This window comes from Squalius cephalus (genome assembly GCF_949319135.1).
Source record: "Squalius cephalus genome assembly, chromosome: 5".
NCBI lineage: Eukaryota > Metazoa > Chordata > Actinopteri > Cypriniformes > Leuciscidae > Squalius > Squalius cephalus.
In genome coordinates, this window is record NC_137126.1 from 8682424 (window position 1) to 8754512 (window position 72089).

General features: G+C 36.7%; 3 protein-coding genes across 15 annotated transcripts in view; all 3 read right to left on the reverse strand.

The window, feature by feature from the left end:
- Positions 1-2853: 2853 nt before the first annotated feature.
- Positions 2854-24015, reverse strand: dtx2 (deltex 2, E3 ubiquitin ligase). 2 transcript variants are annotated; one of them, XM_079871792.1, is made up of 9 exons: positions 22780-23593; positions 20601-21189; positions 14568-14626; positions 11135-11272; positions 8981-9048; positions 8510-8671; positions 7535-7696; positions 7178-7267; positions 2855-4465 (listed from the first exon to the last, which is right to left on the reverse strand). In XM_079871792.1, exons 1-9 carry the CDS (start codon positions 23102-23104, stop codon positions 4205-4207), a joined length of 1854 nt encoding a protein of 617 aa, XP_079727918.1. In that variant the 5' UTR covers positions 23105-23593; the 3' UTR covers positions 2855-4204. The 2 variants fall into 2 exon arrangements, with proteins under 2 accessions (XP_079727919.1, XP_079727918.1); XM_079871793.1 differs by lacking the exon at positions 11135-11272 and having other exon boundaries at positions 2854-4465; positions 22780-24015.
- Positions 24016-24957: 942 nt separating this feature from the next.
- gtf2ird1 (GTF2I repeat domain containing 1) lies at positions 24958-55035 on the reverse strand. 8 transcript variants are annotated; one of them, XM_079872565.1, is made up of 27 exons: positions 54623-55035; positions 44925-45054; positions 44700-44841; positions 43805-43984; positions 43495-43678; positions 40933-41228; positions 40674-40769; positions 39147-39230; positions 37729-37912; positions 37169-37194; positions 36588-36711; positions 35620-35663; positions 35423-35503; positions 34090-34176; positions 32451-32501; positions 32302-32364; positions 31962-32145; positions 31779-31840; positions 30453-30515; positions 29978-30245; positions 29816-29844; positions 29665-29712; positions 28669-28746; positions 28377-28569; positions 28245-28282; positions 28044-28159; positions 24958-26073 (listed from the first exon to the last, which is right to left on the reverse strand). In XM_079872565.1, exons 2-27 carry the CDS (start codon positions 45048-45050, stop codon positions 26005-26007), a joined length of 2916 nt encoding a protein of 971 aa, XP_079728691.1. In that variant the 5' UTR covers positions 45051-45054; positions 54623-55035; the 3' UTR covers positions 24958-26004. The 8 variants fall into 8 exon arrangements, with proteins under 8 accessions (XP_079728691.1, XP_079728689.1, XP_079728692.1 ...); XM_079872563.1 differs by having other exon boundaries at positions 30453-30518; positions 54623-55026; XM_079872566.1 differs by having other exon boundaries at positions 44925-45051; positions 54623-54876.
- A 3178-nt stretch (positions 55036-58213) lies between these two features.
- The window catches only part of clip2 (CAP-GLY domain containing linker protein 2), a 52214-nt gene continuing 38338 nt past the window's right edge, over positions 58214-72089 (reverse strand). Inside the window, exons 8-17 of one of the 5 annotated variants that reach the window (XM_079872555.1) lie at positions 71963-72023; positions 68506-68556; positions 66174-67133; positions 65744-65801; positions 64965-65048; positions 64661-64817; positions 62445-62604; positions 61175-61363; positions 60968-61030; positions 58214-59846 (exon numbers count right to left, since the gene is read on the reverse strand). In XM_079872555.1, coding sequence (XP_079728681.1) covers positions 59835-59846; positions 60968-61030; positions 61175-61363; positions 62445-62604; positions 64661-64817; positions 64965-65048; positions 65744-65801; positions 66174-67133; positions 68506-68556; positions 71963-72023 — 1795 coding nt within the window. In that variant the 3' untranslated portion in view covers positions 58214-59834. Of the gene's footprint in view, positions 59847-60967; positions 61031-61174; positions 61364-62444; positions 62605-64660; positions 64818-64964; positions 65049-65743; positions 65802-66173; positions 67134-68505; positions 68557-71331; positions 71437-71962; positions 72024-72089 lie in introns of all 5 variants that reach the window. The other 4 variants (XM_079872557.1, XM_079872554.1, XM_079872556.1 and 1 more) reach the window with 4 other exon arrangements.

Consider the following 72089-nt stretch of genomic DNA (forward strand, 5'->3'; position numbering starts at 1 on the left):
TTGGATCACTTTTGCAACCGTGTTCTTACTGATAAGTAAGGCTTTACTGATCTTCTTGTAGCCCTCACCTCTCTTGTGTAAAGCAATAATCCGCTTTCTCAGATCCAGAGACATTTCCTTGCCATGAGGTGCCATTGCTGACAGCAGGAAATGGGAAAGGGTGGTTTGCTTTAGGTAACAGCCTTTTGTAGGCAACTGCCTAATTAACACCTGTGTACTTACTAATTAGACTCACCTGTGGTTAATTGTTTGTTCAGGTCCACATTGGTAGCCTAAAACGTTGCTTTACTCAGAGCCCTTCAGTGGGGTGTACTCATTTCTGCACCACCCCACTTTCACTAAAACTGAAATAAAAAATAATTTAAGTTATATTATTAGCCTTTGTTTTGAGTTCAAAGGCACAACAGAACCTGTGTTTAACTTAGTCTGGGAACATTTTGGAAATATATCTGTGTTCCTTGTCATATTGTGTGAAATGTTACTTTTCAAAGAGGGTGTACTTATTATTGCATTGCACTGTATATCTGAAGAGATGTTTTTAATCCATACAATGAAAGTCAATAAGGGACAGCGCTGTTTTGGACCCCATTGACTTTCATTACATGGACAAAAACAGTTTTTCATATCTTGCATTCACATATTCCACTAACATTTGCTAACAAGGAAATATTCAAAAGAAGCTATTTAAAGGAATAGTTCACTTCAAAGTGAAAATTCTGTCATCGTTTACTCACCCTCAAGTTGTTTCAAAACTGGATGAATTTCTTTTTTTCTGCTGAACACAAAGGAAGATATTTTGAAGAATGTTGTTAACCAGACAGTTGATGGACCCCATTGACTTCCATAGTAGAAAAAAAAAAAAAAAATACTAGGGGTCCATCAACTGTTTGGTTACCGACATTCTTAAAAAAATCTTCTTTTGTGTTCACTGTTCAGCAGAATAAATAAATAAATGAATAATAGGTAAATGATGACAGAATTTTCATTTTGAAGTGAACTAATCCTTTAATGTGACTTAAAATTTTCACAAAGATTAAATGCATTCTGCCATATAATTTCTATAAGATGCTATAAACTACAGTCACAGTATCTTGCCCAGGTTTGGATATTGTGGTCCAGTAGTAACAAGGACTCAAGATTTCAAAGGAGTTGCATTCTTGTGATCTGAAGAGAAGTGGAGAACAAGTGTTCGCAGTGCATCAGCATTATAATCTTGTTTGATCTTCACATTTGCATTAAGCATCTTATAGCATTACCACTTACCAGCGATTGAATATTCTTGCCTACAATCAAAGGCCTCTTATTTATCATGCATGTTGTTCAAAGTCAGTTCATTTTGGGCATGTACATGCAATGAAACCCTTGGCAAGTTTGCAGCTGCACGTCATTTATTCAAAAGCAGAGAAAATAAGATCCATGGTAAAGGATTCTAAACCGAACACATCTGATCTGCTGAGCAACCAACACGATTGTGACAGTTTTCAGCTTTAATTTCATGAGGGAAGGACAGAATCTCACTCTGCAGGTGAAAAGCACTTGTCTTTATAAAGCAGAAGAACAGCAGCTCTGGGATGCAGATGTCCTGCACATCACATGGAGCAACACTGTCCTCTACTGACTGAACGATACACTCCAGCTGGGAGGATTCGTTCACATTCAGCTATTACAAACATGAAAATCAGGTACAAATATGAGATAATATGGTGAACGCTCGACCGTTTGTCAAGAACGTGTCAAGGTCATGTTTCAAATCTACATAAGAAAGGTATATTTTATGTGTATATATACTCTACCGTTCAAAAGTGGGAGGTCAGTAAAAAAATAATTATGTTTGAAAGAAGACTCATGCTCACCTAGGCTGCTTTTATTTAGTCAAAAATACAGTGGGAATATTGTGATAATAGTAATGTTGCATAATAACAATGTAATATAATTAAATATATTAAGAGGTTAAAAAATAACAGTAACACTTTAGAATAAGCTTCATTAGTTAACCTGAACTAAGAGTGAACAATGCTTTTAGCATTAATTAATCTTGGTTAATATTTCAACATTTACTAATACATTATCAAAATCAAAGGTTGTATTTGTTAAAATGAGTTAATGGACTGTGAACTAACATGAACAAAAAATGAATAGCTGGATTTTTATTAACTAACATTTACAAAGATTAATAAGTACTGTAACAAATGTATTGCTTGTTAGTTCATGTTAGTTAATACATAAACTAATGTTAACTAATGAACCTATTCATCAATTCTAATTATTTCCTAATTGAATATATTTGAACGTAATTTATTCCTGTGATGTCAAGCTGAATTTTCAGCATCATTACTCCAGTCTTCAGTGTCACACGATCATTCTTACATGCTGATTTTCTTATCGAGAAACCTTTCTTAATATAATGAATGCTGTAAAACAGTTGTGCTGCTTAATATTTTTGTAGAAATCATTATACATTTACTTTCAGGATTCTTTGATGAATATAGAAAGTTTGGAAGAGCAGCATTTATTTAAAATAGAAATCTTTTATAACACTATAAATGTCTTTATTGTCATTTCCAATGGGCAAATAATGGGCATTTCAAAAAAAGTTACATTTAAAGTAAAATGTCTGGATGCACTAGTAACAGCAATGAGAATTGAGTGAAAATGAACTTAATTTAAAATAATGTCTCAATACCGAAACTTAAATGTTATTTGTGTTTGTGTGTGTGTGTGATAGAAGCTTTTCTTGAGATTACTGGTGGATTTCATTTTGTATTTTGTTGCAAACCGAAAGCCTGATTTTGCCTGGAAGAATTCAGTGTTTTATAGCAGTGTTCTCATTAACAAGTAACACAAACCAAAAAGTGTTGTTATATGGAGTAATGTTTATTGCTGATTAGAAGTTGAATATATATTTATATATACACTTGCATACATTGTAAAACCAAAAATCCCATACTGTGGAGTAAGAGATGATGAATGAATGTCTCCAGACTCACAGTGGTAATGAACTGTAACTTAATCAAACACTGCTGATTGTCTCTGTGGCACCATCTAATACTGCAACCCAATAATAATGCTGTGGGATTGCATTTCTACACCTATTTTCAGGATCTGGACTATAATTAAATAAGCAATGACATTTTTTTTAAAAGCATTACATAGTGTTGCTGAGCTTTTAAAAGTCTTGCATTTTTTAAATAGCTAAAATGAATGCATATTCTAAAGAATATGGTCCATTGCAATAGAAACGTAAAGACCACAGAATTAAAAAAAAGGTAATAGGTAATAGCGACTTTTTAATCTCACAATTCTGATTTTTTTCCTCACAATTGCTCGTTTACATCTTGCATTTGACTCATAATTTTGTGAAATGAACTCGCAATTCTCAGAAATGAAGTCAGAATTGCAAAAATTCCAGAAATTCTGACTTTATAACTTGCATTTGCGAGTTTATATCGCAGTTTTGAGAAAAAAAAAAAAAGTTAGAATTGTGAGATAAAGTCTTTTAAATTTTTTTTATTATGTGGAGGAAACAAGCTTCCATAGAAACCTTATTATGTGGAATCAAGACAAAAATCAAATCCCTTATGACCGTTAAAAAAAATAAAATAGCAGCAAGTGAACGAAATCTGTCAGGTTAAAAACCTTTCAAAACAATATGAACTAAATTCATAGCTGCAAATTCTGAAAAAAAGTGCCTTTAATTTCTGAAGCAGTACATTTTACAGTACTAGTAAAGACTTATGATTTGCATTGATGTGCAAATTTGTGTTTTCATGTCAATGCTTTTCAATTCATATTGTATCGATTCCCAGCAAAAGTATGAGGATCATTGCCGCAGTGCACTACTGTAATGTAGTGCGTCAGGAAGGACATCACAGCCCTATGATGAATCATATTTTGAGATGAATCCCAATATTGGCGTCAGAGCAGAGGGCGAGTCTCCTCTTGGCTCGAGATTCGGGCGTCAATCTAAGACAGAGCCATTCGTGCAGAACCATCTATAGCTGTCTTACAATACGGTGAAAGTACAGATGACCACAAAGCCAGTGACCCCATGTGTGCGTTAATACTCTAGACTCAGCTAGATGAAGGAAGTTGCCGCCAACCCTTGCACATTCGCATACATCCAAACCTCTCGCCAAACATCATAACTCTAGTTTTCCCTTTTCGTCAAGTTTTATTAGATCTACAGCAGATGGAATGGTTCGTTTCACATGCCTGAACCATGAGCCCCTTGGCTCTGAGCGTCTCGTTTCAGACAGTCCTCCGTCACACCCTGTGAAGCCAGTTCTGAGAGCACATTGTCCAGGTAGTTGGGGTCGGGGTAGCCGTGGCCGGAGACGTTGGACATCATCTCCGTCTTGTGGTGGATCTCGTTCCAAATGACGGTGTCAGGCTCCCCTGTGGTGCTGGAAGTGCCCACGGTGAAGATGAGGCGTCGTGTCCACGCCACCTTCAGCAGCTCCAGCACCTGAAAACCACATAATCAAGACCCTCAGATTTACAGTAAACACAGTTGGTGGCTTTTCTCACAGAGAGAAACGCAAACCAGAGCACCAAAGATCAACATAAAACAAATGCTGAGCAAGACCTATGTCAAGATTCAATATTGTATCTCCATATTTAGTCATTTGAATAAAGACTACAACAAACGGCTGGTAAGGACTACACGACATCACCAACCCTAAAATTGACATAAAACCTGCCCAAGAAACATGATTTATAGATTATCAAGACAGAATATGCTAATCAATGACTAGAAGATAACTACACATAAGCTACATAAATTCATCAACTAACCATTCAGAAATGTTGTCTACAACATTGTTGTCGACTCTTCTTGAGTCTCTCCATCTTTCTGACTCCGGTTTGAACATAAAAGGATAAAAGTTTTTGAAATTTCCAGTGCATGTGTGTGTGAGGTAAAAGGACACAAGCTGTTGAAGCTCCACCCCCTGTGCCGGGAGCAGCAGCTCATTTGCATTTAAAGGGACAGACACAAAAACGGTGCGTTTTTGCTCACCCTCAAAAACTTTAACATGCTATATAAAAATATCTGTGGGGTATTTTGAGCTTTACATACACACTCTGGGAACATCAGAGATTTATTTTACATCTTGTGAAAAGGGCATTATACCACCCCTTTAACCAATGAAAAGTATTAAAAAGAGCCTGTGACTAAACCTCATAACTCCATTGGATCCTTAAACTGTCAGTCAAACCTCTTAAGTCCTCCCTGCCTCTATCGTAAATGAAGTGCCACACACATTTTGGACCATCTCTGCTTATTTGCAATGCAACAATAAATAAAGAACTGATTATTTGATAAAGTACTGCATTTTCTCTCTCTCTCTATATATATATGAAAAAACTGAGTGCCCACATAGCTACAATAAATGTTATAACCTGTAAGTTAAACGTAACGTGATGCACTTACTGCCTCAGATGCGGTTGGTCTAATGATGGACAAAACAAGTATGTCTAACATTTGCTGGTCAAAAACTCCATTTAAGCTTGATTTTGTTATAAAGTTAATAATGCAAGACACATGCAAGTGTCTGATCATATATATAAAGCCACATTATGAACTTTGACAACACGGTGTTTAATTACTTACAAAAATAAAATAAAAGTGGTTTTTCCATTTCCTGAAAAGTAGAGGTTTTGGAGATACGAGCTTCCGCACAACAGCGACAATATACCACATTTCTTTTGATACTTCACTTCATCTTATCCTGTTAAAACTCACACTCAATTGTGGGACGTAACACAATTTATAATTAACTTTGTAAAAGGTTACAAAAACAAGAAATTATGTTCTGTGGTAAATGGTAATCGACAATCGATAGATGCTGGAGCATAAACACTCTTTCAAAGGTTCAGGCGTGTATGAGGCTAGGACGCTCTGACATAAGCAGAAAATGTCAAAGAATTTATGTCAAAGATTCTGAAAGAAATGCAACAACAGGGCTGAACAACAAAGATGGGCCACTTTCCCTATTGGCCCAGCGCTGTTTATTTAGCATCTTTAGACCCTACAAACTTGAACATTTTGTTGTTCCAAACCCAATAAGACTTCGGTTCATCTTTAAATATTCTCTCATCACTTGTATTTATTCACAGAAAGTCTAGATAATCAACATGTTCAAGCTTTAAAAAGTACATAAACTGCTCCATTCATATGGGTTACTTTTATGATGTCTTTTTGAAGCTTGAAAATGTTCATTACCTAGACTTTCATTGGAGTAGAATTTCTGTTAGAATTTCTCATATCGTGAAATAAGATTTATATAGGTTTTTTTATAAAGATATATTTGGTCATGAATTTTAACGAAATTTTAACGAATTTTGCACAAAAAAAGTTACATAGTGTAGCTTTAAGTAATAAACATAAAACATTTAAATTGTAAATATAACATTTTAAATCAGAAAAATGTATATTTTTTTGTTTTGGGGCCACTAAAGACAACTACTGGCCCGACGAGGTGAACAAAAAAATCCTCACTGTGGGTGGAGCCACATTTACAGCTGCTCGATGAAATTTCATAAGCATTTTAAAGTAATTTCAATAGGAATTGGGAATTTTATGCAAGAGCGAAACATTTACCTGTGCAAGTCAAGTCACATTTATTTATATAGCGCTTTTTACAATAAAGATTGTTTCAAAGCAGCTTTACAGAGATAACAGGAAAAATAAAGCAACAAAGTTTGTTTCCAGAAGAAAATAGCATCACAGTCCAGCTTAAAGTAAGTTCAGTGATGTTTCATTTTTGTTGTAAAAGTTTATTGATTTAGTTCATTTATAGATATAGCCGCTCTGGAGAAAACCGTGATGTCATCGTCCAGCTTAGTTTAGTTCTATATAATGGTGTCAATGCAGGCAGATCAATGTCATTGTTGAAAATTAAATTAAATGTTAAATTTAATGTCCCCAACTAAGCAAGCCAAAAGCCAATGGCAACAAAGGTGAAAAAAGGCGAAAAAGGCGAAAAAAGGCGAAAAAGGCGACAGCGGCAAGGAACCGAAACTCCATCTTGTGTAACACATGGCACTGGAACAATTGATTCAGCAACTGAACGGTAATTTAACAAGTTTAATGTGTGAAAGTGGCTAGTGACTCCATATTGTGACAAATGAGAATGGCATGAATCTTTATTTGAACTGGGTCAATTCACTCAATTACCTTTCTGCCTTTGTCATTGTCAGGAAGGAAACAGAAGCGAGGGAATCCTCTGCACGTATACGGCTGTCCTGGGTTTGGGTGCTCAGGGCCCTGCAGACAAAGAGTGCATTAGGATAATGAGTGCTTCCTGCAGGCCAAGGCAAGGACAAAACCATCATCACACAAAGGAATGAGTCAGTTATGCCCCCAATAAATGCAGATGGACGCCAACGTCAGTCTGCTGGATGAAAACATTTGGCTGGTTCTTAAGGACCTCAAGCACTTATTCTAAAAGTTGAAAGCCCTTTTCTTATTGTTGAATCATGGTGCAAATAAATATAAAATAGTACAGCACTACATTGGTCTGCCAAAACAGACCTGTATTCCGGGCGGGATGTTGTAAATGATTTGTATAGTGCCGCAGTCTGGGTGTCCAGGCAAAGACTGAGGAATACTATAGATATCCATGTTGCCCTTTGGTTGGGTGCCGGTCTTCTCTCCGTAAATTGTCTTACATGAGGGGCACTGCAGGCTCCCGTCCTATGGTGTGACAACGTGAGAGAGAAAATGGGTGAAAACAATCTCTTTTAAAGAAAAAGTTCATGTGAAAATAAGTATTTAGAGCTAATAAAATCAATTCTTGCAATTGCATGCACCTATTTTGTCATTTTAGAGTAATTCCAGGAATGCATGACATACACTACCATTGAACATTTTGGGGTCAGTATTTATTTTTAATTTTTTTGAAGAAATAATACTTTTTTTTCAGGATGCATTGATCATAAGTGACATTTATAAATGTTTCTTCTTTCAAATTAATGCTGTTCTTTTGAGCTTTTTATTGATCAAAGAATTGAAAATGTATCATGTTTTCCATTAAAATATTTAGCAGCAAAAATGTTTTCAACGCTGATAATAATAAGAAATCAGCATATTAGAATGATTTCTGAAGGATCATGCAACACTGAAGACTGATGATCCTGAAAACTCAGCTTTTTTAAATTACATTTAAAATATATTAACATAGAAAACAGTTATTTTCAATTGTAATAATATTTCACAATGTTGCTGTTTAAACTGCATTTATGATCAAACAAATGCAGCCCTGGTGAGAAAAAGAGACATCTTTATAAAAAAAACACTTGACAATACCAAACTTTTGAATGGTAGTGTAGATTAGAATACCTCACCCAAAAAATGAAAATTCTGAAAATAATTTATTTCAAACCCACGTTTTTGGGAGGTATTAACAGATTGCAATTTCTGTCATTCATTCTTGGAATTACCCTAAAATAGATAATAAAATAGTTGTATACAATTGACAGTTAAAAGTGTTGATAAGATATTGCACACCTTGGTTCCATTGTTGTACATGGCCAGCATGCAGGGCATGTGGAAGGTGTGACCACATTTTGTGAATTTGCCCACAGTGTTGGGCTGAAGAGACTGAGAGCACTCAGCTGGGACCTCATAACCAGACGGGGAGGCCAGGCGCTCCATACAGATAATACAGTCCTGAGAGCACACAGCCAGATGTCATAGGGCAGGGCGTTAAACATGGGTGAATGTCATCAAAATGTGTCCAGGTCATGTTATATTTTGCATACAAAAATTGAAGTCTATTTTAGGACCATTTTGCATTGTTACATAAAGGTGCTTAATTGTCATGAAAATATGTAAAAATGGTCCTAAAATAGTCTTTATTTTCTTTAACTAATATATTTACTAGAAACTATATTTATCTAACAAATAATATTCTTATAACTCTGGGGTGAGAAATGACCTGAAAAATTCACAGATTTATGCCAGTACATAAAAATATACCTCATCTGGAACCACAGGCACTTCCTCCATGTATTTCTTGATGACTTCCTCTGGTTTCTGAGCAGGAGCTGAGGACATACACAAGACACATTTAAACCTGCGTGACGACATGAAGATTACATTTTCTTAAAGAGTCCATGAAAGCTTAATCAGAGTTTTGTGGCTTGTAATCCATGTCTGTCTGTTCTGATCAATTGTTAATTATTCATGTACTACATACATTTTTGGCCAATCAAATGCTCTCTATAATGAGACTGTATCTGAAGTCAGCATATGTGATATATGTATATATAACTCAATTTTATTCAATTTCACTATCTGTGAATTTCTGTAGACACTTCAATTACTATTTTTTTTTTTTTTTATAAATTCCTATTACATAATTAATGCAGCTAACCTGGCCGAAGTAGAATGCTATGCTTGTTATGGTTTCTAAATGAACAAATACATTATGTAAATTGTTTTTCTAAGAAGCAGTTAGAGATGCTATGGCATCAGTATCCTTGTGTATTTCCAAGGAACCATAACCAAATACCTAATGGACTTGCTCTTGACTTCCTGAGTCACAGTTAGTTTTAATGAGTGCATTGTTATGCATTATCACACACTGATTATATGCAAACACATATAAGCTCATGTATACACATTTAACTATTAATGAGCTTTCCCCTAGAAAAGAAACACATTTTTGGTGACAGGGTAGGCCGGTTTTGCTTTGCATGTGAAGACCGTGACCATTTAATGTGCACATCAGTTCGTTTTGATGTTTTTTTGACAATTTACTAATGTAAACAGAAGTGTGCAGCATATGTGTCTAAATACGGAGTCTCTAAGGGAACATGGTGATGGACAAAAAATGAGTTTAAATTATACTTCAATGCTTTTGAATACACTCACAAAACATTTGTGTTCCCAGAGAATCTTTGCATTCTGCCGCAAAAGTTCTGCGTTCCCCTGAGAAACTTGGCATTCTCTCTTAAAGGCATTGCAATATAGTTTTTCCTCCCACCTCATTAGTCCATTACCAATTTTGCCAGTTTTGCAAGGAAATGCAAAACCTTTGAGAGAACGCAAAAACATGGAAATATAATTTATAATCACCCTGCCCCTTTTGGGGCTCCACATCTAAATCACCCTTAATGCAGTTAAAATCTCGCAGCCTGAGGTTTACAATTTATCAAATAAAATTTACGGATATTAGCTAAATAATTTTGCTAAATAGTTATCTTTCGAATATTCTTATATTTTAAGTGTAATCCACAGCCTCAAACAGCTTATTGCTCTTAAAATGCTTTTGTTAAATTTTACAATTAAATGTAATAATAATAATGATGATGATTAACAATTCGCTAAGTGATATCGTTTATAAGTCAAGTAACAGAGTATATAGAATTCAAACAATGTGAACATGTGATTCAGCCATTTAACAAAGGCTTTGAAAGTCACTCATCCAATCAGAATTTAGAGTCAGAACTGTCCGTTAAATATGGCTTCTTTTAATAAATCAATGTTTGATACTTAGCATTTAACATACCATTTAAAAGCACACACTGTTCAGATTACAGACCTTGGTGTTAGTTGTAACACTTAAATAGTCAGTTCAATACGGAAAATGTTTTAGTAAGCCGATATTAAAGCAGTAAACTAACATTGCTTGTGAGTGTCAGTCTGAACCTAATATCATCTTCTGTATTAAAACACATTAAAATGAAAAGCATTAACCACAACACAGGTTATTTAGGGTTAGAGAAAGAAAAAAAAGACCAGGGAACAACTGTTATTCGATAAACCCCCCAGCAGACATCTGTCTGCAGTGTCCCACAGGTGAGCAGGCAGGTGTCAAGCTGAATACCATCAATAGTGCATTCATTATGTGATCGAGAGGATGGAAGCAAGACAGCATGACCATGACAGCATAAACATGAAATGGGTGAAAACATGACGGCAGAAGCAAACGATAAATAGAAAAACATAAACATCTCGCAATGGCTGGACGGAGCATGTCGGAATGAAGCTACAGTACCAACCCCCTGGGGAAAATATCATTTGAAAGGAGAATGGTAAGGAAAAGAGCAATTAAACAAAAAGGACAGCAGCAGTTTGCAGGCCAGCGGAGGGCAGGTTCGGTCGGGCTGGTTGGCGGTGCTTAACTACCTGTCCTGGACTGTCTCTTTGCCCTCTTAACGGAGCTGGGCTGGCCTTTGGTGGGCCTGCTGGAGCCACGCTGGGAGAAGGGGGCGGTCATGAAGCGAACTCCCAGTCCTGCGGCTGACATCAAAATGGAAGCCATGCCTGGAACGGCCGGAGGCCATGTGGAGACATGCAGGAGGAAGGGAGGAGGAGGAGGAGGAGGAGTGAAGGAAAGGAAGAGTAATGAGCCAAGAGTGGAGAGGCCAACCACAAGTGGGGCATGCTCTGATGAGGTCAAGAAAAGTTTAGGGTCCTACTCACTTCTGAATCTGATGCAGAGGAAATAATATCGGTGACAAAAACATCCATCTATAGATGCTGACTACAATCCTACCTGTTATTATTATTCGTCTAGGACTAAATTCGCTTTGGAGACTAACTGTGATACGATCACTCAAACCACCTTCAGAGGAGACATGGGAAACTTTGGTCTCACAGAGTCAGACTTTTAACTATTTGCTTAACGTCTGGTCCATTTTGACAGGAAGAGACCATCTGATTGACATCTGATGAGCAATCACAAATCGTGTTGCTTTTAAGCAACGTTTAATGGCAGGACAATTTGAAATCCATTACAACATAATAATAGAACAGCATGACAAAAAAAAGCTGCAAGCAAGCAATGCTTCTGGATACATAAAAAACAAATTACATTAAAGCTTTAAACACACCAAGACATATGACCAAAACTGAGCATACTGTAAGCATTACGTTTTAAAGACAGCATGTCAAGTTAAACATTTAGGCCTGGTTCTACAGACAAGGTTAAGACTAAGCCAGGAGTAGGCGTTGGTTAAATAAGGACATTTAAGTAGCTTTTATAAACGTGCCTTAGAAAAAAAAGAAAAAAAAGAAAAAAAATAGAGAGAGCATGGAGAGCATCTTGAGACAAAACAATGACACTGACATAGTCTGGGACTAGGCTTAAGCCTTTTCTGTGAAACCAGGCATTTAAGTTAAATAGTTCAACTTTAAAAGTCCCCTACAGTCAATAATGTTATCGCGTACAACTCATCTTTGATGATCACAACTTTTTTGCCCCTTGAAAATAATTCTTCATGCCTTAAAATAGCTTAACACTACACCCTTACTTCATTTAAATATGCAAATTAGTCCCCACCTCCACTCACTCACACCAGATCGGACTACCTCCACTCGGTCAACTATAGTAAACGCTACACAAGTGGAAATATTGGTTTATTTCAGCCATATAAGCATATGTTAAGCACCCTCAAATGAAAGCAAGAGCACCCTCAGTTGATACTGTAATAATATCATATTGACAAAACAGATTTGGTAAATGCACCAGTGTGTATTTGTGTTGGCCGTCCAATGTTTCTATTTACAACGTGTTTTTGCAGCAGTGAACAAAGTGGCCAATCAGAGGTGTTTATTCAGTCAGAATCCACTCACTGGTCAAAAATCTGGATTTTTTGTTCAGCGCCGAGTTCTGCACTCCTGCGAAACCTCTTATTAACAAATGTAAAGATGAGATTCATTGTGCAATGTAGACAGCTTTATTGATTGTAATGGAACTGTGAGATCATAAAATGAGATGAGTGACAGCTTCGGTCTTCGCAGGTCTTTTAGGCTATATACTGTATAATCCATTCAGAATTTGAATAAAAGTCACGGTCATCACGGTCATTTATATGATTAGCCTTTAGCAGTGTGTTCTGTTATATTTTTCTTCTGGACTCAGTTTTAATAGTTTAATTAAACTGTAATAAAAAAAAGTAACTTATTTTGACAGGTTGTCGTGAAGATCTTTGAGTGCCTGTGTAAATATGAAATGACAATGCTCGTAAAGAGCAGCTCTGGAGATGAAGATCATGTGTTCACGTCCTTATACAGTGAGACAAGCAATATTCAGTTAGTTAAAATGTGTGAGATTGAAACAAATTGGATTAATGGATTTATAACAAACAAGTATTCATTACTTCAATGAGCTCATTGTATCTGCATTAAATTATTACATTGTTTAAATTAATACATTTTTAGCTAACTGTGACTTTGTATATGTGCATTTCTAAAATACTTAACTTAGACTATTACCTCTGATAACAGAACACTCTAAATTGTAATATGGACTTGTGGTCCAGGTGTGTGAATGGTAGCAGGGAAAGTCATTGCTTGTCAAGTCAAGTCAAGTCACATTTATTATATAGCGCTTTTTACAATAAAGATTGTTTCAAAGCAGCTTTACAGAGATAACAGGAAAATAATGCAACAAAGTTTATTTCCAGAAGAAAATAGCGTCACAGTCCAGCTTAAGTAAGTTCTGTGATGTTTCATTTTTGTTGTAAAAAGTTATTAATTTAGTTAATTTATATATATAGCCGCTCTGGAGAAAACCGTGATGTCATCGTCCAGCTTAGTTCAGTTCTATATACTGGTGTCAATGCAGGCAGATCAATGTCATTGTTGAAAATTAAATTAAATGTTAAATTTAATGTCCCCAACTAAGCAAGCCAAAAGCCAATGGCAACAAAGGTGAAAAAAGGTGAAAAAAGGCGAAAAAGGCGACAGCGGCAAGGAACCGAAACTCCATCTTGTGTAACACATGGCACTGGAACAATTGATTCAGCAACTGAACGGTAATTTAACAAGTTTAATGTGTGAAAGTGGCTAGTGACTCCGTATTGTGACAAATGAGAATGGCATGAATCTTTATTTGAACTGGGTCAATTCACTCAATTACCTTTCTGCCTTTGTCATTGTCAGGAAGGAAACAGAATGCACTTTCTGTTAAGCTGCTTTGAAATGATGTGTATTGTGAAAAGCGCTATACAAATAAATGTGAATTGAATTTATTGATGATAAATATATAAACATGGTTACGGTGCATGCAGATTCAGTATTTTTTGTTGTTGTTTTGCATTGATCACTTTATTCAAAACCTACCCAAAATCTCCTCATCTTCACTCTAGTGAAAATTATGTTAGAAATGTCACTTCGCTCCAGATCTGTCTATATGTTCCCCAAATGCCTCATTCATCTTGGTGCTGCAGCTGTCAGCTACAAGAACAACAGATATTCAACATCCCCATACACGCGCCATTAGCCTGAAACTTGTTGAAAGGCGAGCGCTTTTAAGACACACCAACACAAAACCCACAAGCTGGTGACTCAGTGAAGCCGCTAATGTCATAAACTGATTTGTGACAAGCAGTCTGTGGCATGAATATACTTGTGACATTCACTGAAGGATGCTAAAGCTAACTTCACTGACTCTCACTTCTCTGGGAAACATTTGAGTGGTTCAAACTGACACTCCCAAGAAACAGTTCAGCTGCTACTGCAGCATCAAACACCTTTCTGCAATGAGGAGGAGACCCCAGTGCATCACTGGAAGGATTTTCTCCTGTGTGGCGTGTGTGATGGGTGAGTACCGTACCTGCCAGCGCCGAGTTCACACTACTGGATCCGTTCATGTGTAGAGGGATGGTTGGGATGCTGTGGAGACAGAAATATACACACTTTAATGCATGAGAACAAAAGCGTTTGACAATGGCCTTAACTCCCATTACAGGAGTTGTGTCATGTTCTTTTTATTATACAAAAGAGAAAGCGAATTTGATTGGTTGAGATTGTAGTAGATGACCTAGTAAAGATAAAATGAAAGCAAGATACTTTCCAAGGAAATCCCCTGGCTTTCTCAAGCTGTCATGGTGTAATTCATGCTATGGCACGCCTAACCTGATATGCCTTTTCAAAAACTCTCCCTTTTGGGGTCAGTAAGTAAGTTTAGGGTCAGTAAGATTTTGAAATGAATACTTTTAATCAGCAAAGATTTATTTAATTGATCAAAAGTGACAGTAAAGACACTTTCTATTTATCAAACAATTGTGAAAAAAGGAACAGTTTACACAAAAATATTAAGCAGCACAACTGTTTTCAACATTGCAGATAAGTTATTCTTGAGCATCAGCATATTAGAATGATTTCTGAAGGATCATGTGACTTGCTATCACAGGAATATTACATTTTAAAGGGGTTATGAATGGAGAAACCAAATTCCTTGATCGTTTGACATTTAAAACATCCAAAAACAGTCCAAAAACAGAAACCAAGCTCCGAAAAGCTCTAAAACCAAGCTCTGGGAAAAAAAAAACTTGCTCAAGTGGTAGTAAATAAGACAGACACAAACACAGGATTACTCCAGCAACAAAGCGATAAAGATGCCTCTGAGGATATTTTGAAGTGCCAAGATGAGGAAAAACATTTCCACATTCTTTGCATTGCCTTCATTGTGATCCGAAGCGTGGATGAACTTTATTTTTAACGAAGTTCCAAGTCACATCAGTTAGACTGTTGGTTTGTTCGCTTCATTTTAGACACAGTTTGACGCAGGCTTTTCAGAGAGACTGAATAAAAGACGATGCAGTGCTGACAATATTGAATTCGACAGTAATGTCGCAACACAAGTGTGTGTAACAATGTTTTTACCATGTGTCACTATTGCTTTGTCTGTTACAGATCGTTTGATATCTACTCACTTTACTGAAAATGATGAACAATGAATATAACAACAAACTATGGCACATTCATTCATAATTTGCTTACGCGAAACACTGCAAGCTATCCTTTCTGTCAACTATAACTGGTAACTCCAAGTACTTAAACTTTATTTGCCACAAACAAGACTTGTAAATGTAATACACATAAATGTTACACAAATGTTTCATCCATGTAATGAGATAAAGCCCTTGCTGTAGCGTCTTCATTTCAACACTAACTTAAAGGGGTGGTTGAATATGATTTCACTTTTCTAACTTTAGTTAGTGTGTAATGTTGCTGTTTGAGCATAAACAACATCTGCAAATTTACAACGCTCAAAGTTCAAAGCAAAGGGAGATACTTGCTTTTAGAAGATAACTACATATAAGCTACATGAATTCATCAACTAACCATTCAGAAATGTTGTCTACATGTTGTCACTTCTTCTCGAGTCTCTCCATCTTTCTGACTCCGGTTTGAACATAAAAGGCTAAAAGTTTTTGAAATTTCCAGAGCATGTTAGCCTGGAAATCCAGACCTAAATCTGAAAGATTAATGGTCTGGCATCGACAAATGAAAATCGGCCAGCTCGAGGGGCGGCAACAAGCATGCATTTGAAAATCTCACTGCACGCAATTGGATAATCTTCCACCGTCGGTGATCTTCCACCACATGAAGGAGAAACTGCAATTGTTCTTCAGAGTGTGTGAGATAGCCACTGTATTCTTGAAACAGAGCCACTCCTCTCTTGACTACTTTCATTGCATGGTTGCCTGTGCCTCCTGATAATCTGCTTGATTCGGCCAAAGTTCCAGGTCAATTTCAAGGAACGTAATGTAATTTTTTAAACCAAAAAATGTGCTCTAAACCCAAACAATAACCAAGGTGATCATCAATAGAAATATGTATTGATTCCACCAGGAAAGGTAAATCTGCTAAACCGGGTCATGGATGGATTAATTTGGATTTAGTTTCTACAATAAGTAAACTGAGATATGTATCTAAAATACATATTTAGGAATATATGGTGCATTAGATGCTTTTATGGAGATTTTTTGGGAATTTTACTAGCCAGGTACAATACCAAATCAAATGATCTGTTTTTACGAAAATCATCAAAATCTCAGAAAGTTTAAAGCTATTGAGCTACCAGTAATTATTATGTTACTGCCATAAAAATTGGCATGCTGTATTTTCTTATATAAAGGAACAATTTGAAGGGTTAAGAGCATGACAATTGGATACTTTAAAAATAAGGACCACCCTAGTGTTCATCCTTAGCCATCTTGCAATGTTTACTAATGACTTCTACGTCACAGCGCTGTCGTCATCTGTTTAGCTCGCCTCTGGCCCGCCTATATCAGATAACCCGATGTGATTGGTGCAGCTCGGATACAAGGGCATATTTAATGAGCATCATTACTCAACGCCAGAGTAAACTCGCTGAGCAAATTCAACTTGTGCTCTCGCGAGAACTCTGGATTTCCAGGGTAAGTGCATGTCTGTATGAGGAGTTAATTGAAGCTCCGCCCCCTGTGCCGGGAGCAGCAGCTCATTTGCATTTAAAGAAACAGACACAAATACAGTGCGTTTTTGCTCACCCTCAAAAAGTGACAACTTTAACATGCAATATAAAAATATCTGTGGGGTATTTCGAGCTAAGACTTCACACACACTCTGGGGACATCAAAGACTTTTTTTTACATCTTGTGATAAGGGCATTATACCACCCCTTTAATATAATAAAATACTACCTTTAACTTAATAAAAAACAAAAAACAATACCACCTCACAAATACATAAGATATCAATAAAAATGATTAATTACCATGCTGTTGCAGACTGGAGTATCCTTGGTATTTATTTAAGGTGTTGGGTTGTTGTCTGATTCGGGATCAGACTCTGGCTCAAACATGTAGGCTATGGCGAACATCGCACAGTTTCAAAACAATTCCAAATGTGTAATTAAAAAAAATGCAGTTCATGACCCCTTTAAAATATATTAATTTAATTTTTAATATAAAATATATTAACATATTTTTTAAGACTTAAGAGACTTTCAAAACAAGCATAAAAACAATTACAGATCCCAAACTTTTGGTACAGTGTAGATGCACATAATAATCTACACTACCCCAAAAGAAGATGACAAAAGAATAATGAGTGCACAAAAATGAATCCAATCAAAATCCATTTCTGCAAATATGTTTCACTGGTTGATAAGACAGTACTCTGCATAGATTCAGCATCATACAATGTTTTCAGCAACAGTTTTTGGTTAACCAATAAACAATTTCCCACAATGACAAGTGTTCTGCAAACTGGGTCATGGATGTACAGTATAGAGTAAATCCCTCTTATTTTATGCATATGACACAGATGTTTCTGCTACTTACATAACTGCATTTACAGCTTTATCTCAGTAGTGGCGCTACAATTCGCATTCCCACAGTCATCTGAGAACCCCATGACACAGTCGGGTGTGATGAGGCCATATGCCAGAACATATTCAGCTCTTCACCCTGTGCAAAACTTACTAGCATAAACTGTGCATGGCAAATTAAGCACCAAAATTTAAACTTAATTTTAAGAATTTATTAAAATCCCTAACCTTAAGCATTGAGCAAATCTGAGCTTTTGTAAACAACAACACATTTGATAAGCTTTGTTTTGTTTTTTTATTACTTGGGTTACGCTTTTCAGCGAGTGATTTTGGTTTCGATTTCAGACTTTTCATTTCATAGCAGTCATGCCACAGATCATATCTACAGGAGGTGTATTTTGTCCATGTGAGAATCAAACTAAGGTCAGATATGGGTGCGTGTAAGTTGACTGTGTGAATAAGGAGTGAGAAAAGCATGTCTAAAATTTCCAGGTTCCCCTTTCAACCTAGTTTACCAGAAGAGAACAATAACTCAAATCTGGGTCTTTCCCTTTCAGTCAGCACAGTAAGTGCAGACTTGCTCTCCTCCATGTGTCCTAAAGCAGACCTCTACTCCTGTAGATCCACACAGAGGAGGGGATATGACACCATTACACAGAGGAAAAGACAATTATAGTAGGGGGACAAAAGGGAGGATGATCCTTACTGCTCTTGAATTACAATTAGTCCAGACTGAGAGAGGAAATTATCATGCTATCATAAGCTATGTTTCCATCCACCTATTTTTATGCGCATTTTGGAATATTGCACAAAAAAAAATTTTTTATGTCCTCAATTGAGTCGGATAAACTTTTTATCTGATAAGATAACATGCGCATAAATTACGATGGAAACACCTTTACTGAATAAATTCCTTGATGCGCATCAAAAAAGACATGGATTTGTGATGGGACGGCATGACTGGACTGCACAGCATCTGAAATGCTGTCCGAAATTATACTAAACCACTCATCAAAGTAGCAAGATAACTTAATTGCGTTTTGTATTCAAACTTTTTATATACAGTGCAATACTGCAGCAACTTCCGTTTTTCTTAGTGATATTTAGTGGCAGTTTATCAGAAAGTGACGATTTTGTTGTCCAATTTTGCACGTTAAATTCACAACTTTGAATGGAAACATAGCTTACAGTGGTTTTCCTGTTAATCCCACATTTAAAGTAAAAAAACCATGCTCGAAATGTGAAGCTCATATTTTTGTTAATGCATTGACATTGCATGAATACCTAAAAATATTCATCATTTATTATTGTATTTATTATTCCATACAAATATTATATTAATTTAGCTGCAAATTTGTAGTTTTACTGTGGGTCTACTAGATTTGTTGCTGTACTTTTAAAAACTTTGCATATTTTAACTTCTATTACTTTCATTGTAAGTTCCTTATAGTATACAAGAACAGTCCTGAACTATTACTGAGTAATATAAAGGTACTACATGGACTTAGGTGGATAGTTCTCCCAAAATTGAAAATGATGTCATCATTTAAGGTGTGGTCACATTTAAGGTGTGGTCTGCAAAACAGCGCAGGTCGAAATCCAGTGATTCCAACAGAAATGTGATCTGGATTCTGGAGTTTTGTGTGAGGGCCAAAGATTTTCCCACACAGATTTTCACTCATTTTCAAGCTGGTCACACAAACTCATTGCGCTGACCAACAGAAAGCTGCTTGGTTTGAAAGTGGCTTCATACATCACTACACTATTGACAATGGCCTTTTTTTTACATGTAAAATTTAACTCTCTTTTTTTCTTCTCCAGAACACAAAAGATGATATTTTAAAGAATGTTGGTAACCAAACAGTTTTGGATTCCATCGTCTTTCACTATAAATAAACACTCAGACATCTCTCAAAATATCTTCTTATGAAAGTCACAGGTTCGGAATGACACGAGGGTCAGAATTGATGACATGATGACAACATTTTCATTTTAGGCCAAAGTATCTCTTTAACATGGGTAAAGGTAAAGTTTGGTTCTGGGTTAGTACCTAGTTATTACACAATAATTACCATGTCATACAGAGAAAGAACTATAAAATATAATGCTTTTTTTTGTAACTAATAACCAAGCCAAAATTATTTTCTGCAGTAATCAAAATTATGCCACAAATGGATTCACAGAAAGACTGAGCTTGCGACCACAAAGACCACATGAGAACAGACACAATGGCAGGAAGGAGAAGACCACAGAAGATGATGAAATACAACCTTTTGACCTTCGGTGTCATTTGAAATATGCAAGGCAAACATCATGTTTCCTTATGACCAAAAGCCATTGAGTATTTTTAAACTGCTCTCTGTAGGAGAACTTCCATGCTTGTGTGCAAAGTCCTTGAAAATATGGCTAAAATAAGTCTCTCTTTCCCTTAGGGGAAAAAAAATAACTATTGTGGTACCATGATAGATTGAAGGTATCAGATGGCAATTACAGAAGTGTTTAAAAAATATGCATTTTCAACTTTTGAACTAGGCCTAGTAGTCTTACCTTAAGCCATTTGCGTGATGACCAAAAGCCTGCGGCGGTCCTGTGGGATGAGCCACCGAGGTGGGGGTGCTCCATGGGGCGTTCCATAACAGGTTCCCCATCGAGAGAGGTCTTCTGGGGTAGGGCGAGTAGGCTGAAGAGGAGCTGGTTCCAGGAAGTCTTCCATGCTGCGTCTGGAGGCTGGGTCTGTTGGCCTGCCCCGCGGAGAAGGAATGCCGTGACCGGCTCAGCATGGGTCCGGCGGTGCTGCTATTGCTCACGCACTGGTGACAGGTACAGGCCGGGCCCGAGTGAATAACAGACCCAGACGTGAGAGGATACGGCATGCTGCCTTGCCGCCTGACGCGCCGTCTGAAGCTAGAAGTCTTGTTGACTTGCTCTAGAGCGGTGAGGTCCACAATGTAGTTGTAGCCCTGTGGGCTCAGGTCAGCTGTGGCCTGCCCTGCCTGGTAGCTGTGCTCCAGCAAAATGGAGGTTCGGATCTCGTACGCCGTCCACCCTCCTTCATCGTTGGCCCACTCCCAGAGAACGCCACTGCCCAGGGCCGAAGACTGCGGGAACAGGGATCGCCGAACAGTGCGCATCTTTCCTACAAAACATTTCACAGTAATTGGAACAAGATAATTATCATGAATCAGAAAATGTGCTTCTCTTCTAAAACATATGTAAGCAAGAGCTGTTATTTCATCCAGCAAATACGCTGTGCATCCTGTCGAAATCTGGACGCTTATTTCCTGAGATTTTTTGTCACCTCTTTCCTGTTCTTTTCCACAGAGACCACAGGTGTCGAAAGTCATTCAAACATCCCCCAAAACAAGCCTAATCTCCAGCTAACAGACCAAACGCCCATGTGTCAGACTGCAGCGCTAAACAGCTTTACCCAGCAGGCTTAAAGACCTGTTGTCAAGAATGAAGCATAAATATCATACATTTGGAGCAACTGAATTAGTCTCAGCCAGCATTCACAGTTCGCATTAAGCTTATTTCACTATGTAGATTATGGAAACACTTCCTTGACAACTGGTAACATTTACTTAATCCAAATGAGCAATAAGCATATTCTTACCACTCCCTTAAAGTGAAGTACTGTGGCGGTACTAGACAGTAAAAACATCACAACATAGTCTATGGGTCAATAATGAAGATGTCCAAGATAATAATATATTTATTTTAAATCTAGTCTAAAACGCTAATTAGATATAAGTCCTTAAAAACGTATCAGATAATTAGATATTTTTTAATTGCAAATTAGATATAAGCTCTTTTAAAAAGCATGCATACCGATGCTGGTTTTAAAGGTTTTTCGGAAAACAAACTTTTGATATAATGACCCTAAAAATGTCAAGTGTAAAAGTAAATCAAAAATATACTCATACGATAAATACTTATGAGTGTAGACAAAAGAATAGCAGTGTATATACTAATAACATACTATCATACACATATCAAATATCTATACACACAATACTGCTCAAAGGTTAGGAGTTAATCTTTTTTTTTAAAGAAATTAATACTTTTATACAGCAAGAACACATCAAATGGATCAATACTTACAGTAATGGCATTTATAATGTTACAAAAGTTTTCTATTTCAAAGAAACGCAGGTCTTTTTAACTTTCTATTCAACAAATAATCCTGTAATAAACTATTTCACAGTTTCCATAAAAATATTAAGCAGCACAAGGTGAAAGTAATGGCTACTTAATAGAAGATTTAATTTACCATGACAGAAATAAATCACATTTTTAAATATAGTCAAATAGAAAGTTATTTTGTAATAATATTTCACAATTTTACTGTTTTTACATCTTTTCATTTTTTACAAATATCACAACTTCTTTAAATCATGAATTGTTTTGAAACTAGTCAAGAAGTTTATCTGGGAGTTTCACCATTCGACATTTCACAACCTGAACCAAAGGTTTGGTACAAGTTCAGTGTTGTTATGTATTCAATAACATCGATAGTGAACAAAAAAAGTACCATGGTACTACAATGTTTTTGAATATGTACCATGTAACCATACCATAGATGACTGAAGTTCTATGTAGATGATACACGAATAAGGTAAATATTCGTATTCAGTAGCTACTTTTAACGTACCATGGTACCACCAGCGTACTTGTTCTAAGTCTCCATAAGTAGTTTAGTGAACGGACTGTGTGAGGTCCCACTCACCGGTGTCCTGTCTGAACTGTTTGAGGTTGGGGATGTCGATGATGTAGGCAGACAGGCTGGGGTCCGCCTGAGCCAGACAGATGCTGGTGTTGCTGCTGGGGGTCGATGATCCTCTCTGGTGCTGGAGACACTGCTCGATGAAGCTGCTCACCTGTCCAGTGTAAGGCCTCCAGAAGCCCAGATCATCCTGCCATTCCCAAACCACCGCCATCGGCTGAGCCTGTCCTGGCATCCCAGAGGAGGAGGAGGAGGAGGATGGCGATGCGAAAGACGGTCCGTTTCGAGACCCACTCCCTCCGGAATGAAAACTGGAGCCTGTTGCCATTTTGTCAGTTAGAAAAGATCCCAACTGACCGCCGGCGACGAAATAAGCTGGAGTATAAAGCAATGTGACGATTTGGCCCAGCTAACAACAACACCCTTTCAGTTGCACTTGATTTACAGCCAGCTAGCCCGCTAACTAGTCGTATTCTCTAAGATATTGATCAATATCGCCACTACAGTGTTTTATCCAGTGGTACGCGTTATTTTAACCGCAGATTTGAGCGTTAAACCACTGACGTCGCATCATCTTGTGCGGTTGCTAGAGTCGCAGCTTCAGACTAGCCGCGTCTCGCTCTTTTCTTCGCCATTCAGTGCGTTACTGTACGGCTACCAGCCTCATAAACCACTATCAGATAATATAACAGCTACTATTTTGTAGACAGCAGACGAAAGTGGTCAGGTGGCTTATAGAAGCACACTGATGGACATGTTTTTTAAAGTACGCAAGGGTTGTATAGTTACTTGCTCGCCTGCTGTGTGTGTTTGTGTCGCTGACGCTGGTGGTGGATTCCCATAGATACACACTGTGAAGCCAGACACAGAACACTCCCCTATGGAAATATGTTTTTACATTTCCCCTAACATTTTACAGGTTTAAAATAAATTAAAGTGGCTAGTTGTTTTAAATTACTAGCATTTCCCGGTGCTACATGAAGTTTACTTACTGTGGCCGTTATCAGATTTTGTCTCTGTTAGCCAGTGTCTGCATTGCCGACTTTTATTTTGAAAGTAGTTATTATAAGCCAATGTGACAAACGGTAAATTAAAAGTCCCTCTATATATTTATTATAAAGTACAAATATGCGCATTTTGTAATATACTAGTTTGTACGAAACTGAAAATGATGCCATCATTCACTGGTAATTGTTTCTGTCCAGTTTGCTGTCAACAGATTCGCCAGGATTAATTGGGATCAGTGAGCTGAACTGTCTGGGAGAACTAGACGAGTCTGATTCGTGAATCAGTTTTTGTGAATTGAATCTACTGAAAAGATTCAACTCAAATGAATCTATTTCGTAAACAGTAGGGCGAATGTCACGATTTTCAGTAAGTAATGTTGTTTATAATAAATAATGTTTCACTATTAAAATTATGTTACGCTGAATAGGGAAAATTATTCGCATCAATAACAAATGGCGATTAAATAATGACATAATTTCGATTATGGGTGAGTTATCCCCTTAACACTCTGTAATTCAGTTTTTTAACTTTAAATAATTGCTTGAAGTTCAAGTTAATAGTAAAAACTACTCTAGCAAAGGTAACTTACCAGCAGTGATGGTGTTTTAACTTTCATCTCCTACTACGAGTATAATGCAGTTATACCTTATGAAACACTGCAGACATGAAAATGTTTGAAAATTTGGGATTCAATTTAAGATATTCCCAGTAAGTCTAGTCCCAGACTAAAATGCATGTTTTAGCTGTTTTAACTGAAAGCAAGCAACTTGCACTGACAAATCTTATAAAATGACAGTGCCATAATTGTTATGTCTCAAGATGCACACCAGTAATGTGTTTTCCCCCCTAAGCTACTTAAACGTCCTAATTAACTTATACCCAATCCTGGCTTAAGTCCTGTATGTGAAACCAGGCGTAAAAGTGGTCAATTTCAATTAAAAGTCAAATTTCTGCACCATTGAAAATGTGATGTTTCCTTTTTCCCAGCAGATGGTGCCAATGACGGCCTCAACTCTGATGTGTTTGGAACGTTATTCTTTCTTCATCATTCATCTATTTTCCATCTGAAATATATATATCACATTTCAGAATTCTTTAACTACTATGCAATAAGGCATCCTAATACACACACGTAGAAATGCGTTCACTCGTGATAAAAGTAAAACAAACAAACGCAAGGCAACACATTTTATTTGAAAGGCCTAAATGGCATTAGGGTACAGCATATAAATACTGGCGATTCCAGAGACAGTCATTACAGAATAACATTATAGCATTCTTTCCTTTACAAACAATACATTCATGATGTTTTCTCTGTGAAATATCTCACTTTGCCTTACTTTAACGAACTTGAGAGTAACGTACAAAGCTAAAATAATACAAAAAAAGTCTCTCGATTGAATATAAGTTAGTGCTATCATGTTAGGGTTTTCCAACTTGACATACTGAAACCTGAAGCAGAAGTTTCTCTCTGAATGCATACAGTAGCTAGCTGTTGCTGTTTTTAGCATCATTAGTCGTGTTATTCAGTACTTTATGCTCTATACTGAATGTGGTAAGTTTACATTCCCTGCGTATACAAGTTTTTATTTAAATAAATAAATAAATAACAATACAAACATTTGCAAGGCATGAGACCCAGACAACTACACGCGTCGTATAGCATGTACGTACTGTACAAGCTCTCGGCACCAAACAAGGCTGCGTATCCCAACGGTGATTATTATTTGGGGAAAAAACAAATCCCAAATCTCATTCTTACTGCTCTTTATGAGATGGTTATTTAACCATGATTGTGTCCAGGATCTGCGGTCACAAATCCTGGTGGCAAAGCAATATAGTTCATCTGATACTCAAATAACGGCTACTCCTTTTACAAACAACCTCTTGAAGGAATGGTTACCCTCATGTCATTCCAAACCTGCATGTTGTTAAAAAGCATTGAGGTTTGGACTGACATGAGGATGAGTACTATTCCTCTTGAGTATTAGAGCACTGGCCGATTGATTTACTGCTGTGTTTTTCCATCATTAGCACTTCATTCAGAAACAACTGCATCCAGCAGTTCACACTCTCCAACACCTGCCAGAACACACAGGTGTCTCCACGCGCGAGCCGTCCGATCTGCCACAGCTCTGGAGAAAGCTGAATTTAGCATTCAGAAACATTTAAAAAGGTCCCATAATGGTGAAAGTCTTCCGTACGGCATCGGAAAGTTATTTAGTATTTGACTTTGCCAGGAACTTGAACATTCACTCCGCTATAGTCCACCATGTACATGGGCCATTGCTGGAAAAAAAAAAAGAAAAAGGAGGAGGACATTTTAATAGCGAAAATAACAATTTTTGAGGTTGACATGAAAGTTCAATACAATTGACCTCATTTACGGTCTTAAAATTCACCCAAAAATTCAGAAGAAAAATGGTTACATTTTAATGGAAGTTAAATCCCAATTAACTTCCGTAGTATTTATATATATGGAAGTCAGTAGGGACCAGACACTGTTTGGTTACCGACATTCTTTTGTGTTCAACAGAAGAAAGAAACTCGGGTTTAGAACAACTTGAGGGTGAGTAAATAGCCGCTTTCTGACCAAGTAGTTACAGGAACTTAGTTCTAGGAACTGTCCACTTCTAAACAGTTCTAAGAACTACTCTCCCCCAAACTCGGTTTTGCTGTTTGCGTTCGCACTGGTAGGAGGGGTAAGGGAGTGACGCAAGCACGGTGACTTTTATTTTGACGGCGCGACGGACCTTTATTTTGGCGGCGCTGAGAACGCCAGAGCAAACAATGCTCGCATTCTCTGTTTATTAGTTAGCGATCTGTCTAACAGTACTGTTTAATATCTTATCAGATAGAACTGTTATAGAAAGTAGACAGTATATGAAAAAAGGTTATTAGCCTATGCCGTGTGGTTGATGTCCAGTGTTGCTAGCTGGGCAGATAAACATAATCATGTTTGGCTTGGTCCCCTCAAAGTTGCGTTGGATTTCCTCTTCAGCATAAAGGTTTAGAGACCCATCTATCACTGTTTTCCATGTTTGTATAGTTAGTTTATGGAGTAAATATATAGGCTATAATCTGTGTTTACATTCTAGCTGTTTTAAAAATGGCGGGTGCTGGTGTTCCACGTGTGTTCGGTCAATCAGCGTACACTAACGTCACGGGTACTTCCTATAGTGCTGGTTTAGACCCTACTCTGAAGTAGGAGCTAAATTAGTTCCTCCAAATGGAGTTCCTAGAACTAAAATTGTTCCTAGTTCCTGCGGTGCGAACACGCCGACATCCGGGTACTTTAGCCAATAGTTCTAGGAACTGTGAAAAGGTTCCTCCGGTCGGAAAACGGCTATTGATGACGGGTTTTTTGCGTGAACTATCCCTTTAAGACCGTAAATGGAGTCAATTGTATTGAACTTTTTATTTGATCAAAAATACAGTAAAAACAGTAATATTGTAAAATATTGTTACAATTTAAAATAACGTATTCTCTTTTAATATATTTAAAAAAAAAGATTGCATTTATTTGATAAAAAAATACAGTAAAAACAGTAATATTGTGAAATAGTATTACAATTTAAAATAACGGTTTAATATGTAATATATTTTAAAATGCAATTTACTCCTGTGATTGCAAAGCTGAATTATCAGCAGTCAGGTTTTTTTTTTTAGAAATCATTCTAATATGCTGATTTGCTGCTCAAGAAATGTTTCTTAATATTATAAATGTTTAAAACAGTTGTGCTGCTTAATATGTTTGTGGAAACCGTGATTTTTTTTCAGGATTATTTTAATTTGTACATTTGTGTGTATATATATATATATATATATATATATATATATATATGTGTGTGTGTGTGTGTGTGTGTGTGTATGCATGTATATATACACAATTTATATATATATAAATTTATATGTTCAATTTAACACACCTTGCTGAATAAAAGTATTCATTTCTTTAAAAAAAAAAATCTTACAAATCTTACTGACCCCAAAATTTTGAACAGCAGTGTAATGTTAAACTTTACAGAAATGACTATTTAGTCTGGCTCCATTCTGTCCATATCGCCCACTTTTCAAAACACAATTAATTCTAGTCTGATAAAATCGAGTCCCACCCCACATTTCTTCCTCACTGAATATCCTGTTCAACAAAATGTCGCATTCTGAAAGTAACCTGGGTTTAAATGCCTTTTATGATGACGTAAAGTATTTTTAAAAAGCGTAAATAGAAAAGCGCTCCTGTAAATGTGTTTGCTTACCATGACAGGAATCTGATTGGTTGATAGTGCTGAGTCTGCTCTAGTGGCCATGGATGCTTGACTGTTGTCAAGTACTCGTTTACGTTTGCGTCGATTCGTAGACACTTCTTTACCTTCTGCAAAAGAAGATGTAAACATTTGCACACATTTCTACACATTCAAAAGTAGATCAAATGTTTAATAACAAATAAAGGCTCTTACCTTTATTACAAGACTGAGTACACAACTCTGTGAAAGGCCTAAAAAAAGACAAAAATCAATGAGATCAAACGACACTTGCAAGCATTGTTCGTCCAACATAATCACTATAATCAGATCCCGCACTGCACTTACGGTAGGGGGGTTTTGATATTGAAGGTAATTTCATCTTGGACCTGCAGGATTTTTTCCAACCGAACTATGTCATAAGTATTGGGATTCCTGAAGGGGATATCATCCGGAAGTCCACACACCTCCAGCGAGCCTGGATTGGCACGGATTAACTTGTACGGAACAATGACTGAGCGATCCAAATCCAAAGCTTCACCTGAACACAACACATTCACATATGAAGCATTGGAATATTTTCAAAAGGACAAAAACACATTTGCACAAAAAATAAATCAGTTATTAGTAATTAACGTACCATATTTCTTATTGAAGAGCTCTTTAACTTGTTCCCTTAATATCACTTTCTCTCCCATTCGGTTGACCTCATCTTCTTCTGTTGGACAGTGATAAAATATTTAAGTGTAATGATATTTAATATAAGTTCACTGACAGATTCAACATTAAAATAGCCTTTTATGCTTGACAGACAGTCAGATTCAATCTTGAGGCAAGACTTGATACGGTTTTCTTTTTCAAAGGAAATACCTTGGATATGGGTTATTTTAAAATTATAAATGATTAAATATTTTGAATAAAATATTTTGAATAAAACATTTTTATAATAATGGGCAATTTTATACAAGTGAAAAGATTACTGTTATTTGTTTACTTTATATTTATCAAAGAATCCTGGGGAAAAAAATGTATGACAGATTCCCAAAAAAACATTGATAATAATAAGAAATGTTTCTTGAGCAGCAAAACAGCATATTAGAATGATTTCTGAAGGATCATGTGACACTGGAGACTGGAGAAAATTCAACTTTGCATCACAGGAATAAATTACTTTTTAAAATATATATTAAAATAGAAAAGTTATTTTAAATTGTAATAATATTTCACAATATTACTGTTTTACTATATTTATCAATACATGCAGTTTTGGTGTGCATAAGAGACTTTTTCAAAAGCATTAAAAAAATATTTTTGTATGGTAATATATTTGCAAGAAAAATTATTTGCAAGTGTAAATATATATAATATGTATATATAAAATGTATATATTATATCATATATGTGTTTGTTATATATATATACACACATACAAACAATATATTTATGTTGCTATCAATTTGACAGCACTAATATATATATATATATATATATATTGGGACATCAACTGACAGTTCTAGATCTAGTTTTGTTGCACCACAACACTCTGGATGTCCAGTGTAGACATGGATTTCTTGTCCATGAAGTGCAATAAATAACTACAACACATAGCCCATAGTAAATGATGCTGTATTCTCACCGCTTATTGGGGTGTAACCTTTCTTTAATATGGTTATTCTTCGTGGTGCTGGCAAAATAAAAATGATTTGATTAAGTTATTTCCATGAGTTATTCAGTAAAAATATAGACACTTTTAAATAAAGATGTGCTATTAGATTTCGACTGCTTACCTGGCTTGGGAATAAGCCCTTGGAAAGGCCTGAAAAGACAGTAAAGACTTGGTAAATCTTAAATAAACCCAATATATTACACAAATTAATCCATGTTCACTTTATTTTTTTTATTTTTTTTTTTGCTTAAAAGCTTTTCAAAAACTTGGTGCAGTGCTTCACCGTGTAATGCTGAAAGAGATCTTGTCTGCCACCGCTAATATCCTCTCTAGATTTTGTGAGCCGAAGGTACAGGGTTTTCTGAAGGGGATGCCAGGGGGCAAGCCCTCGATAATCACTGAGCCAGGGTTACTCTTGATCCTCTTGTAAGGCACTTGCACAGGATACTTAATGCCCAGTGCCTCGCCGTATTTCCTGTTGAACAGGTCTTGGACCTGCTCTCGCAGTGTGTTCGCCAAGTCGATACGGGAGAGCTTGGCCTCTAAACTGTCTGAGGGCAGAACAATGGTAGAAAAGCCAACGGTTTAGTGAAAGCATATCAGGAAAGGACAGGAGGGAATGGCGTTTTGAACATGAACTGGCATCCAAAAGACAGACACGTGGCACAAGGATAAACTGAATCTTTTCATTCAGTCAGGATGCAATAAAGTCGCAAACTTACTATGTACAACACCTGATAACTTAATCACGGTGATACCTGAGAATCCTGGTCTTTTGGTGGCAGGTCCCGGGTCATCTGATTGGTCTTTAGAGTCGGTTTCTGCTGAAGATTTAATCAAAAGGAGCATTATATTGGATTAGTAAGTGATATTTTGCATAAAACAAGGAATACACGCAAAATGGATAGTTCAAACAAAACAAAATGACCATTCATAGGACAATTGGTTTGTAAAATAAAATAAAATTAGGTCTGTCACTAACGATTATTTTGATATTAGAGTAATCGGTCGATTATTTTGACGATTCATCGAGTAATCAGTTTTTTTTGTGGAAATAAAAATAGACCTAAGTGAACAATAACCATTAAAAGGACTTAAAATACATAGGTATAATAATAATGAGGCAATAATCATATGATTGTATTAAACAACACTGTTAAAATACATAATGTAATTACATAATATAAACATGATCAACTTACAGTATGTACATTACGTATTATAACAAATGCCTACAGAGGGCGCCAACGGCCTGGTGTGGTTGTTACTTTACAGCAGTTCAAATCCTTGTTTAATATTGCCCTGTTATTATTCTTTACGATAAAAATGCTACAGCCACTGTCATTTCTTGAACAAGAACACGTGGATATCAAAACATGCAAACTCAGAGCGAGGGTTTAAACTATTATTTTGAAATCGCGATAAACAACAGTTTGCATTTTTAGAAACATATTGATGTATTCTCCTGTGCTGGCGTAGATTTAAAAATGTTACAAATCTGGTGAAATGACGCACAATTCGTTCCCAGATGAACGTTATAAGCAACCCAAACATATGCAGAGATGGAGTGTGTTAACTGAGCTGCTGAGTCACACTCCACGCTTGTAAATGATAACAGTGCAACACTTTGCATGAAACACAAAGCGCGTTATTGGAAACCCAAACAAACAGCAAATGCAGAGACTGAGTTTGTGTGGAGCAGCATTTACTGTGAATGGAGCCGCTCTGAGACGGAAGAAACTCGTAACCTGCAGCATGTAAATAAAGAGCCGCGCTTCACCCTGAAACTCGCAGCGCATATATATTTATTTAATTGAATCGTAGCCTTTGTGTGATTCACAATAGCACTATTCTATGTTATGATTTTTAAATGGTTAAAAAATATTGTGCAGCCTTTGAAAGCGGTCTAATAATGCGGTTCATGGATTCTTGTCTGTGGAATGCACCACTTCTGGTATTTTGCCGGTTAATCAACACGGGCAAATTGTAATTGAGTTTTTTCCTCTCAAATTTAAGAGGAATCGTGACAGCCCTAAATAAAATAAAATATGTAAAGTAAAATAAAATAAAAAATGTTAGTTTACCTGAATCAGAGGTCGTCTTAGAGGCACCTTCATTTTTTACTTGTTCTGTCAACAATTCTGGCCTGACAAACAGATTAAAAAAAGGCACATCATTGTCAAGCAGCTTTCTGAAACATCGTAGTGTAGTGTTTTGTGTAAGAACAAACTTGTTTGATCATTTTAATGTGTTCTGTATGACTATACCTCTTTATAACAAATGTAATCTGACTACTGGCGGCAAGAATCTTCCGGAGTTTTGCTGCCCCAAAACAGTTCGGCCTTCGAAAAGTCATCCCTTCTGGCAGCCCAGTGACATACAGGTCATCTGGGTACATCTGGAACTTGGAGTATGGCACTTTAGCCGGTTCAGGCAGACCAAGAGTCTCACCTAGAATGAGAAAGATAGATGATTTGACAAACTATTATGAACTCGGCAATCTATTATTCGTGTATATTTTAAGCCAGAGGAATCTGTAACTGGCAGATTTGCAGGTTGCCGCCACAGTTGATTGCAATTGATACGGTGAGTAAGTCCATGACTCACTGTACTTGGAGCTGAAAAGGCTCTCGACTTGCTTTCGCAGCTGAAGGATCATCTCTCCGATGTCTTCTGGGGAAAAGGGAGGACAATCACACCAACAGCCCATAATATCTGAAGACAAACCTGAGTGATAATTCAAAATGGAGTTTTACCTTCAACAGCTCTCTTGAGCCCTTGTGGTGTAGACTTCGGTGTTAAATCTTCTGCAGAGATATAAACAGAATGATATTACCATCAGCGAAGCACATGGGAAGTATTCCTATGTGTATGATTTGATCAAAAACACATGAGTTCAATTCTTCTTTGCTGGAGATGTTTTAATGATTCAACTCACCTGTGGTTTACTCCAGTGACCATTTGTGTAATGCAAACTTCAACATAATAAATCCAGTGTTATTAATTATGAGTCAAAATACTTAATCTGTGAGTCAATATGTACGCTTCAACAACACCAGGTTTCTACACCTGACTCATGTACAATTTTTTTTTTTAAATGGTAATTTGCTAATTAATTATTGTTTAAAAATCTTGAAATATATATATACTGTATATAAACTAAAAAGTAATAGATTATATTTATATCATTATATATAAAACATAAAATATTAAATACATTTTGTATAAAGCACACTTTGTGACCAATGAATTTCCATGACTTTTCCATAGTAAGAAAAAAAAAATCATTTAGATTCCGACTGATTCGCTAATGAATCATTCAGACTAATTTGTGATCAGATTCAAGGGACAGAACCAGCATTGCTATTGTTAACTAAAACGATTAAAAATCTTTTTTATTAATTGAAATAAAATAAAATATGAATATTAGATGAAAAACTTTGATATATCTATATCAATAAGTAGTATATTAGTATCTAAATAATAAAATACTTCAGTGCCAAAATAGCACTGAAAAGATCCAAAATCAAAAGAATCAGAAATCACTTGCTTACCTGCAAGGTTTACTCTAAAAAAGTGCTATATCTAAGCTATGACAAAATATTCTACAACATAAAGATTTTTTTTCTAGGCCTGGCAAAGAACTTTAAAATTCCCTGATTTTCCATAACCAAGGAAACCTGTTAATACACATGACAGTGGTTAAGCGTTCATATCAACTCACAGTATATTTCTATATATTAGGGGCACTAACACTGGGAGTCTATTTAGGGAGTTCTATTGGATGTGGGTTTACTGTAGTGGGAGAACTAGCACAGCATGGGGAACAGGTTTCACATCGGATCTGACTAGGGCTGGGACAACTGTTTGGGTTAAGTCTGGGGTATTGGGTTTGGTGTTAAAATAAGAAATGTAAAACTCTTGTCTTACCACATTTCAACCTATGTTATTATCACTGGTAAAAATGTTTTTTGTACATTAACTGCTGCTGTCCTGTTTCGATCTTCACAGAGGTTCGTACTCATGTACAATTCCTTTTGAGAGATTAGGACATGGTTTCTCCACACAACGCAGTGGCTAAATCAGCATTTAATATCCCTGTGTTAAGCATAAGCTCACTGAAATGAATGTCTTACAAGAATGGACTTGACAGTTAGTTGGACTGACACGTACATGTGCATATAAAGATTATGAGACGGGCATTAAAGCTTGTAGGAGGGCAGGTATAGACGGGATGGAGGGATTTGTAACTGGATGAGAAATTGGAGAGGGTTATATTAGAGGCTTTGATATGTCATATGTTTGGGATTATCAATGTACCACTGGAGGCAAGAGAAAAAAGATGGATATGGAACTACATTCAGATTTAAGGTAAGAAGGCTAGTATGCTGTTACCTGCTTCAGGCTCCTTGGGGTGACAGAGGTCAGGGGTCACCCGCTCAGCCTGAGGTTCACTTGGCTCCTCTGTAGAAGCACTGGACTCTGTGAGTAGAGGATGAGAGAAAGACAGGAATAGAGAATGAGAGAGAGCCGGATATGGATGTCAATTTAAAAATAAAATGCCACTCAAAATGCTTTCAATTTAGATAATATCATGTGTTCACTTGAATTTGACTTCGAACTGTAAAAAGTAAGACAAAGTTATGCTGATAAAATTGGTTCATTATTTTTTTAGAAAACATTGATAACTTGTCTACTATGAGGCTAGTGAAAAAGAAAAATATTATGCTCACCAAGGCTGCGTTTATTTGGTCAAAAAACAGTAATATACATTTTAATATTATTACAAGTTTAAACAACAATTTTTTATTTTCATTTATTTTAAAATGTAATTAATTTCTGAGATGGCAAAGCTTCTTTCTTGCATTTTCTTCAGTGTCACATTACATTCTAATATGCTGATTGGGTGCTCAAGAAACATTTCTTATTATTATCAATGTTGAAAACAGTTGTGCTGGTTAATATTTTTGTGGAAACCATGATTCATTTTTTAATTAAACACAATAAATATCTTTGCTGTCACTTTTGATCAAAGTAATGCATCCTTGCAACAACAAAAAATGGTACATTTTGTATAAACCAGTGACATTCATTAAGAAAGTAAATAGGGCCCAATTTGATTTCAGGATGTTTTTAAATTCGACATTATGCACCATTCACCATTGTTCCATAATATAACATATTTCCAAGTGAAATAGGATACTAAACGACAGAAAAACCAGTCTGGAATTGATTTTATATATCAAGGATTGATTGGGTTTGTTTGACAGATGTTTGGAATTGGATTCAGAGTGGTTTCAGAGATGGAGAACGTATTATACTTGGCCAGAATGATGTTTTTCAACACAGTTTATATATGATGTTTCTTCAGTTCACAGTGTTTAGCCAATAAATGTGCCATGTAATGCAAAATGCCCTGTCTGTCCTCAAAGGCTCAGATCACTGCACAGCAGGGTGGAAAATGAGAGCAAATATTTTTAAATCAGGAGGCAACCATCAAAGACAAACTTCCTCTCTGCGAGTAAGTGGAATATGCTAATGCCTTCATATCCAGTAGACCTACAGGGATTTCATGCTGCGTTCAAATCAAAACTTATTTAAATTTCTGCACAAATGATGATTGTTGTCAACTAACAATAACGCCAAAAAGACAACAAAACTTGAGATGCCAGGGCCGAAATATTAAAACTCTCAGTGTGAGCCTTACTGTGGGACTGGGAGCCCATACCTGGCACTGTCACCTGGATAATTTCACCATCTGGGGGTTCTGTTTTGATCTTTTTCAAAGGCAGACAGTCTACAGATGGCCCTGGAAAATAAATCATAATGAATTATTTTAATTTTTACATTTAAAATAAGTTACAGATTCATACATCTACAGTGCAGACGCCAAAGTTGCATTAAAACGATGAGTAGAAGATCTACCTGCTTCACACTCAGCCAAAGGACTGACACAGGAGCTAGTCGATCTGAAAAAAAGAAAGAAAAAAAAACTTTTTAGTTATCTTTCTACTTTCTTCTTAATTACAGGGAAAAAAAGTGATGCACCCAAATGAGATTTCTTGGCCTAAAGTAGAACTTCTGACACGCTTAAAAAGGCTAAATTCTCATTTTAAATGGTTTGTTTTGAAGAACTATACATTCTGTTAGCCTATACATTTTTTAAATCAAATAAATATCTGCAGAAAAACCGAGAATAAAGAATTAAGGCTCATTCACACCAAGGACGATAAAGATATCTAAATGTAAAATAATAGCAAAGTCCACACCACAACTATAACAAAAACAGCACCGAGAAATTATATTGTTAGAATCACTTTCGCAAAGGTTTTATTTCCCCAAGCTGATGAATGATAAAACATAGACAGCATAGACAACATAAAACTGTTTATCATGCTTATAATAAACAGAACGACATTGTTTGTTGGTGTTGATGCTAATGTAGTGATTCTTATCGTTATTAGAGTCAATATTCTAGGTATAAACAGGCCTTTACTCATTAACATTAACATAAGCACAGCCTAACATGGGATGTTTAGAGTCTCTCACTGTCTGTGTACATGGGCAAGTACATGTTTGCAATATGTCCGAATAAACCAATATCCATGACAGTTATTGCTTATAAGGAAAATGTATGCAAATATGGTTGCTTTGTTTTAATAGGGAAAATGTAAAAATAAGTTTTAATTCATTCATTTATTCGTTAATTTTATTTAATTTGTCGTCACGTTTTTTGGGCTTGTCAAAGTTACCAGATCTGTTTCAGTAGTTTCGGTTCATATTTTCAGTCAAAACGTTCTGTCAGTGTATCATTACAGGAAAATAAAAATGCAAACTATCTAAGAACATAGCAATACTGTTCTTCTGTGGTGACAGGCAAGGTAAATTGATACCTGCTACTGTGAGTGTTGCTGACCAGCTCTAGGGAAGAGCTCGGCACCCTGAGGCCATCTGGGAAACCGTCCTCGAGGCCGACACCATCCTGTTTGCCCTCCTCCTTAGCTACTTTACCAGCAGCTTACAAAGAATGTGAAAAGACAAGTTTAACATACACATACTGTACGTTATATAAAAAAATTGCCATTTGCCAACTTGATTATAATAGGTCACACCAATGAGGGTCAGATGGGGTAAAAATAGCTCCTTAAGATAACAAAAAGACATTTGCACTTACAGTTCAGAAAAGGTACAAAGTTATGGGTAACACTTTATTTTACAGTGTCATTGTTACATATGTTACATGTAGTTACTATAGTAATAACTATAAATTACATGAAACTAACCCTAAACCAAATCAAACCCTAATCCTAACCCTTTAGTAAGTACATGTAGTTCCTTAATATTACTCAGTACTTAAATGTATAACTACAGTGTAACAACGGCACATTAAAAAAAAAAGTGTAACCAAGTTATGTTATAACAATGCTATTACAATGTAATAAGTCAGATGGATTCTGGTTCAGGAAATACCTACCAGTAAAAATCCGTTCATCAAACATTCTAAGAAAAGAAAAAAGAAAATTATTAGTTCCTATAAGACCAGCTTAAACATAAAACATCTGAAATGCTGTCTACGCATGTCTGGTGCCGAACAGCAGGAGATTTCCTCATTATGCCAAATCAGCGGCTCCACGCTGGCTCATGTATGGCAGCGGTTACAACCAGCATGACGCTCCACTTTGGATGCCTAGTGCTGCTCTGCCAGATGGCAAAGACGGCTAGACTTTTTTTTTTTCTTTTTTTTTTCCCAGATGAAGCAAATTAAAAACTCAGTATATCCAGTACCGATATCTGTATTCATTTTCAATGAGCCCCACAGTTAATTACATGACCAAAAATGAAAGGTTATCAGTAATTCAATCTCTTGACACCACCGTCACACGTTGAAATTGGAAGAGCTACAAATCACACTGCCGCTGTAGCAGTTTAACTATGTTGGTACTTAATCGAGCAGCTATGTCACGTAAGGAAATCTCCTTAGTCGGGTCAAGATTAGTTCTCAAAATAAAAGTATGTTCAGATGGGGCCTCGAACCTTCTGACAACAAAGCGGACAGCATGCCTTTCCTCCAGGATCCGTTTGAGTTTAGGCACACCGTAAGTGCATGGTCTCTTGAAGGGAATCTTGTCTGGAATTCCAATGATCTCCACCGCCTCAGGATCACAGGCGATTTTCCGGTACGGCACAGGAACCATGTGATCCAGGCCTAATGCCTCAGCTAAAATGAACATTAGTTATGTGATGAGTTAAAGCTGAAGCATGTCATTTCTGCGCTACCAGTGTTCCAAAACGGAATTGAAAAAGAAAAATTGTTTTTTTTTAAACAATTCCCCAACTGCCATTGGTCAGCCATACTAGGTGATCCCGCCCCAAACGCACACCATTGGTTGAGCCAATGTTGCTTTGCTGGCTGTTTTTTTTTGCACCACAGAGACACAGTATTTATACTTTTTGGGGAGATCAAGCTACTAACAGTTTACTTACAGTTCGCTGCATATTAAGCTGTGATAAGAGAAAATAGATTAACCCTATAAAGCATACTGTATCATATTTGATAAGCAAATTTCGAAGGCCTCTAAACTATCAACGTGATCAAAACTTTGCTAAAAAAAAACTGTTGTACACAATCTACTATGTCCTCTGTCATCTGATTGATAGTTCATATTTTATCAGCAAGTAAAAGGGCTTTTAGTAAAATTCTATTCCGTCTCCCTTCAGGTCGTGGTTCACGTCTTTTTGCTGTGAAATCTCTACTGTTTTTTATAAAGTAAAATGTAAGACATTTTATATGAGTAATATTTCAATATGAACACTGGAAAACCTGCTGACTAAAGCAACTTAGGTTTACTTGATTATCCATACATACAAGGTAAAATGAGTATCAAATATGATACATCAGACTTTTGAGGAATTGCATTGCATTATATGATTTTCCCCCACAATGAACTATAGAGTTTTGATCATAAAATGATAATAATTTTATAAGATATTTTTTATAACTGATATTTGTGCATTAATAGCCAGCTATACTATTATAAAGATCTCATTGATTTATATTACAACAAGCTATTAGAATTCCATCTTATATTTTGGTCATATAAATATAAAAAACTGCACCACATTGTATATTGTATATTCTTGCTCATAAAATGTAGGTGTTTTTTTCCTTCTCAATTATGAGCTCCATATTCTCCTATATCATACTATATAAGCCATAAAAGCCTGATGTATCAAATATGATACTCAACAAAAAAAACATGTATGCAAACTGTTTTAGATTTTTTTAGATTGTGTCTAAAGGTTCAATAAACAGTTTCATTTCAGAAAAAAAAACATTATATGTCAAACTTTAAAGGGTTAAAAATTACACACATCAGCTCTACACACTTTCTCTATCAATATGCATTTTATTGTATAGTGGTATGGCTGTGAATTGTGCACTGTGAGCTCACCATATCTGCTGTTGAAGAGGATCTGAACACATTCTCGAAGGGTGTTGATATCCTCGGTCTCCCTGATGAACGAGTCCCATTTTTCTGTGCATGCAATACAAAACAAAATTGTATCATGTAACAATCTTTCATATGTTCCCTGACTGTTAACATTTTCTGAAATGTGTTTGGGTACATTGAGGTTTTCCTCTGTTCTTTTAGACATAGGAGACAATTAAGGCAGGTCCTGACTCTCTGCAGTGACTGAAGATTTCACGCTGATCTTTAGAGAGGAACAGACTTCGGTAGCCCAGGTGACCTGGCCAAACTCCCATTACTACTGCTCACTCTGCCAAAACCAGCCCTCTTTATGTCTCATTCGCCTGGAGCCATATCTAAACAAATACCACCGATATATATAAAGAATACTTTGTGGATCATTAGATATGATTGATTTATTTACAGGGAGTTTAAATTATACATTAGCTGTGTTTTCTTACTGGAAGGAATTCTGTTGTTGTTTAATCACTGAATCATTCCAAACCCATATGCTGTTATTTTCTGAAAAATCGTCATGCTGCTTTTTTATAAACTAGACAACAGTTTATTAGTAAGCGTGTCAATATGTCAAGCTTCAAAAAAAGACTCATTTGCTATCAACTCTCTGAAATGGACTATAAAAATGTTTTATTTGTCTTAAATGCACCAGACTTAACAGTTTTATTCTGTATTCTGAAAGTTTGAAACTGGCTTTACCCAATGTTCAGATTTCTTTTCTAGAAATGTATGCAAATGAGTGCATATTTAATTAGATAATGCCTCATTTGTAATTTTGAACATACCGGTATTAACATATTAATCATATGGTGTAGTATGTGAGTATGGTGAGAGTATTTACCTGTAATGTCTTGCTTTAAAAAGGATGGTGATCTTGTGTCATTTATGTCTGTTACCTATATATACTATATCTATCTATCTATCTATCTATCATATATATATATATATATATATATATATATATATATATATATATATATATATATAATTACTGACTTCAATGATGGCATGTTAATTTGAGCGCTATAGTGAAGAGGAAGATTATCGGGGAATAATAACTAAAAAAAAATATTTTCCATTGTCACATGTAAAGTTATCAAATGGCTTCAGAAGACTTTGAACATAGTGATTTTTTGTTTCTTTTCAGAACACTATGAAATATTGATATATATATAGATATATATAAAGCTACATTAACATTCCTCAAAAGTTCTCCTTTTATGTGCCACTGAAAATATAGCATCATACAAGTTTTGGAATGGCATGAGGGTGAATAAATAATGACAGAACCTTGATTTTTAGGTGAACTGTGACTTTATAGTGTTGTGAGAAGATTCCTTGTCTTTGTATTTTGGGGTGGAAACTAACTTGGTATTTATCCTGTTCTAGCTCTATTAGACACACTGCTTGGGACCCCATAAAACCCACTGAAATGAAGGCCAGCTTGTCCTTGGCCAGACGCTGTAATGGCGAGTACAGTCTGTCGCCCACCTGATTTTTCATGCACTATGGAGAACAGAAGGCGCTTGGAGACATGGATGCTGGGAGGGCTCTGGGTAAGATCCGCTGCCAGCCCTATTCGTTCGCCTGGAAGAGACACACACAGAGTCAAGTACATAAAAAAGAAGAATATCCACATGGTTCAGCATCTACACGTGTGATATCACTCATCATAAGTGCAACAGTGATTCATTTCCATAGAAAGGTAGTGGAAGCCAGTGTATATAGAAAGACAACAGGAGGCTCTAACCATTGTCAGCACATTCCTTGGCCTGAACCGCTTTCTCCTCAGCGGACGCCCACATGCCCAGCCGCTCTTTACCAACGCAGTGCAGTGATGTGGGCTTCAGGTCCAGCTTGCTGTCTGGGTGGGGCTGGGAGGACATGGGCATGCCGTACAGGAAGCTGGAGAGCATGGAGTTGCTAGCAGACACTTCCTGCACTGAGGGTTTGACGGAGGCGTGGTTGCTTACGCTCTTTGAGGTCGAAGATTGATGGTTGACTTCCGGACAGGATTTGGCATCCCGAGAGGGTTCCTCTGGTGTTCTATTAAAATACACACACAAAATTCACACCAATGAACGTCATTTAATATCATCAAACAATGATTTTGCTTTTTTGAATGAAAGCAGCCATTCATATGATTTACTTTAAAATACAACCCACCTGACAATAGATTCAGTTATCATATTATAATACATATATCAAGGCTCGAAATTGCGACCATTTTGGTCGCATATGCTCCTGAAATTTAATCTGTGCGACCTAAAAATATATTTGGGAGCATTTGTGCGAGTGCAAATAATGGTTGTGGTGCGACCTGTTTTCATTTCTCTAAAAAACGTTTGCAAATTACTTCACAGTGTGTATGTGCGCTGATACGCGATGGCCGGACCGTCATTCTATCCAACGCTATATAACCAATCCCGGGGTTTTTCCTGCATTGATTTTTTTTTGGCGGCCGCCAAAGCCTTTTGATCGGTGCGTGAGTGACTGCTGCGCGTGACGAGAGAAAGCCCCGGCCGCGCGCGCGCACTCTCACGTCTTCAAACAACACGAGCGCTTCTTGTCTTGCTCTCTCTCCCTCGCGCATATTAATCAAAATCATTTGACACGATAGAAAAAGGGCGGAAGACCGAAGTTTCACGTGGAGCATTCGGAGATTTTTTTTTCTCCTAAATTACCGTGGAGTGTGAATTGTGCTAAAAAATAAACTACCGGGATAATTACACAACGCTTGCCGTATGCTACACGTCCACTAATGACACGTCCGATTCGCGAACTAATGACTCATTTGAACCGATTCACTTTAATGAATGGTTAAAACAACTGATCTGTCCAACACACTCACGAGACGTCTGAATCGGTGTATAACAAATCGGTACCACTTTACAATAATGTTCCACTTATTAAATTCTAGTTAACACAGTTAACATGTACTATTAATAAACTGCACTTTGTTAATTTGTTAACCATTGTTAATGTTAATTTCAACATTTGGGCTACTAATAGCCTACATTATTGAAATATTTTTTATTTATTTGTTAACATAGTTAATGCACTGTGAAGTAACATTAATGAACAATGAACAGCTGTATTTTTATTAACTAAGATTAACAAAGATTAATACAGCATATTAATAGCAATAGAGTGCCAAGTGCCAAGCAAAAAATGCAGGGACAGGTGTGTGGCAAACAAACCAGGTTCAATTATTAAGGCTTTTAATCGGCAGGATACGTCAAATATAACCATACTGTTTATGAATATAACACCGCATACACCATCGCCAAAGAAGAGCTTGCCTTCACTAAATTTATGTCAAATGACAAATCATGTGCCAATATCATCGGGGTGAGATGATATAGAGCCAGAAGACCAAATTTCAAATCTTGGCCACAGGATGAAATAAAATTTGTTAATATATAATTTGTAGTTGTGGTGCTCCTTAATTTTTGGTGGGTGCTCCTACATTTTTGCTGGTGCTCCTAACTTTTTGAAGTTGGGAGCACCAGTGCTACCAAGTAAAAAAGTTCATTTCGAGCCCTGTATATAATGCATAAATAACATACAATAATAACATATAACATAAAAATACAGTAGAAAATAGTAATTTTGTGAAATATTATTACAATTTAGAATAACTGTTATCTATTTGATTATATTTTAAAATGTAATGTATTCCTGTGATGGTAAAGCTGAATTTTCAGCATCATTACTCCAGTCTCCAGTGTCACATGATTCTTCAGAAATCATTCTAATATGCTGATTGGGAGATCAAGAAACATTTATTATTATTATTCTAAATTTTAAAAACTGCTTAATATTTTTAGTTTTGAAATATAAGTTCAAAAGAACAGCATTTACTTGAAAGATATTTTTTTGTAATTATGTAAAAATCTTTACTGTCACTTTTTAACAATTTAGTGCAATTTAGTGCAATTTAAAATCATACTTTGGAGTATGTAGATTATTTCCATTTTGTCCGCACATTTTGTCATTTTACTTTTTCATTCCTCTTGTTATTTTTGTTGCTTTTATCCATTTCCTTGTTCTCTGACAGCAATAACCTCTATCTAAAATGGTAAGAGACACCTGACCAAACGATTTTATCTTATTTTGTGAGGTTTTACAGGAAAGAAAATTACATACCCTGTGAAAAAAAAGTTAAATCGTCATAGTTTACATTTTTATGTAAAGGTGTTCAAAGAGATGCATTTTTTCCATTTAATTTTACAATCTTTTGTGCAGAAAAAAACACGCATTTGCATTCTTTCCAGTGTTTTAAAAAAAAAAAATCAACCAGAAGTCTGACCTTTTGACTATGAAGCGGATGCGGTTGCTCTGCTCTAAGATCTTCATTAAGGTCTTGGTGTCATATTCCGAAGGCTTTCTCAAAGTCACACCATCAGGCAGGCCGTAGACAACCACTGAGCTGGGATCCTTGAGAATCCAGTCATAAGGCACAGGGACCAGGCTGCTCTTCCCAACAGCCTCACCTGAAACATTACATTTAAGTGGATAATAATGTTTTTGCTTTTGTGCCAAAAACTGCACATCCCTTTTTTTTGCGTTTCATCCTATAAAAATGTGAAGAAAACCCTAATCAACTACTATCAACTTACTATAAAGCACGCTGAACACCTCCTCCACCATCTTCATCAGGACGAAGATGTTGGAATGAGTGTCTGTTAAGGCTCTCTGTCTGCCCTGCTGCCCGCAGTCTTTGCCAGTCCTGCTGCAGTCCACATCAGGAACTTTGGCGTGGGAATTCATGGAAGTTAATGCTTGCAGACAGGACACTTCTGTGGAAAATAAATCTGTTATTTCTGAGGAAACAGCACAACTAGCCTCGAAACACCTGTACGGATATGCGGATTGCATACACAACCGTTCAAAAGTTTGGGAAAATACAGTACAGTAGAAACAGTAATATTCTGAAATAATTATTTATTAAAATTGATTTGAAATAGAAATCTTTTGTAACATTACAAATATCATTACTGTTACTTTTGATCAATTTAATGCATCCTAAAAAACTTCCTTCAAAAACAAACAGACAAAAATATCTCACTGACCCTAAACATCTGAACAATAGTATAGGTTATAAATCTTCATGACAATATTGCCTCTGCAGTGGTAAAAATATGATATAAGAATGATGCAGATTTTTATACATTTATTTTATAAATTATATGTTAACTTTTGAGATTATTCAAATGTGTTATACACCTTACATTTTTTAACAGTAAAACATTTATCTGATTTGACATTCCAACTGTTTCATTCTGGTGGCAAGACCAAACATGTGAAAATAAACTTTCATTCTATAACAGTTACATTTTTCAATGAATCAAGAGTGCCGAACCATGGGGCCCTGTCCATACGGATCACGGATCAACTATGATCCATTACACCCCTAACAATTACATTGTAATTGCCAAGACAATTTGCCATGAAAACCATACATATGTATTAAGAGAGCAAAAAGGGTGAATTTTGGATTTGATGTTGACTCACTGCAGAACTTGTGAAAGTCTGTCTGTATCTCCTTTCTGGAGTTTAGGAAGATTCTTCCCTTCTCTGTTCCCACGGCGATCACGCTGTCCTCGTGCACAGTGACACAGGCCACCTCAGCATTCAGTTTAGACATGGCAGTGCACTGCAAACACAGTTTGATTCAAGTCATCCAGCACAAATAAGCTGCATAATACTCTCACTGTAAGTATCTTTAAACAGTCTTACCACAGAGTCCAGAGCAGACACCAGGCTGGTGAGGATCTCTTGTCTGGCTGACACTTGGGGAACTTTGAGCTCTGGCCGAGAGTTGGTCCTCATCCCATCACAGCCCAGCTTCCGTATCTGTGCCATTCTTCTGAGGGAAAGACACGGAATGAAATGCAGGACTATAACACTACATCAAATATAAACTTAATTACTCACTAAATCACACATAACAGCTGTTGCGCCAAAAGTTGTTCAAAAACAGATATCATATTTAATTTGACAAATAAATTGAAGCCATAAGTAAGCGACAGATGCACAATCTACAAAATAACGGTCAAAACAAAGCATCTCTTGCTATTGAGTTGACCTGAACAGAAAAACAAATAGTCAGCGCATTCATTCAGTGTAGTCGGATTCACAAACATATGACTCATGTCAGTAAACATTTCAATATGCAGATTTGGTGAACATTATTATTATCAAGGTTCTGCTGCTTCACATTTTTGAGGAAACATGATTAAAAAAAGTCAGGATTCTTTTCAGGAGTTTTAAACAGCACTCTTTTGTAACATCATAAATATAAGTCTTTAGGCACAACACGTTGATAATTTATATATTTTCTTTTAGTTTGCCTGTAGGAAAGTTTTAACTCTTTGCACATATTATAAAATCTGAATTTTAAAAAAGCTTTTAAGGAAATTTTAGAATAATGTATTCTACGTAACATGGTTTGTTGTTTGTTTGTTTGTTTGTTTATTTGTATGTACAGTATGTAATTATTATTAGCCTTTTCTGGGTTTGTGTCATATATTGAAAAGAACTGTATGAACGAGAGGTCCTACAACAGATGGGATGGCCCACGCAGAGATCTGATCTCACCGTCATCAAATCTGTCTGATTATATGAAGAGACAGAAGCAGCAAAGTCTAAATCCACAGAAGAACTGTGGCAACTTCTCCATTCTACCTGCAGACTACCCGTAAATACTGTAAATAGCCTACCAAGGATTGATTTAATAGAAGTTTATTAATAAATAAGATATATCATGGAATTGTTTTGGAAAACATCTTCACTTTACAGCAATTTAGTTTTTTTAGCCCAAATCACTTCTATATAGGTACTGTATATGCATACTAGATGAGTTACAATCTGCAAAGGGGTAATAATGTTTTAAAATAACGATAATGATTTTTAAGTGATTTTTCACTATTATTTACAAAGGGATCTGCATTTACTGTACATGGGTTAAAATTAGGGCTGAGATTAATTCTTTTCAGTTTAACGCGTTAAAAATATTTAACACAATTACCCCAGCATTAGTTTTTTTTTGTTTTTTTTTAAGCATGACATGACGCAAACCTTTAGCGTTGAGTCCTCATATATATTGAAGGTACAGCTAAATGTGACATTTATTACAATTGGTTTATGTGAAGATTGTTTTAAGTTCATTTAAATTAAATTAAAAGTTGTTCTATTTTTAAAGCTTACTAAATGTTAAAATTGATAGCTTTTGTACTGTAATGTTACATGGCCATGATTAATGGCTAAAATAAGGGGGGGGGGGGGACCCATTTAATAGAGACGATCAGTGTCAATATCAGTGTCATACTGCTTAGTAAAAAGATGCCATTTTGTGCATCAAAACCACTTAGTTAGCCTCCAGCCAGGTTAGTGAACTTTGTTCAACGTGTTGGTTTTAACAGACATTTTTTATGCACAAACTAGAACTACACATTCTGATTCTTACTTTCAATAATTTTCTATTCTTGACTGACCTTTTTTTCATAATTTTGCCAGTAGATGTGTTGTGTTCACACGATTGACGGGGTGTGAAATGTGTTTTTTTAAGCAGAGGCTCTGTTCTTTCTTTTGATACATTCATTGTATTTTCAAAATATTCTCAACAAGATATTCTGGGGTTCATGAAACTTTTGTGAAAATGTTCAAAAATGCTGGCGGTGGCTGGCAACTTTTTTCAAAAACGCTGGCGGGGAAAGAGTTAAACGACTGATCTTGAGATGAGTCCCTGTAGTTGTCCAATTTGACTCTCATATGCTGATGTAATATATATTTGACAGGAGACTTTTATAAAATGTAGTTTGATCATTGATCAAGACAATAAACAAAGTTTGATAAAATATTGTTTAATTTTCCAATAAAATATGATACATTGTTACCTGATTTGGTATATTTAAAGTGCTGGTCATAATTATTTGCCCCCTTGGTAAATATAAAATGTAAAAAATAAATCTGCATTGTTATTCCTTTTGATATTTTATTAAAATATCAATTAGCAAAAATAGAACCTTTCATTGAAGTAAAATAATTGAAAGTGGGGGGAAAAATCACATTATGAAATAAATGTTTTTCTTCAATCAAAACACATTGGGAACAATTATTTGCCCCATTTTATTAAATACTTTTTGCAACCTCCTTTTTCCAAGAGAACAGCTCTGAGTCTTCTCCTATAATGCCTGATGAGTTTGGAGAACACCTGACAAGAGATCAGAGACCATTCCTCCATACAGAATCTCTCCAGATCCTTCAGATTCCCAGATCCATGTTGGCACTTCTCCTCTTCAGTTCAGCCCACTCATTTTCTATAGGATTCAGGTCTGGGGACTGTGATGGCCATTGCAGATGCTTGGTTTTGTAACCCATTTTTGTGTTGATTTAGATGATTGTTTTTGGATCACTGTCCTGATAGATATAGCAGAGTATTTCATTTTACACATGGGGTACTTTATTATCCCTGTATGAACCAAACCCATATTAAGTGTTTGCTGTCAAAAAGCTCTTTTTTGTTTGTTTCGTCCATAGAACGTTTGAAAAGTAACCGACACGACTGGAACTTCAAACGGGACGGGTTCTATGGTCAGATGAGCTTTTTTGGCAGCAAACACTTAATATGGGTTTGGTTCATACAGGGATAAAAAATATCCCATGTGTAAAATGAAATACTCTGCTGTATCTTTAATGTCGTGGGCCTAATTTTCTGCCAGAGGTCCTGGACATCTTGTTCAGATACAATACCAACAGATAAAAAATCAAAACCTGACGGTGACGGGCTCTGCTAGAAATCTTATAACGGGCCATGCGTGGACCTTCCAACAGGGCAGTGATCCAAAAACAAACATCAAGACCAAAACAAAAATGGGTCACTGAGCACAAAACCAAGCATCTGCAATGGCCATCACAATCCATGACCTGAACCCTATAGAAAATGAGTGGGCTGAACTGAAGAGGAGAAGCGCCAACATGGATCTGGGAATCTGAAGGATCTGGAGAGATTCTGTATGGAGGAATGGTCTCTGATCTCTTGTCAGGTGTTCTCCAAACTCATCAGGCATTATAGGAGAAGACTCAGAGCTGGTATCTTGGAAAAAGGAGGTTGCAAAAAGTATGTAATAAAAGGGGGCAAATAATTGTTCCCAATGTGTTTTGATTGAAGAAAAACATTTATTTCATAATGTGATTTTCCCCCCACTTTCAATTATTTTACTTCAATGAAAGGTTCTATTTTTGCTAATTGATATTTTAATAAAATATCAAAAGGATTAACAATGCAGATTTATTTTTACAGCCATCTTTGATCATATTTACCAAGGGGGCAAATAATTATGACCAGCACTTTAAATATACCAAATCAGGTAACAATGTATCATATTTTATTGGAAAATTAAACAATATTTGATCAAACTTTGATTATTGTCTTGATCAATGATCAAACTACATTTTATAAAAGTCTCCTGTCAAGTTTAAAATATATTACATCAGCATATATGAGAGTTATTCAATTATTTGAATTCAATAAAAGGTCAGATTTTTGCATTTATTAAAAATAAAATATAAAAAGGATCAACAATGCAGATTTATTTTTTACAGCCATCTTTGATCATATTTACCAAAGGGGGCAAATAATTCTGACCAGCACTATAATTACCCCTTAGCAGATTAATAGTGTTATAATTATGTGCAAAAACAAACCTTTTTTTTAATAAACTAAAAAGAGTAGGCCTAGAAAGGTGTTAAGTTCCCCAGTAACTTTTTAAAATATTTTCGGCTGTACAAAACGTATTGAAGGATGGAAAAACCTATAAGAAGCTTTGGGAAGTGATAGTAATACCCTCTCCTGTGCTAATACACCAAAATCCGTCACACACATGTGAAAGTAGCTAATTACGATAAGCCTTTGTCAACCAATTAAAGCTAGCTCAGATTATTGCCTTAAAACCCTTCATCCTTAATTTGTTCTCCTTGGAAGCAAGACAGGGCCTGGAAGCATGAGACCCCTAAAGTGAAGTACTTTACCCGTCCCTCTCGACAGACGTCCCCCTGACGCCTCCAATCTCGATTTCAGCCACGTCGTCTCTAAACTACAGTGCTGTAAACTTGAGTACGGACGAGACTGGGTTTAAATATGAGCGCTAACGAAAGACAGTCTACAGATGAAAAACAAACAAAAACAACAGGGATGACAAATGTGAGCTGTAAAACAAATAAATAAATAACGCAATCCTAATTCCGGGCCTTGTGTTCACATGGCAACCACAATCCGTTTCCTTGGAAACTAATCTCGAGGCATGTGAACAATGCAGCTCTGGCCTTTAATCTCTCCAGACACTGGGAGCCATTATCCCAGCCTCCGGGCAAAGCCAAAACCACAGACTGCACAGAGGGAGCCCAGTACTACTATTAGTCGTCTGAAAACCTCCTATAAATCCTGCTACAAGGCAAAGCCGGATGCCTCTGCCTGAGTGTAATATTACGTACAACACTGAAACAACCACAGCAGCACCTTGTTATCTCCAGTTCGCTTTCCGATTCATTCAAATGCCAAATCTAAAGGCCGGTTAACACCAAGAACCTTAACTATAAAGATAACTATAAGGATAACTAACCTATATTAGCGTCCACACCAGCGGACGATATCGCTCTGTATATTCTAACGCACACTGCAGTTATATCGTCTAGCGCTTTAAATGCTCGAGCTCTTTAAAGTAGGATGGATTCTGATTGGCTGTCAAAGTTTTTATTGTTCGTAAGCTAGGGAAAAAATCATTCTGAAAGTGATTCCAACGATATCGTTTCTCTGTGCCGTTTCATTATAGTTGTGGTGTGGAATCTACTATTCTTTTACATTTAGAACAATTTTTAGAACTAGCCTATATCTTTATTGTTAACGTTATAGTCATCGTCATTGGTGTGAACAGGCCTTAGCTCACTACTATAGGTCCTTGTAGATACAAAACAATGTTCTGTTATGTTCTGATGCTTTAACACAACTTACATTGCACTTTTAGGATGAAGTTCACAGACAATAAAACTAAGTCGATTTTTACATTTTCCAAAGAAAATGTGAGCACTGGTTGCACATGCCAAACTTGTCGTCACAATTGGCTATGAGGAAGCTAAGTATTTTGGGTCCCTCCTTCAAAACATCACCCGTAAGATTTTTTTCATCCATTTTATCTCATCCAAAAGCCAAGTTTAAGAAAACGTCTTGTGCACCTTGAGACAAAACAATGACACTGACATATTTTAAGATATCTCAGAGCAAGTTGCTTTCAGTTGAAACAGCTCAAACATGCATTTCTGGGACTAGATTTAAGCCTTGTCTGTGAAACTTGGGGCTGTTGTTTTAATATATCTCTTTTGTTCGCTTTCAACCACTTCTGTCCTGATTTCTTTAAGGTAGGGTCTATGGGCTGGTAAATGTATGGACTTTTTCAGATCTTTCGATCTAATGGACAAAATAAGCTCCATAATTTACATGAACGTGCCCGTAGACGACGAAAAACACACAGAGAGCATCAGCTTTCGTTTCTGCTCTGAAAGCCGCAAGATCACACAGAACGCTGTGAGACCATGTTACAAATCAGGAATAGTGAGAGAACATTGTACTTGGTACATTTTTCGTCTTCAATCCAAACTTGGGTTTCAAGCCGACAAAGTTTAAATCTGGCTAGCGCTTCCCATGTTTACGCATTAGGTCAGTCGGTGGAGAGTAGGCGGTGTTCTGCGGCTGTTTGAACACATTCGACCACATGAGCGTCTACACAACCAAAACAATCCGGTCGAATGCTTTTTCGACCAACTGGAAGCGGTTGAAAGTTGATAAGCCGTTTACACCTATATTTAACGTCGACCACTTGTGATCAAACTGTCCAAACACATCTTATGACTTAAACTTCTTATGCATTTTGGCTGCTCATTTACACGACAACGAGCCATAGGGGCCTGAAAACGTCTTTCATAGTGTTTTTAAAAAAAAACAATACCGTTATCGTCTCTGTGTAAACAACAAAAGACACGAATTCAGTCTATAGGTGCGTACGGTGTTTCTTTACAAAGTAACATCGCCAACTACTGGCCTGGCAGCATAATACAGCGTTTTTAGTCATTTTTGCGGATCCGTGTGAACGGGGACCGCTTTGACAACATTTCGGTCTGTACGCGAAAAACACAAAGGAAAAACTTTTCCGTTTTTTAGTACATCGTTGTAATGTGAAACACTACACTACACCAAATTTTATTCAGTGTATGTGTATGACTTTCTTATGTGGAACACAAAAGAGAGTAGCCTAGGCTATATTTTGAAGAATAGTAACCAAACAGTACCTATTGGTTACCATTGACTTCCATGGATTTCGCAGACTATGATGACGCATTTCCTCAGTTATTAACATCATAAATCCAGTTTTTCCTCTTTTGGAAAGTCATAGAAATGCTATCATGGTTTTTTTTCATATTTGCTATTGGAGCAAATTTACACAAAAATTATATTTGACAACTTTCACTTCTAGGAACTCCGTAAATGTGAAAGGGTCCATTTTCTGAAACAAAACATTTCTAAGTAAATAATTTTTTTTCATGATTGGATGAAATATTCCTTTAAGGTTTGGAGTTAATATTGGATCTTACCCGCCGTATATTAATAACAATGATTGCCATAGCAAATGATTTTGTATGAAAAGGGCTACGGCCATTTAACAGCTTCCTCTTGACACTTTTATGTTTAACTAAACGCTTTGAAGAAAAATAAATTGTTGAAACTTCCTCATTGAACAGGCTTATCCTATCAGCAGGGGAAACCACATTCATCTGACACCTTAAGCTTCATCTATAAATGACTTGTTTTGTTCTCTACACTAAGCTTTCTTTTGCAGTAGTCAAAAGACATGAGTTAACTATAACAAATATATTTTTATAGAGTGAAAAATAAATGGACAAAAAAAATACTGGTGACACTCCTAAAAGAAATTGCAGGAAAAGTAGGATCCGGACTGACATGCTTAAATGCTCAGATTAATGACTTCCTCCTTGTTAGGAGTCCACCCTGCCAAAATACTTTCTTTTTTTTCTTCATTCACGCTATCTGGGATCCTCAGCTCTGGGGAAGCATAATGTAGCTGCTCCTTTACTTCTTGAATTACTGCCTGTTTGGTGCTTAAAGATATTACCGGCATCTCAAGAAAGGGTAACGTGGGTTTTATGAGCGGTTTTGCCCTAAGAGGCTTGTGGTTCTGCCATTGATACACAATACTTCTGCTAATAGCCTTTATACAGATTCTGCTCACAGATCCCTTCAGAAACACAGCTGTATCTAAATCGTTCAGCTCAAGGGCTGATAATTTACTTTTAATTGGTCCTAACTCCTTTCACCCTGGACATTTTCCCCAAGGCCACACAAACATGTTGCATCGAGCAAACACAAAGAACTGCGGCCTGCATGGGAAGATACTGTCCTGACGGAAAAGACTTACTTTTTGTAGCAAAAATGTATTACTGTTAAAACAGATCATTTAGCTTTGTGAAAATTGTGGATTGAAAGACCCCTTTCAACAGAATGTGATCATTTCAATATTAAGAGCTTAAGTTTTTTAAAGCAATGACAAATGTCAATATTTTAAAAGTACTGAAATCATTAAACTTTGATATGATACAATGATATGAAATGCCATATTGGATTACTCCAAGGTTAGTCGGTAAAATTGGTACTTTTTGTCTGATTCAGTAGTTCTCAACTAGTGATTTGCAGGTCTGTTGGAGTAAAACAATACCAGCAAATAATAAAATGCAACTAACTAACCATATAATCATGCATACTTCAGATTACAAAAACATTGGGCTTAACATCATCTTAAGCGGCACAGAAAACAATTTCTGCTATTTAGCCTAAAAAACAACATATGGGACTTTATGGATTGAAAGACCTATTTCATCAGAATGCAATCGAACATTTTGAGCTGTGAATCAACCAGGTTTTCAAACCAATGTCATAGTAGACCTTTCAAAAAGGGCTGAAATCATGATATTTTATACCATGGTACTGAATGTTTGCCATATTCATGTATAATTGTATTTACAAGGTAATTCAAATGATTCCACAGTGCTATGACCATAAAATATGGTCTGATTCAGAGGTTCTCACCTGTTGAGTTGCAGGTCTGAGTAAAACAATGCTAAATGCAAATAACAGAATGAAATAAAAATAAAATTTGGACTAATCCACTCAATTCATATGGATTAGTTTTACGATCTCTTTATGAACTATTTAAAGCTCAAAGTGGTAGTTGCGTAGCTGTCAATGGAGGGACAAAAAACCTCTCAGATTTCATTAAAAAGATCTTCATTTGTGCTCCGAAGATGAACGAAAGTCTTAAGGGTTTGGAACGACATGAGGGTGAATTAACGACAGAATTTTTTTTCCATACACTTGTACAATACATTATGTACAATGTAACATTTCTTATTCAGCCTACTTCTTAACAATAATTTCCCTTATGCACTTCATGGCAATGTTAATAGCATTCCATATTTGATCATTTTCATTTAGTTGTGTTCACTAAACAATTGTGGTACTGTGTCAGATATAAAATCACAGAGAAAAAGAAAAAACACAGACAGCTATTACTGTTATATATATACAGTGCTTGACAATGAGGCCCAATCCGACAGCAAGTCATTCTGGGATAGTTCATGTTTCAGTTAGAGACTCATTGTGGGACAGCATGACACAAATCATAAACTCTCATGAATGGATCTGACAGTCGAGAAGTCCTTCGAGGAAAACTGATCAAGTTTAGAGACATGTGATATTATTTCTCAGCCGCAAACTTACTGGGACACATCCAGTTAGCAGTTATGCATAATCCACTAAAGCAGCCTTCATAGTAGACACAGATTAGCAGCAACTGATATGTGGATTTGACATTGTAAACATGACCTTCTCAGGTCGAAAAACGTGTCCGTGACCACGCCAACGACGATTTTCATCAAACTGTGCGAGATAAACACGACTAGCTGTATTTTATCACCCTGCCAACAATGCAATTGCTCCATTTCAGCAACTTGCTAGCACTCAAATTGTGTTGCCATTTTTACAATACAAACAAAACAAGAGAATTGCAGCTATTGTTAGACAAAAACGCGGAACGCAAAGGCGTTTATTTGTTTATCTTATATACAGCGTATTATAACGCGTGTTACTTTCATAAAAGCGTATAAAACATCGCGTTGAGTGCCATACATTCGCGTTAGCATGATAGCAAGTGTGCTAACACTCCTAGCCATCCTCCTCCCCCTAAATTATAATCTGTAATTTCACTTTTTCAACATCCATAAAAAGTCACGTGCTCAAGAACGATACTCGTAAATGTTTTTTCATATATACATACACAGAATTATCTTTAATCCGTAGCCAGTTTAATTACCTTATGCTGTCAATCCCGGATAGGTTTATTCTCCGTTTAATCCAACAGTGAGAGCAGAATTCCCATCTAAAGAAAGGCGATAGCGACTTTATTAAATGTCATAATCTCGAATGGTTTGTAGTCTGTTGAAATGCAATCGACGTGGTTTATTTGATCAATATGCCCCGTTTTCTTTCTGTTTTCTTTAACAGAGGAGTGTGTCCCCTTTCCCCTTTCTTTGTTCTGTAATCCAGTAAAATTGAAAGTCATTCGCCTCCGCTAATCCCAGCCCAACTCAACAACAGCATCTATTGGCTGTCATTTACATACAGGATTAAAGAACCGCTGGACCAGCAACACTCGCCGACACTCACGGGACAAATGTGAGCAACTAACTCTTTTGACTTTGTGACTGTAACATGTCTATTTTTCTCTCTGCCCCTCGCCACAGCCCCCCTTGTTATTGTTGCTTTATTTTAAGATTAACTAGACCGTTGCAAATAAGCGCAAACGGTTTAACTGACAACCTGTACCCTGTGTTATCCAGATGCGTTTTGGAATAAAACAGATTCCACTGTAAATACAGTTCTGATCATACGATGAAGATAATGCAATGTGGATATCCATGATGCCCTCAGATGCCCTGTGCAATGAATCCTTAATATTACGAAGAGCTGATATTTTGACTAAGCCTATTGAACCTATCTAAAAAAATGTATATAAAATAAATACATTATATATATATATATATATATATATATATATATATATATATATATATATATATATATATATATATACACAAGTTATATATAATGTATTTATTTTATATACATTAGATAGGTTCAATAGGCTTAGTCAAAATATCAGCTCTTTGTAATAAACAAAAACACACAATAATATATATATATTATGAATAAAAATAAACACAATAAAATTACAATGCCATTCATTTAATCATTTACTCTTTATAGCATGTAGGAAAAAAAACTAATGCGTAAACCTCCGGAAAAGGTTGTTGTTTTTAAGTACCTGGTGCTGGAACCATGTTATATTTGTTATTTTACAGCATTTATTAAGCTTAGTTAATATTAATCTCAACATTTACTAATACATTTTTTAAGATCAAAAGTTGTTTGTGTTAACATGAACATTTTTATCAAGCAACATTACTAAAGGTTAATAAATGTTATTTAAATATATCGCTCATTTAATGAATTAACTAATGTTAGCAAACGAGACCTTATTGTGAAGTGTTACCAATATCAGAGACCCAAAACTGAGTGGGAAGGTTCCAAATCAATGGTTCCTAACACTAGGTGGCGCTATAATAATATTATTTACATTTTTGGCAATAAATCTGGAACAGTATAAAAAATTATCTGAATGTCCAGGTCAGGACAAACAAAACACATGTTTTAGATTTAATTTTGATCTATAAATTAGTAAAAAAAAAAAAAAAAAAAAGTTATTTTCTAAGAATGAAATCAATGAGGTTTCTGGGTGTGGCCACAGTTATGATCACAAAGTGCAACCTTAAAAATGGTGCCTGAATCTGATAGACATTTAGAGGATATTGACCAAATTTCAACCAGTCATGCTCATAGGATCCAGCAAACAAAAAACAGTTCTACATTTCACAACATTGTTTTCAACTTTTAAAATTACAGTAGGCCTACATTTTTGCAAATAAAATTTACATTACATAAAAAACACTGTAACAATACTGTAATTTTTGAATAAATTATTATGTAACTTTTTTTACATAGCCCTATAGGCTACACATTTCCAATGTAGTATTAATGTAGGACTAATAATATTGATTTTGTATAATAGTTCAGCATGTGACAAGATATTAAGGCACCATGATGCATCTCTGATCACAAACTGCTGTCCAACAACAAAGACTAGAGAGGCACAGAGGAACAGCCTTCAGTTCACAGGTTGGCGGATTTAAAACGATTTTTTTAATGTTATAGCGCCCCCTGACGGCTTAGCATTGTAATGCGTTCATCCCTCAACTCAGTCATTCTGTAGTGGCTGGTCAATTTATGTTGAAAATCATGTTCTTGCTTTTCTTGCAGACTTGTATACTCACTTGGACCTAGTACACTGCCCATAAGTAAGCTACTTTTTTTTTTTTTTTTTGCATTCCGGATATTGTCTTACAATATAAAGGGCAATTAGACTTGAAAAATATAGTACTATATTCCCATATCTTCCTCACATCCATGAAGATTCCTTTGATAACGTTTTAAGCATCTCCTGATAAAATATTTAATTCGTTTGGTCCTGTGGATTTTGAGAAAAAGTCTGTTGATTTTTACTCTTCCCAGTTAATTTAATTTGTTCAAAAATGTAAAACTATATATTAAATTGTCAAATAAATGTTTCACCTTATTGCATATGTGAGTTTGATTGGAATTGACACCGAATAACAAAATTATGCTCAGAAGTGAATTTGATTTAGTTCATTTAATCTTTCCAAAAGATACTGGGAAATTATTTTCAGTATTTTAGGTTTATTTTTTAAAAGGCTTGACAGTAATCATAAATTCTGACCTGCATAATGTTGCCAGGTTGAAACAATGATTTACTTTTGCAAGGTTAGATTAGGTTTCATTTTAATTATTGCTCAAGATTGCCTGTTGCTCTTATACAAAATTTCTTTCAACAGTTAAGTCAGATAGATACGAGCACTTGCTATACTGTGACATTTCCCCCTTTTAAATAATGGCTTTATAGACCTTATTCACAGCAGCGCCATCTTGTATTTTTAACGGGAATGAGAGCGAGGCTGTGAGGGAAAGACATATTACATTTCCTCAGTGGGTTCCGTTATATAATCGGCGTTTCGATTGTTCTGCTGACGAAACACAGCAAAAATTTCCAAGAAATATCAGAAGACAAAAAAACAAAAAACTCCAGACAACATGAGGTGTGGAAAATTATAACTGATCTAGTAGCTTTATACAGTGGACGCCATTGAAAACACCTCAAGTCTATTCCTCACAGCCTCGTTTTCATGGCGCTGCTTTGAATAAGGTCTGTTATGGTTACACTGGCCTCGTCGAGCTCAATATTTCAGCTCGGTTGTGGGGGAAACAAATTGATCGTTATTTATGCAGGTTTTTGCAAAAATACTGACGATGAATAATGTGGTATAATGATATTTTCTAGTTAATTCTGCTCTGACCTTCAATCCTGTGATGTCCAACCACTGACACATTTCACTAGTAGCCTACTTACTTCTACAAAGTAGGCTACTTTAAATACTGACACCTTTTAAGGATTTACATTTAGGATTGGGAGTAACATTTTCAGAATCAGCTATTGAAAATTCCATATTTGTTGACTACAAACCTGGTTATTGCTGCATCCCAATATGGTGGTAAAATGACTTTTTGAAAGAGCAACAGTAACCTTTTTATAAATGCTGATTTAAAAAGTATGACATTTTTAGGTACAAATATCACCATTTGAATTTTTTTACATAGTGCACATGGTATGTAGTGATGACTTGGAAAGTGCTTGTGTACAAACCCTTCCCTTATGAAAAATGAAAGGAAACCATTTGTTACAAATAATGCACTACAAAGTGTTTCTTTTGTTAATGTTTAATTACTGATTCTTGGAAACCATTACAGCAAGTGGTGAATGAAAAGTTTCCCAACAGATAAAAGGCATTTTTATCGAATCCAACTGCAATCTAAAGCAATTTCAACTGCAAAACTTGGGGCCAGCCCTATCATTTTCCCTATTCTTATTGAAAACAAATGCTTTCTTAGTTCTAATGGCAATCACATCAGTATAAAGTTGCTTTATGAACAAACTTGACCTAATTGCACAGTGTTTCTGTTTCATCCACATGATTTTTCAAAGGAGAGAATACATTTTGGAATACCATTGAGCAGACACTGATTTATGGGATTGCAGTTATTGTTTGTACAGTTAAATCAGATTTTTTTGTTGTTGTTCATAACACAAAGATCTGTTTAGACAAGCAGAAATCTGATCAGAGAGAAAATACCATCAGTCTTTTGTTCTTTTAAGGGGAGGCACTAACAGGTGAGCATTTCCTTTTATCAAAACGAACTTGCTTGCGTATGACAAAAATATTAAAAATGCACTTTTGTCAAAAGCTTGTTTCCGTCAAATATTTAATAAAAAGTTGTGTGCATGTGAATAAACATGCTTCTTGCTCTTTTATAAAGATCAAACGAAATCTAATAAAAAGCTAATGAAAATAGCTAAATGTATTTTGAGTGGTGAAACAGAATTATTGTATTTGCTATATGAGCAATATGTCACTTATGCATGTAGTACCTCCCCTTAAGATACTCCAATCACAACTCACCACCAGCTGAATTAAAAGACAAGTCAATCAAACTGATTCCTCAAATGATTCAAGAAATGAAAGCTGTTGGTTCATTTGAATTGAACTACAGGTTGGGAGTTGGCTTTGTCTGCTAATATTTTATAATATTACAAAGGTATGCACTAATATTGACTGAAACTGCAATACTGGTTCTTGAAGCTTTACGGTGCACCTTAACTTGCTAATTCTGTTGAACATTGTTGCTGAATACTGTATAATTCATACATTAAAACTTATGTCTTGATAAAAAGAAGAAGAAGAAAAAAAAAAAATCAACACAAGAATGAGCATGTATGGAATAAGGGAGCCTGTCTGTTTTATTTACTTGTTTGCTACAGAATCTAGTGACCAGCCCAAGTCCTTCAAACCTTATGCTGAGAGTTGGCCAGTTTATCATTTTAAAAAAGGTGAAAAGCATAAATGGCAAATAAATTAAACAGTATAAATTGAGGCCAAAAATGTTTTCTAAACGGCAACTGGTTACAACCAACTGGGAGTATAGCAGGGTATCGTTTGTTTTCCTGACCAACACTCTCTCGTTTGTTAAGTCAGACATCATTGTCCATCTCGGAGGTAGTCTACAGGATCAGTGTGTCAGTTTGTCCGTGTTGTACCATTGACCTTAAAACCACTTCCGTAATATGTCTTTTATAGCATCTCGGATCATTTTAGATATTCTTCAATTTGTGGTTTCTGTTTGTTCATTTATAAAGTTGTTGGTTTGGTGTTAACAGTAAAAGGAAAATAAGATGTCCAGTGAAGCATTAGTCCAAAGGTCTAGGCATCAAATTGGCTTCTTCTTTCCCATTACACCTCCATTCTTCCCTAAACATCCAAGAACTGTTTTAGCCCTCATCAGTGTTCTTCCTAGAAAGAGAAATAGAGTTTAGGATAATAAACAAATATTAGGATTCTCCATTATTATTTGAGCAGAGTAAAATAATCTATTGTTGCTAGTGTAAGAGCTATCCAGTTGAAGTCTCAGGGTGCGTTTACACGACAACGATATGCTTAAAACGGAGACGTTTTTCCTTCGAGTTTTCCGCGCACAGACGACATAGTCAAAACGATTCACACGGATCTGCGAAAACGTCTAAAACTAGTAGCCACTGGGGCTGTTACACGACACTGTTTTCAACTAAAAACGTAAAACTTTTTTATGCGAGAACATTTACACGAGAACGGCGTTTTGGTGCCATCTAATGGCCTGGCAGCAGAATACAACGTTTTTAGGCTTTTTCGCGGATCCGTGTGAATGAGGATCGTTTTGACAATGGTGTCGCCTGAACGCAGAAAACTCAAAGGAAAAAAGCATATCGTTGTTGTGTGAACGTACACTTAGTTTACACTTTCTATGCTTTGAGCTGTTTATAAAGTAAGTAGACTCAACTGTGAAGCAATCAGTGAGGTTGTGCTTAATACGCAAACATTACTGCAGCGGCAGCACTTGTGTGAAGCCCTTCTCTGGATGAAGAACTCGGGGAAAGACCTGTGATTCGAGTCCACCGAGAAAGGACAGCAACAAGACACAGCAGGCTGAACGAAGTATCCCTTTCTACTTTCTTGTTTCCCCTGAGAAACTAAAGTGCCATCAGTTCATCTCTGTTGTCCATGGCACACAGATAAGCACATCCGCTCATAGAGACACCTTCGGTCCCTTGCCACCTCCTCTCACCCTCTCTGTCAGACTGTAACTGTCTAAGCTGTCAACAAAGCTGACTTCATTTCTGCCTTTGCAGTCAGTCAAAACTTAATGTTCTGGCTTTGACAGAAACATGGATCTCAGCAGACAACACTGTTACTCCTTCAGCCCACTCCACCTTCCAACATTTAGAACAACACCTTGCTTCCTAATCTAGTTGTCAAATACACCTGGCATTGTATATTCTGAATATTGTTGGCTCCTTGACAAATTGCTTTTGTTCCTCTCTTGTAAGTCACTTTGGATAAAAACGTCAGCTAAATGCATGAATGTAAATCAAATTAACCTCTTGTGTGAAGGAAGTGTCTTCTTGATGAATTCCATTTGCAGAATTTGCACTAGCATGTGCCTGTGAAGATGAAGAAAGAGTGAAATAAACCATTTCAATAGTTATTATACTGTTGGACTTTGTTAGTGTACAAATTATAAATGGGGACAAAACTGCCAGTAGTTGAAGAAACACCAAGCAGCAGTAGCAGGTTGAGGGGTTTACCTGGTTCTTGTCTGGGCGGGTACGCATGGCCTGCACTAGCTGGTCCACGTGTTGGTTGTGTTCCAGAGCGTTCCTCAGGGCATCTTCTGTGCTCAGCAGCCTTTGACGCAGACGGGCCACCTCTGTGTCTGAGGCAGATGGGTCCATCATAGAGTATCGGCGGTGGTCTGGAGACGACCTTTCCCGACTCTGAAATTGTACGAATTAAAAGGGATGAACAATATATCAGTGTAAATGTAAAAAAGTGAGCTGCAAACTAGTGACGGTAAAGATGCTTACAACCCATTTCAAATAAATGATGCTCTTTTTAACCTTCTATTCATCAAATAATCCTGAAAAAGCTTTATGGTTTCCACAAAAATATTAAGATCTGAAAGATCACGTGGCACTGGGTAACGATGCTGAAAATTCAGCTTTGACGTCACAAGAATAAATTGCATTATAAAATATATGAATTAAAATAGAAAACAGGTTAAAACTTACATTTTTTAAAAAATCTTAAATTTAAATTTAAGGGTGCTTTCACACTGGCAGTTTAGATCGAAACTGGGCACGGTTCGCATGAAAAATTGCTAATGTGAAAGCTGTCATGAGGACCCGGGTGCACACCGTGGTACCGAACCCGAGACCGTCAGAAGGCGGCGTTCTGAGTTTGGTTGCACTCGAACTGTGGCGCCATTCACGTGAATGTGAAAGCAACATGGACTCGGGTGCGCACTTATTCAGGAAGAAAAGTAACCTGCGCATACGTTTTAGCAGATGATGATTTATTAGGTTCAATAAAACACATGCAAGGGATGATAGTATTGATGATTTACCTTGGAGACGAGCGAGAGTGAGCCTGCAGTGTAATCGCACATAGCGAGTGCAATAAAGGCAGAAAATAAATGCCAATCCGCTATCTCCTCTAAAGATTCCATTTGCAAGAAGCAGAAAGCTTCCGATACAGTAAACCCAAGTGTCGTTTACTCTGCTGTGCATAATAGCACCAGATTAAGAAAAAACACAATATATTGACCGCGTTCTGTTTTCTATCATGCGGAGTGCACATTTGTGATGACGTAAGATGAACGTAAGTGCACCAGGGTTCGATAGAATCAAGTTAAGTGCATAACCAGACCAACGCTGCGGGGGCACCGGGAACAATCGCGCTTGGACCGCAGCAAACATGCCCAGTGTGAAAGCCCCCTAAAAGTGTCAATGGCATACGATGTTTGCCATAAAAAAATGACAACAGCTGCAGTCTCAGGTTTCTGCCCATGTGTCTCACCAGCAGCAAAAGTTTCTCCCGCAGGGTTTTAATGTCATCCTGTAGTTTCTGCTCCTTCACCCTCCACTCCGCTCTGTGAACTTCACGGCTAATGTCCCGATCCACTCCTGCAGAGTGGCGCGGAGATTCCAGCAATAACACCCGAAGCTCATTCAGGCTCCTGATACGCATTCCCATTCACACACACAGGAAAAGAAAACATATTGCATTAAACTAAATATTAATATTAAAAAACTAATTTGTTGTTGACATTTAAATCAATGCACCAATGCAAACATTTTCTATATATCCTAATCATTTGTTAACAAACATGTATTCTTTACCTTGATGAGCTCATTGTTTCTGCCTTAAATGAATACCTTATTATCTACAATAACTGTGTGATTTGTATATGTACATTTCTGAAATACATAACTTGAAACATTTTGTATGGTGAAAAGCGCTATACAAAAAAATGTGAATTGAATTGAAAATTAAACAAGTGGCTGTAATGAAAATGTTTTTTAAGACAGATTTATTGAAACATACATTCAATAATGAAGACAACAGGTGAAGTAAAACATATAATGAATATGGTATTATTATGAATATTTAGCACAATTCTTTTTAGCTTGAACATTGAATGGTTCCTGAGGTAATGTAGGTTCCTTAGCCGCACTGCCGTTTGAACTGAGGATGATACAGCGATCTGTCACGTGACTCACGTCACATTCAATTTTGTTATAAAATTGATAGAATTTGAAAGCTCACACTTTGTTTCATATCTCTGTGCCACCAGAGAAGTGCAAATTAAATGTCAACATTTAGATCAATGATTTTTCCCCTTCAAAACCAAATAGAATTTTTGTTTTCGGACGAATATTTTCAGTTGTCGGTGCATCACTAGTAACTGGGGATCTGCCTGTATCTGTCATTCATCCAAAGTATTTGATAAGTAATAAAATACTGAGGGCAATGTGTGTTTGTAAATATTTTTTGGGTTCTCCATGCAGAGTTCAGTAAGGGCAGAGCCTAAACCCCTGACAGGATATTCACAGTCAGCATGTAGTATTGACTGAAAAGGCTTGTAAGACTGAAAATACTGGTTGAGGCCTGCATGAGGCAAAAGGCCCTGATGGCTAATTAACATTCGACCTCCCCCACACGGCCTGACTTCCTCTCACAAACTACTAAGAACAACTCATACAAGAACATGGTTTAATGTGAATGTTTATCATTGACTGTTATGTTTTTGGTGTCATTTGAAATGTCTCAAAGTGAGTGGTACAGATATCTCATATCCAGAGAGATAAAATAAAAGGAAATAAGGTTTATAGAAGTTTAGAGAAAACTGGTCCAGATAATGCCACCCCCCTTTTGTTGAATAAGAAGCCATTTTGAGGGTGGCCTCCCCCATCCCCCATGTTACCTGGTATTACCTGGTCAAGGGGATAAAGGAAGGTGTGCTCTGGGTCTCTGGGCTCTTCTTTACTGGACACGAATGGAATAGGGTCTCTGTCTCTGTCTCTCTCTCTCTCTCTCTCTCTCTCAGGTACAAGCTGGGTAAGATTATTTGGTGTAACCAATGTATAACCATGTTCTAGATATTTGAATTGATTGTGGAATTGATCTCTGATATCTGAAATATTAAATTATTACATGTGATTATTCTAACTGATTTTGACATTGTTCATTTAATGGTTAAAAGGAATAGTCAAACATTCGCTCACTTTTAGTGAGGCACAGATATTATTAAAACCTTTCATTTATGGAGTCAGATGAATTAACGAGAGAATACATGATTAATGTATTGCATTTAAGCAACCAATACTTTGCATGAGAAAAGGACAGTAACACGTGATACCTTCCCCGTGTATTGGCGAACCGGCAATTGGACCAATATAACGGGCCTTACAGGCTTAATAATGTTTAGGTCACAGTTTTAATCAACGCAATTGTCTTTGTTAACTTAAATTGCTCTTGAGTGGATTACAATCAGCAATGGTACATGGGTAACCATTTATCCTGGTGTATTGGAAAGCAATAAAATCCAGATGATGGTTCTTCATGACAGGGATAAAACAGAAGGTGGACTACTAATTTCAAGTACTTACTAGTTCCAAGAAAGACTATCAAAGAATATTAACTGAGACGATAATTTTCCAGATGGTTCACGTTGTCATTATCAAGTGGTTAAAACCTCACACCTGTCATAAAGTCCATGTAATGCTCTTTACCTCTCTTTCTTCAGAAGCTCCTGGCTAATAATCACCAGTTGGCCTGATGCATCATGGGATTTCTTGGTCATGGACTCCAGCTCCGCCTCCAAACGTGTCTTCTCCCTAAAGAATCCTTCTGCCGCATTCTCTCCCAAACGAACCTTTTCCTCCAAGGCTACACAAAAGATGCAGTGGATTTTATTGTTAGAAAGAGAACAAAATATCACTAACATCATTATATGTTATGTTGAATATAGCTCTCTTTGTTCTTTTATAAAAAAAACATATAATGAGAATGACAAATGTCACTCTTTAATGTTACCCGTTATTTGGGTCTTTAGGGCGTCTACTTGGGTTGTTAGAGTGGAGACTTCTTTTTCCCTTTTTGTGAGTTTCTCCAGAGTTTCTAATAGAAAGAATGAAGTCATACACAGGCATAGAATACATTTTTCACATTCTGAAATGTCTGAAAATGTTTATTATTACCATGGTGATTCACTCTGTTTTTCGTTATAGCAACTATGGTATAATTACAGATTAAAAGAAAAATTAAACATTATACCAGAAGGATTCAGTACACCACTGTCAACTCAGTTATGTACACTAATGTTCAAGTTTCGGTTTTCTTTCCTTGTTGAAAGACATACATTTTTTATTCAGCTACGATGCATTAAAGTGATCAAATGTGACCGTTAAGACATTTATAATGTTATAAAAGATTTCTATTTCAAATAAATGCTGTCCTTTTGAAATTTCTATTTTTTAAAGATCACGGCTTCCAGTAAAAATATTAAGCAGCACAACATTGATAATAAGAAATGTTTCTTAAGCACCAAATCAGCAAATTGATGAATAGATGAATGATTACTGACGGATCGTGTGACACTGAAATATTAAATATATTAACAGTTATTTTAAATTGTGATATTTCATATTACTGTTTTTACAGCATTTTTGCTCAAAAAATGCAGCCTTGTAAGAATCTTAGCAATCAAACTGACCATCTGATCAATCTTACCAACCACAAACCTTTGAACAGTAGTGTACAGTACATTAGTTACAAGATACAACATACTAATTTGTCATAATTTGTACACGTACCTTCCATATTCTGTTTCAGTTTAATCTTCTCTTCAGAGTTGTCATTATTTTCTATCATCTGGATGGTGAGAAAATATAAAAACATATTTAAGTGAACCCCAGTCAACAATTTCCAAAGTTTGAACAGGATTCATTTTGGAATTTTTGTTATAATTTGGAACTAATATGATAGGATTTCAATGGGATCACATAAGGATCAAATAAGATCCCACTTGATCCTAAAGGAAATTTCATACTATTTTTTCAGGATTTAAGTTTATCCAGCAGGATCTTGATTCTCATTCATCCCATTAGGATCCTTTTGGACTGGTTCCAAATATTTATGATCAACTTCCAACTGTAGCCCTGTATGTAAAGGACTTTTTGACTAATCTACAAAATAACCAAGAAAACATTAAAAAAATAGGGTACTGTCCCAGAGATCACTAACATTAACATCCTGGGTGTTGTGATCCGCCTCCACAGCTTGCAGTCGGTTCTCACTGACCCTCAGCTTCTCCTGCAGAGAGAGGATCTCTGCTCGGCTCTGAGCTTCAGCCTTCTGCAGGGCTTCATAATCGACCATCTTCTTCTCAGCCAGCTCCAGCTGCTCTTTGAGAAGTAGGGTGGCATTTTTATGCTCTTCATGGGACTTATCCATATCGCTGATCCTAAACTCAGCCTTTTGGAGCTTCTCTAAAACCTCTTTGAGCTCCAGAGTATGCTGGTTGCTCTTGGTTTCCACCTGGATCTTCCAGTTCTGCTCGCTCTCCTCTAGCTGGTCCCGCATGTCCTGAAGTCGGGCACGTAGGTCTTCACGCTCTTTGGCCATCACGGCGGCATCAATCTCATGCTTGGCCTTCAAGTTCTCCAACTCCAGTTGATGCTCCATTTTTAAGCTCTCCAGAGCAGCCCTCATCTCAGGTGTGGTTCCTTCACCCTCTCCGTTTTCACTGGCCCCACGATCTCCCGTTAATGAGGATTTTAGTTCCTCTAGAGCACGTTGATGGTCTCCAACCAAAGCGTCAAACTTGGCTTTCCAGCTGTCCATCATCTCCATGTTTTCACGAGTGGCCTGCTGAAGTCTTTGCTTCAGGTCAGAGATCTCATGGCCCTGACGTTCTGTGGTGGCTTTAAGGCGATCAACTTCTTTCTGGCTGGTGCTCAGGGACGCCTCGTACCTCTCGCGCAGCTGACTGCTCTCTTCGCGGCGTTCGCGGCCTGCGGAGAGAAGCTGTTCCCGCAAGACCAGAGTCTCCGAGTTTAAGCCAGGCCCGCAGTCTCCAGCATCTGTGCCTGGGCCGGAGGAGCTTCTCTGAAGCCGAACCTGGAGCTCCTCGACCTCAGCCTTGCGCAGGGCCAGTTCCTCTTCCAGCTGCATAACACGACTCTTCTCCTCAACTGTAGTTTGCTGGAGGACAGAGAGAGGGTCATAAATCTTGCATCGTAAACCGTTATTATGCCAAAGCCTCCAGTTCTTCTGCTCAGTGGCAACTCTCAAAGGATTTAGTGATTTTTCCATAAGACCTTTGACCTTAGTCTTAGGATTTAATTAGTGATTCTAAACAGAGCAAACTTTTAGAGTGTTTTGTTATAACATCTAATTGGAAAAATCATATTAAATTACAAAATAGTGATGGAAATAACAATATAAACAACTAAACTAGGGATGCACAATATACACTGGGAACTGTAATGCCAATACGGAGTAAACCTATACAGGTCGTAAAAGAAATGAGGACCATTACATTTTCATGCACTCTGACATTATTTGAATGACACTTAAACATGACTCAATAAAACACAATTTTCATTATTAAAGTAAAAAAGTCAACCTGTAATATTGTAATGAAAGTAATTTTGTCTAGACTATAATTTTTTTCCTTAAAATATAATATACTTCCATGATGCACAGTTACAAATGAACTTTACAAATGTAATTTTAGTTCTTTTTTTGCATTACAGTAATGAGATTTTTTTTAAGTATATCAGACTACTGAGAACTGTTTATTATGATACTGATAATAATAATAATTATTATTATTATTATTGTTATTATTAATATTATACTGGAAGCAGATAATATAAGGGAGTATTTTTTCCGATTAAATTTAAAAACAAAAAAAGGAATAATATTGGCTCTGTGTAAAAGCCAATGTTTATATATTGTGCATTCCTAAATAAACACTGTATTGTTGCTGATAATCTCTTAGAGAGTTGCCCACTAGAGATTTGCAACCGGAAGGCATTACAGGCATGAGAAGCAAACAAAGCATTTTGCTTGGCCTGCAAACATTTCAGTGAATGACCATTTCTTGAAAAATGGCTCTTGCATGTGCAAAAAAGCAGATATAGTGCAACCTAAGAAACTACACCAGCATTCCTGTTGAATTCAAGCCCAAGCAAGCGTTCCTCAATCTGTCCATCAAGAAGCAGCCAGGCAAATATGAAATGGCACAGCACACAGCAAGTCCAAAGGAACACAGGCAATTACTAATATGATTCAAACTATGTTTAAAGAAAATATATTTGAAGATGTTTTTCATTTCATAGAGCACACCAAATATTAATGTTAGTCATTTTGGAGTCATCTGAAAATTGGGTATTTCCAAGGAAAATATCATTAGAGGTTATCAGAGATCAGATAATACTACAAGAGTTCACAGATGAAGTCTCAAACCACAAGAGAGAAGTGAGAGGAGCACGCATCTAAATATAAATGTTCATCTTTAAAGGAGAAGGTCACTCTAAAACCACACAGTATGTTACTCCCTTTATATCACCTTGACACTCTTGCCCAGCCTCATGGGTGCTGGCTGGAACCTGCCTCTGACCTGTTAATGATAAATGTGAAATCCTGTTGATTAGAGTGCCTGGACTGTGCTGGATTCACTCACCATCATTCACAATGACAGCCAAAACTACACTTTTACATTTACTGAAGTAGATGTGTGTGGTGCTTCTCCACGCAAAACTCCCACCACATTGCTAGGCACTTGCTAGGGTGATTGTGGTGGTTACTAGGGCATTTGTGTTTCTGTGTGTTTGCTAGAGCATTGGTAGGTAGTTGCTAAGGTGTTCTGGGTGTATCCAGGGGCTCTAAATCGGTTCAATCGTTCTGTTTAAGATTTTAATTTGGCATCATTCACCCAATCATGAATTCAAATAGTACGGCCTTTATGCAAATGCGAGGTTGACGCACCCAACGTGAGTGAAATGCCCGCGCTCGGCTGTAAATTCATCCTGTGTAAGTCGCAAGGCTACGTGCTGGCATTAGCTGTAGGATCGCAGGAGTTTTTCCGAGGATATGTCATCGATGGCAGGTTATATCCAGCGTGGCGTGTTTTGAAACCAGCCAAAATCACAGGTTAATGTAGAACCACTACTATTTAGGAAATAATAATAATAATAAAAAATATGATTTTTTTTTTTTTTTTTTGCTAAGCCCTGCATACTAGGGTGTTTAGGACGTTGTGGTTGGTAGCTAGGGCATTACTAAGTGGGTGGTTGCTAGAACATTTCTAGGTATTTAGGGTGATCACTAGGATGTTACTAGGCAGTTGCTAGTGTATTCTGGGTGGTTACTACGGCATTGCTACAAGGTTGCTAGCATCTTCTGGGTGGTCGCTAGGCATTTCTTGGTGGCTGTAAGGGTTTTCTGGTTGGAAGCTAGTGTGTTGCTAGACAGTTGTGAGGGTGTTCTGGGTGGACAATAAGGTGATGTTAGAGTGTTTCCCTATGGCCACTAAAACATTTCACAGGTGTTCTAGGTGTATGCTAGGGCATTGACAGACAGTTGTGAGGGTGTTCTGGATGTTGGGAAGGGCATTGCTAGTCGGTTGTTAGGGTGTTTAGAGTTTTCTAGTTGGTAGCTCAGACATTGCATGCTGGCTTGGATGTAGCTAGGCAGCTGCTAAGGTGTTTTGGGTGTTCACTAGTTTATTACTAGGGTGTTCTGGGTGGTTAGGGTGTTGGTAGTGGTCACTAGGGCATTTCTTAGGTTTTCTGTGTGGTCGCTAGAGCATTGATGGGTAGTTGAGAGGGTCTTCTGGGTGTTTACAAGAGCATTGCTAGTTGGTAGCTAGAGTGTGTTTTACTTTGGCAGCTAGGCCATCGTTAAGCAGTTGTGAGGGTGTTCTGGGTGTTTTCTATTGTGTTATGCATGCTCACTTGGATGTAGCCAAGTAATGGATGTAGGATGTAGTTGTTAAGGTGTTTTGGGTGTTCACTAAGTTCTTACTAGGGGGTTCTGTGTGGTCACTAGGGTGTTGTTAGGGTATTGGTAGTGGTCACTAGGGCGTTACTAGGGTTCTGTTAGGGTGTTGGTAGTAGTCACTATGGCATTTCTTGGGATTTCTGGGTGGTTAATAGAGCATTGCAGTTATGAGGGTTTCTGTGTGTTTTGTATGATGTTCTATGTGCTTGCTTGGGTGTATCTAGGTAGTTGGTAAGGTGTTTTGGGTGTTCACTAGGTTCTTACGAGGGTCTTTTGAGTAGTCACTAGGGCCTTGCTAGGCAGTTGTGAGGGTTTCTGGGTGTTTTGTATGGTGTTCTTTGTGCTTGCTTGGATGTATCTAGGTAGTTGCTAAGGTGTTTAGGGTGTTCACTAGGTTCTTACGAGGGTCTTTTGAGTGGTCACTAGGGCAATGCTAGGCAGTTGTGAGGGTTTCTGGGTGTTTTGTATGGTGTTCTTTGTGCTTGCTTGGATGTAGCTAGTCAGGTGCCAAAGTATCCTGAGTGGTCAATAGTCTATAACTAGTTTGTTCTGGGTGGTCACCAGAGTGTAGCTATAGTGGTTCAACCACACATTTCTAAGACATTCCTGTCTCCAGCACACACAAAAAAGTGTAGCATTTTGTGGGATGATTTGTGTGCAAAAGGACTAATAAGAGGAACAGGAAAAATATGCATGACCAATGATAACAGTGTATCACTTATTATAGAAAAATGAGGGCTACAAATACAAGGTTGATGTGTCAGAGGGAGTTTTATCACAACCCTTTTAGAGGCTGGAGGCTATATTTCGTCATATAAAAAATAAAATGAAGGCTGATGTGGGGAAGTGAGATCACTGCAAAGCAGAAGGTAACTTCTCAACTCCACCAGAGGGTCTCGGGCAGATGATTAGAGAACAAGAAAAAGATAGACATGAAAAAATAGTTTGCAAATTAAAGGTGAAAGCAGTTGCTGGCTCCACAAGAGACAGACAAAGATCTCCAACATCTCCAACACTCAGAGCATTGAAGTTTCTGATCAGAGCTTGAGTAACTTCCAATTAATTCAACAATGTAAATGCAAATAAAAAATGGGTGCGATTAAATTTGATCCAAATCTACCAAAGACTGAAATATCTGATCTTTTCTGATCCACTTGCTTAGACAAAATATATTGAATCAGTTGCACGAATTAACTTCCAACAGCCCTAACAAACGAGTCAGATCAATATATATATATATAGATCTATGAGAGCTTTTGGTGAATGATGGAGATCCCAGGCCTGGTCAGTCAAGCACAAGCAGTGGAGGCCCATAGACATGGGCTCTAATAAAGTGGCAGAAACATGGCAATGGGAGAGATGGCTACAGTGTTTCCTCTCCCTGCATGTTTACCATATTTTCCTCTAACTCTTTCTGAAGCCGCTCTGCTTTGGACTTTTCCAAATGCAGACACTGCTCGAGCTGCCGAATACGGGCATGCTCCAGTTTGGTCTGAGTCTAAAGAGAGGAAAAGAGGAGGGAAATAAAAAGACACGAGAGAAAGAGAGGGAAAAAGACATACATAGGTAGCAGAGAAAAAGATTAACAGATCTTTGCTATACACCAATCATAATACCAAAGTGTGAAGAAGTTTAAAGGCAGGAAAGAGTGTTTTTAAATTCAGCATGACAGTATAGGGCAGGATGGAAGGACATGTGTTTAATATGATATTTAAACAGTTTTTAGTCAGAGTGGACACCATATTTAATTTTTCACAAATGAAAATAAGACTGTAAAAGCAGTGTGTTCAGCATTTCGTACAGTCATAAGGATATAGATCATGTCTAATATTCATAACGCATGATTTCTGAGGACTGTAAATATTTGGAAAGACATTTTAAATGTTTTATCAATTATATAATTCAGTAATAGCATAATTTTTTGTTTCTACAAATCTATTATCGTAACAGAAATCTTCCAATTAAAAAAACAAACAAAAAATAACAACATCTTCCAGTAAAGTAGTAGTAAAAATGGCAGATACCTCCAGGTCTCCTTTGGTAATGGACTCTTCCTCGACTCTGAACTGAAGATCTTCCACCTTCCTGTCGTAACACATAATAACCACCAGGTGTCAGGAAATTCTTCATTTATTTGTTTGTTTCGCTGGC

What these genes read in the sequence shown, in the direction of transcription:
- gtf2ird1 (XM_079872560.1), bottom strand. Translation starts at nt 45,050, where the DNA reads ATGGCACAGATACGGAAGCTGGGCTGTGATGGGATGAGGACCAACTCT. An exon ending in AGCAACACTCACAGTAGCAG is followed by an intron (nt 35,664 to 36,587) that starts GTATCAATTTAC and finishes TCTTTTTTTCAG; the next exon opens with ATCGACTAGCTCCTGTGTCA. An exon ending in TATCCAGGTGACAGTGCCAG is followed by an intron (nt 34,177 to 35,422) that starts GTATGGGCTCCC and finishes CTCTACTCACAG; the next exon opens with AGTCCAGTGCTTCTACAGAG.
- dtx2 (XM_079871792.1), bottom strand. Translation starts at nt 23,104, where the DNA reads ATGGCAACAGGCTCCAGTTTTCATTCCGGAGGGAGTGGGTCTCGAAAC. An exon ending in ACAGTTCAGACAGGACACCG is followed by an intron (nt 21,190 to 22,779) that starts GTGAGTGGGACC and finishes AATGTTTTGTAG; the next exon opens with GAAAGATGCGCACTGTTCGG. An exon ending in AAAGAGACAGTCCAGGACAG is followed by an intron (nt 9,049 to 11,134) that starts GTAGTTAAGCAC and finishes GTATGTCCTCAG; the next exon opens with CTCCTGCTCAGAAACCAGAG.